General features: G+C 42.5%; 6 protein-coding genes and 1 non-coding gene across 8 annotated transcripts; 3 read left to right on the forward strand and 4 right to left on the reverse strand.

Moving 5' to 3' along the window:
- The first annotated feature begins 11,974 nt into the window (after positions 1-11,974).
- On the forward strand, positions 11,975-19,313 carry LOC115386782 (putative short-chain dehydrogenase/reductase family 42E member 2). Its single transcript, XM_030089249.1, has 11 exons — positions 11,975-12,394; positions 13,042-13,137; positions 14,201-14,258; positions 14,350-14,468; positions 14,553-14,628; positions 15,695-15,777; positions 16,222-16,359; positions 16,514-16,579; positions 16,803-16,866; positions 16,940-17,013; positions 19,068-19,313. Exons 1-11 carry the CDS (start codon positions 11,975-11,977, stop codon positions 19,311-19,313), a joined length of 1,440 nt encoding a protein of 479 aa, XP_029945109.1.
- A 744-nt stretch (positions 19,314-20,057) lies between these two features.
- Positions 20,058-20,139, reverse strand: trnal-uag (transfer RNA leucine (anticodon UAG)). Its single transcript has one exon. It is a non-coding gene; the product is annotated as a tRNA-Leu (tRNA).
- A 3,626-nt stretch (positions 20,140-23,765) lies between these two features.
- Positions 23,766-28,610, reverse strand: LOC115387772 (cerebellar degeneration-related protein 2-like). The gene is made up of 7 exons (XM_030090625.1): positions 28,422-28,610; positions 27,137-27,249; positions 26,094-26,242; positions 25,817-25,990; positions 24,745-25,059; positions 24,371-24,653; positions 23,766-24,256 (listed from the first exon to the last, which is right to left on the reverse strand). The coding sequence occupies exons 1-7, from the start codon at positions 28,498-28,500 to the stop codon at positions 23,972-23,974; spliced, it is 1,398 nt and encodes a 465-aa protein (XP_029946485.1). The 5' UTR covers positions 28,501-28,610; the 3' UTR covers positions 23,766-23,971.
- A 399-nt stretch (positions 28,611-29,009) lies between these two features.
- Positions 29,010-33,015, forward strand: LOC115387753 (transmembrane protein 180-like). Its single transcript, XM_030090598.1, has 7 exons — positions 29,010-29,395; positions 29,571-29,885; positions 29,966-30,391; positions 30,705-30,859; positions 30,948-31,031; positions 31,570-31,713; positions 31,861-33,015. Exons 1-7 carry the CDS (start codon positions 29,192-29,194, stop codon positions 32,000-32,002), a joined length of 1,470 nt encoding a protein of 489 aa, XP_029946458.1. The 5' UTR covers positions 29,010-29,191; the 3' UTR covers positions 32,003-33,015.
- Positions 33,016-33,038: 23 nt separating this feature from the next.
- On the reverse strand, positions 33,039-35,645 carry LOC115387754 (immunoglobulin superfamily member 6-like). The gene is made up of 6 exons (XM_030090599.1): positions 35,070-35,645; positions 34,645-34,962; positions 34,460-34,557; positions 34,324-34,371; positions 33,984-34,094; positions 33,039-33,867 (listed from the first exon to the last, which is right to left on the reverse strand). Exons 1-6 carry the CDS (start codon positions 35,182-35,184, stop codon positions 33,814-33,816), a joined length of 744 nt encoding a protein of 247 aa, XP_029946459.1. The 5' UTR covers positions 35,185-35,645; the 3' UTR covers positions 33,039-33,813.
- Positions 35,646-37,243: 1,598 nt separating this feature from the next.
- On the forward strand, positions 37,244-41,809 carry LOC115386731 (ER lumen protein-retaining receptor 2-like). The gene is made up of 5 exons (XM_030089167.1): positions 37,244-37,525; positions 39,442-39,542; positions 39,632-39,790; positions 39,883-40,135; positions 41,653-41,809. The coding sequence occupies exons 1-5, from the start codon at positions 37,435-37,437 to the stop codon at positions 41,685-41,687; spliced, it is 639 nt and encodes a 212-aa protein (XP_029945027.1). The 5' UTR covers positions 37,244-37,434; the 3' UTR covers positions 41,688-41,809.
- Positions 41,810-44,920: 3,111 nt separating this feature from the next.
- LOC115386736 (promethin-like) lies at positions 44,921-46,970 on the reverse strand. Of its 2 annotated transcripts, none has more exons than XM_030089173.1 (5): positions 46,804-46,970; positions 46,483-46,575; positions 46,223-46,391; positions 45,984-46,129; positions 44,921-45,366 (listed from the first exon to the last, which is right to left on the reverse strand). In XM_030089173.1, exons 2-5 carry the CDS (start codon positions 46,558-46,560, stop codon positions 45,310-45,312), a joined length of 450 nt encoding a protein of 149 aa, XP_029945033.1. In that variant the 5' UTR covers positions 46,561-46,575; positions 46,804-46,970; the 3' UTR covers positions 44,921-45,309. The 2 variants fall into 2 exon arrangements, with proteins under 2 accessions (XP_029945033.1, XP_029945032.1); XM_030089172.1 differs by having other exon boundaries at positions 46,483-46,572; positions 46,780-46,928.
- Between the last annotated feature and the right edge of the window lie 22,563 nt (positions 46,971-69,533).

Raw genomic sequence — 69,533 nt, forward strand, 5'->3', positions numbered from 1 at the left:
GAAATATGGCTGCCATCTGTTCATGTGAGTCCGCTCCAGCTTTCTGGGGCGGCTGTGAAGACCATGACGAAGACGATCAAGTCATCTCTCGGCGTACCTGTTTTGAAAAGTGATGTGATTTTCCAGCTTTGTGGATTCGACACAAGTTTGCATGGTGCACGTTACAGTCCTCCACTCGAATTAATAATCTGCACATTTTCCCATAACACGTTTAATATTTTGTATTATTAATAGTAGCATCTCTGTATTTCCTAAACTGACACCTTGAGATGTGAGCAGATGTGAGAAAGCGCTGCACAGCTGGCGAAGTGCAGCTTCACACGAGCTCATCGGGCCTCAGAGGCGCTCCAGCCGGAGCTAACTTTAGCCGCCTTCAGGGGGGGGGGGATCGATCTTTAGGTGGGCGACGGAGGATGGAGTGACGCTTCCTTCCAGACGGATGACTGCCCGTCTGCTGGTCAGCATCCATCCTGAAGCACGCGCTGCTGAGGTGAGCAAATCAGAAACAAGATCCTGGTGATCAAACCAAGCAGGTCAAAAATGTAAATGTGTTGTTGGTCAGTGTCTGCTTTGACCCTTCAACGCAGTTTCTAGCTGCTCATTAACACAGTTATCTGATGAGACATGGTCAAGGTGAGCATTGGTGAGTCGCTGCTGTTAGTCTGACCACAACCGTCTCTGAGGTTCACGGAAAATGTATTGAAAAAGAGAAAATATCCAGTAACCATCCTCAACCAGGCGTTACTTTTTGGTGCCAGAGGTCAGAGGAAAATGGCCAGACTAGTTTGAAATAACTTAAAAGCAGCACATAACTCCTGATAAATCCAGTGTAAGAGGAATCGATCAAACCTTGAAGCATCATCTCTAGAAATGGGTGTAAACAGCATTAAAAGGATGCATTGTCTTATGTTGGTGTAAGGTGAACAAACTGCATACAATCCCCCATACACACACACACATTGATGTTGCTGTTGTTGCTGCGACTGATGCTGGCGCTGCAGGCTCCTGCTGTTTCCTGACGGCTTACAGCTCCACTGTAACAGGACAGAACCTGCCGAGCCAGACAACGAGTGTTTACTGTGTGTGTTACTCTATACACAGTCCTGACACGCTAAGAAAGTCATGACTGAGCGACCGGCACCTACCGATTCAATGCATCAGTGCTACAGTGTGTATTACTGGGGGATCAATATGCTTTCTAAGCATAATGAATAGTTAAAAAGGGGAAGAGAAGAAGCTGCGGATCCTCCCGGCCCCTCCTCCGCTTCATCAGCATACTGACTTTGCCAAGCTGCTATGTGGTTTTCACAGTTTGTGTCCGTGCCAGAAAAACACTCTCAGGAAAACAGCAAAATGAAGCCCGTGACGCTCCGGCACGTTGTATTTCCACCGTCGCTTCATGAGGAGCAGGGATGGTGATACGAGCGAGAGCGAGACGTCTGTCACACAGAGGGCAGAGTTCAGCAATGATTGATAATAATGTCATTACGACAGCAATTAATTTGCTGAGTATTCCTCTTGTACAATCAAATGAACGTTGTTGTGTGATGTATAAGAATAGACACAGACGTCACTCAGTGTGTGTCCTCTGAACCAGATTAAACTATCCTACACTGATCCTGACACTCGGGCGTCCTGTCTATTCGGGCTGTAACAGGATCATAGAGGCTGTTTTTCCGCCTCTGACACTGACGGAAAACCTGGAGCGTCTGAAGACGGGAGGAAGGATGCTGAACAAACTGCCGGCAGTCATGGATAATCCTGATCATCCTCTCCATCGCACACTGGCCGGACAGCCGGCCCTTTAGCAAACAGACTGCTGCGGCTTTGCTCTTACAGTAAGTCTCTCCTGCCAACAACAACGCGAGGCTTCACCTTTACAATCTCTATAATCCTCTTGTTTTGTATTCATAGTATTAATCTTCTGTGTAAAGAACAATGCTTTCTCTTGTATCTATATATCCATCTATCCTTCCATCCATCTGGTTGATGGTTTAATGCCCTCGCAAGGATGCTGACTCATCAACTAAAAGACACAGCGGTTAATGAGACCACAGTTTTCTGAAAGCCTCAATCACTGTGTGTACTGTAAATTTTCTGTATGTAGACTGAACACGTGGGGAAATCAACCATCTATTTCTAGCTGATGATGAGTTCAATCTTCAGATCCGTCAGTGGTCCCCGACACACATCGATGCGAGTGTTAGGTACCCCGAGGACGTCCTCCGTGACTCCGGCGGAGGTTTCTCCCCGGTGTGTCTGGCATGTTGTTGCAGAAGCGGGAGCCGGGCGAGACCCTGCCGGCCCCGCGGCCCCGCGGCTCGCTGCTGACCACTGTTTGTTTCTGTTGGGCCCCTCCGTTTATTTTCGCAAGGGTATTAATGTCTATTTTGATATGCTTCTCGTGTTATTTTAGATGAGTCATTGGGGAATGTGTGGGCACATGTGAGAACAGTCTGTGCCTGCACAAGGACGGAGAGATGTACACATGCGCCGGGAAGATTGTTTGTGTGTGTGTCTGTGTGTGTGTCTGTGTGTGTGTGTGTGTGTGCGCACATTTGTTCGCTCCACAAACCTCACACTCATTTGACAGTGTAGGTTTTGGAATCCTGCTGCGTGGAAGAGAAGCTTGTTCCTTCATTTGAAGTCAACAAAAGCTACCAAGAGATGAGAATAGACGGCTCTGAGTCTGAAGGAAAGCCTCCCGTCGCACACCGGGATCCAGAAATGTGGGCTTTGTGAACGTTACATAATGAGTCTTTCTGTTGCTGATTTGAAATAAACACGAAGTCCTGGGTTTTTTTAATGGTGCCCATTCAGAGAACGCCCTCTCCCTCGTCTGGTTTGACCACTTACTCCTGTGCATCAGTGTCTCTTTCTTTCCAACTGCTTATGAAAATCAGCTTAGTTTGTTCAGAGATTTGTAGAAAGAAACCGTTAAAAAAAATGATAAATCTCTGTCAGCAGATGTGAACGAGAAAACCTGTAATAAAACAGGATTCTTGGTAACGTATTTATTCCTCTTATCTTATTTATTAGTATCTTTATGAATACTTTTGATTTTTTTTTTTTTTAATGAAATCTGTGAATTTCACTTCATACCATAAATAATCTATTGAGCTCATGTTAACCATTGTGACACTACATACAAACCGACTCATTCATCTGTGTGTGTTTTGTTTAAAATTCTAACTGAATTCCATTCGGGGGTTTCGATGGTCACTTCCGCAGCACTTTAAGTGGGAAAGAGATGTTTTGTTCAACTGAAAAGTTCAAGTTCAAGAATTTTTATTACCTCTCAGGAGGCCAATTAGTTCTGCAGCCGGTGAGATTGAAAAGCAAAAAAAAAAAAAAAACCAACGAAACACAGAATGAGTCAGCAAATGACTAAAATGACTGTTCAGCTTTTTAAAAGGTGAGAAATATTCAGTCTTTTAGTCCTGCGTCTGGACGTCAGGAGTCAGGATTTAGTTTAAATTAACCTTAGTTTATACAGCGTAGTTTAGACTTGGTGATGGCATCATTAGAAAAAAAAAAAAAAGTGAGGATTGAATGAAATCTTCAAGAAATGTCGGCAGCAGCGCCGCACCCTGCCTGGCTGCCTGTGGGCCGGTGCATGCTGGGATTGCTGCAGCTAGTCATCATGAAAAGACATCTGTGTCACAAACAGTGAGCGCTGAGTACACAAAGAAGATATTGTTTCGTTCCACCAGTGGATATGAATGATTAATACAGGTCTGGTTTGAGTGGAACTCAAAACGTGGCCGAGATGTGTGGAAGGAATGGGCCGAGTGTGTAACGGAGGCAGATCGGAGCCGGGCGGGCCTGATGGTCTCTGTCAGGGACGGCTGGAGGACGCCGCCGTGGCTGAGATAGCACCGTAATCCTGTTTGTCCTCTCCTTGTCTTTCATGCTGCTACAAAGCCTCTGTCTGTGCATTTTGTCATTCCTTGTTTACTTTCACAGCTTGTTTGACAGCAGCTGATAAATGCAGAGTTTATATATGAAGCTGCCCCCCACCCCCCGTCCCCTCCCTCGGCCTTCTTGACAGCGGCTCGGCCGACTGGGCTCTGGTGCAGTGGATTGAGAGGTAACTTGCCAGTTATTGATTCCCTGCAAAGCTTCTGACCTGAACAGGAAAAGGCTGGGAGTAAAACCTGTTTGCCAAACTCTGCTATGATGTATCGAGAGAGCTGCTGTTCTGCCTTCTGCCGTATTACCTCTGAATAACAGCGAGATGCTGAGCCAATAAACCGAAAACTGTCCAGGCTGACGTTTGGGGGAATAAATGATCCTGGTTAACCGAATAAATGTTCTAATCTTCCCCACAAATGTCCTTAACGTTCTGTTCCATCAGAACAAGAAGTTTTGTTCTCCTCCTGCAGACTGAAGCTTCTCCTAAAACAAGTTGACTAAAGTTCCCTCCTCCCATCCTATTTTATCTGTCCTTGAAGCAGCAGCACTGTCGTCATCTTTGTCTCAAGCCTCCAGTTTCATCCTCCAAGGAATTATGTGCTTGTCTGTCACTTACTCAATTTCTTTCTCTTTTATCTCTCTGTGAAAGCCAGGAAGCTCGCTTCACTGACAGCCCTCATCAGCCAATAGCCTCCCAAATCCATCAGCCATATAATTATACCGTCATTATTTCTGACGTTTCCATCATCTTTGACAGAGGGGGGAAAAAAAAATGTAATGGACTTTATTTTTACATTGTGGTGTAATTAGCTGTACGGTGATTGAACTTTTTGTGCGAGCTGAGTGTGGTGTGAGATGTAACGCGCCTGGTCAAGGTGTGTGTGTGTGTGTGTGTGAGAGAGAGAGAGAGAGCTTTAGACAGTTAATGAGCAGAGTAAAATGTGAACTCCCACAGTTTTCCACCACATTAGCTTCTGCTGCTGGAATGATAATTGTAACACAGTAACAACGCCGACTTCTTTTGGTAAATTAACAGCGAGCTGCAGGACCTCTGAAGCAGCGATAGGCAAATCATTTTCTCCCAAAGGATCCAAATAAACAATGTGTGAAGCGGATGGAGGAAATTCGTATGACTCTAAATGGAAAACATTGAAATGCACACAGCAAAGAGGCCATATTCCTCTGGTTTGCAAAAAGTTAGCATGATGCAGCTGTCAAGCGAGGCGGTAAAAATGGTGCGGATTACTTTAAAGCCACTGAGAGCGTTTCAACATTACCGTTCAGCTCAAAGTGCAAACATCTGACTCACAGCTGCACAGTGTGGATTCTCAGTGTCCGCACCTAAACGCAGTTTCAATAGAAAGACGCTCTGCTGCCAGAGACGAACAGCTCGAACAGTTAGTGTTGAATAAGCGTTTTAAATTCATCCATAAATGAACTAAATCTGCTGCTTCTCTGGTTTTTCACTTTCTGGCCTCCCAGCGCCCCAGTTTATCACCCGAGTGATTCGGGGATGTTCTGCATAAAGTCAAATTAATTGATTTAAGTTAAAATCCCGCCGGTGCGCAGGCTGCTTTCGCTCCTGAGCGTGACCTCTCAGCCCTGCTCCCTCAAATCGGCATGAAATGAAACGACTAATCCGCTTCAAATACTCATTTCAGTGGAAATAAGAAAGAACCTGTGCTTGTGCACTAAATTTCAGTCTTAACAAGGATCAAGTTTAATGTCTGTGTTTTCTCTGTTGAGGCCTTAGCTGTGCGAGATGTTGCGGCAGTGGATCGTGTGTGTGGATGTCTGCAGTCCAGCAGCCGGTGAGTCTTCACCACAGCTCTCTCATCAGACCTGCAGTCCAGCTGGGTGTGCACTAAAGCATCTTTGACCTTTGATCCGCAGTGTTTGGGTGGTCACAATGTGCCTAAATGCGGTTGTCTGGCGCCCCCTGCTGCTCGAATCAGCACCGTTCACGTGGACTCAGGGATTGATGAGGTGGGAAGTTGATGGGGTTTTTTTTTTTTAGATTCTTAGTTCCTGCTGCATCCATCCTCTGTGCTGTCCAGACAGCTAGCAATGGCGATTAAAGAAAGCTTGATGAATGAACTCTGAGAGTGTTAAAGAGTGGACTCATATAGCAATTGTTTTCTAATTGTAAAATTGTTTCTCCTGAAAAATGTACAGTTGTCCTGAGGTCACACTTTTATGTTTCACACTTTAAAGTCTTCTCCCTTCACATCTTCTGCGTGTTTCTCTGTTATGTAACTGTGTAAATCATTTGAAAGGAACCATTTAAACGGATAATGCTCACTGGTGACACACTTGAGTCGCTGCCAGCTGGAGTCTCTATTGGACCACAGTGTCTGGAAGTTTGCTGAGAACCTGCCAAGCTGGCGTAACTGTGTGTCCTCAGCGAATGGATTGCCTTTAATGTATGCTAATTTTTAACTAAACAAGGATGTCTTTCCACAAAAGTGTCATTTAAAATAAAATAAATTAAGTAAATGGACCAAAGCTTCATTTTAAGAAGTGATCTGTGTTCCTGCAGCACTTCCAGAGCTGCTGTTTCACATAATGAGAGTAAACGCAGCCTGACGAATGACTTAAATCAACACGTTTTTCATTTTTTAAAAAAAGGAGAGTGCATCTATAAGTGCTCCATAATTCGACCCTTTCCCCTCCAATATCGCAGTTTATTTCCAAACTGCCTCTATACCAAGGAGCTCCAGTCATTTGGCGGCTGCTTAAGACTTTTTCTCCCCTCTTTAATTATGTTCAGTGCATTCGGCTGTCAGCTCGGGTTTGGCAATCTGTCTGCTGTCTGCTAAATAAAACATGAAGCCTCTATTTCTGTCCCCTCCTAAAACGCCCTGCTCAGGAAGTCGCTGCTGCTGCTGCTGCTGCTCACCTGGACCGGTTTCATCTCAAAGACACATCTTGGTTTGATGACCTCCTGCGGATCACTCTTTATTGTTGGCCTTTCCACGTTAATATTAACTTAACCCAGTTCCCCTAAAATACCCCGTCACCACAAGTTTAAAACAAAGATTAATACACTGTACATTTATGAATGGTTTTTCACAGGATTTGTAAGAATGATGAATGAAGCAAAAGCTGAGTTCATCTCAGAAAGGCTGAACTTCACTGGAGGTCAAAGCTGACTGACAGGGAATCTTTTTCTGATGGAATATTAATCGAGCAGTAATCATTATACCCGGTCAGACGAGGTCAGACGCCTCAGGTCGTTCCTCTGTGTCCAACAGATAAAAGTGAAGACACACTTTGTTTGTCATTGAGACACAAGATCACGTTAACAAGTTAGAACAAAAGACACGTGAGGACACGTGGATTTTGGGTTTCTGCGTGTCTTTTATAGGATCACCTCAAAGAAAACCTCATCCCTTTCCCCCTTTATAGATAATACTGGAATTGTAAAGAGTTGTGTTTGTTTTGCTTGTGATTTACACAGACACAAATGTTATTCTTTCTTTTGTCTTGAGTCTGTATAGTGCAAAATAAATTCATGGGACCGAGGAGCAATGATGAACCTTTGAAAAAAAAAAATCCACATTTCATCATGCTTGTGCTTTGAAGGCAGTGTACCTGCTGATCATTCAAACAAATAGGGAGAAACCCCACACACACACATTGTCCTTAACCTTTGCTTCTTGCAGATCCCTGAATACTTCAGTCTCAGCATGTCCTTCAGGTAATCCCAGACTGCATGCTGAGAGTGGGAAGATGCTCTGTTTAATTATTTTTTAATCTGAAACTTTGTCCTTGGGGAAGCATGAGTTTAGGACAGACCTGAGCATCATATATCTCCTGTTACATCTGCTTGAGTGCTTATTACCACAAAATGATCAAATCTTTCACGTTATTGGCCATTATTACATTATTAGTTGTGTCTGTAACTTTATACCATTTTGTTGGTGTTTCACAGTGGAATGAGACTTTTTTTAAAGGTTATTTTTCATTAACTAATTTGCTGAACTTGAAATTTGAAAAATTTAATTACATAGCACTCCGTGTGCCAATAAAGGTTAATATATATAAAAAAAAACAATCCGCGCGCCTCCTCCAGACGTTACGGTAGAGCCGCTCAGGTGCGCGCGCCTGATTGACAGGTGAGGCGGCGGCGCCTCAAAACAGACAGGCGCGCGGCCGCTGCTGCTCATTTGCCGAGCAAGGCGCAGGTGTGAATGTGAGCCAAGCACAGCGGTAATACAGGTAAGTCCATTCATTTCCTGTTATTAGCGAATGGCTGAGCGGGACAAACATCACTTTATAGCTGTTTGAGTTCCTAATATACACGCTGACAAAGGTTCTGTCCATAAAAAAGGGCGAGTTTGTTACTACTCTGTTAGAAATATTCCTGTAAAAAGAAAATAAACAACTGACTGCAGGGTTGGCATTACTGTATTTTACAATTAAATGATTTGATTTGATTATTTGTATTATTTATACATTTTAGTGAACTATGACTTGTAGTATTTCATCTGAATATACCCTGTTGATCAGTGGTAAAAAAAAGTCAACAAAATAAATAAATGAAGTGCATAGTGCAATAACAGTATAATGAGCATCACTACACAATACATGTTAAACATCAGTTATTATGAGTGGAAATCCAAATATTGAACATTGGTAGGACGGTTAAGGCTCACTCAAAGACACCGGGTTTCTCAGTCTCAGAAGAAGAAATTGGAACCAAAATGAATTATGCTACTTCTTATCACACACAAAATCACAAAAATGCTAAATTGTTGCCTTCATTCTTTCTTATCAGTCCCCCTATTTATAACACCTTGGCCAACCATAACATTCCAACCAGAAACATTCAGACAGATTCTGTGTAGTTTCAGAAAGTATACAGTAACAGTGAACACAATAGAATGAATACAAGATTGAAAAAAAAAACAGATATCATGAGTGAATGATTCAGAATAAAACAATATCAGAGGGAGAAGAAAAGAGGAGTTCAGGCTTCTCTGTAATGAGGAGAGATGATTGAAAGAAAGTAGCACTGAGAGGAAGAGGGAGAGAGAATTACAAGATAGAGACAAACTGCTGTTTTGACAAATATATGAATAGGATTGAGTAATCTAATGTGTGCAACCACATCTTCTAAAAATGATAAAGTTAGAGGCTCCAAGCGATCAAAAACAGGAACCGGAGCCAGAGGGGTCAGAGGCAGGAGCTGAACTCAGAGACCTTGTGGTAGAAAGCTTATCAATAAAAGAGTGAAGGAAGCTATCACATAATTCAGGGGATGATTCTAAAACAGGTAGTGAGGCATTAAGAACAGTCAGTGGTTTTAAAAGGCACATGTGGACCATGTCGTAATGCCTCGGTAATGTTTGCTTGGTGTTCTCAATGGAGCTACTGAGTCCAGGAGCGCAGTTTTTAACAGGGCATTTCAGTCACAAAGCCAGAGAATTAATTCATAAAATCTGTGTCTTCACCATGGCGTCAGTAGATGACAGCGCAGAGCAGAAATTCGGAGCGACCCCCGCCCCAGTAAATCCATTCAGAGCTGGAGAAAGAGGATGATATGGCGCACTGGTTACATTTGAAGTTGTTTTTATAGACAGTCTTCGTTTCACAAATTCATGTTCTGCTTGAAGTATCTGACCTGTGGATGAAGTCCAGGGTGCATGCTGCCTCTTCTAGGCCCTGAAGGTTAAAGGGGTCAAACGTGGGAAAAAAAGGCCTAAGCCCTGCACAGTATGGAGAGATGTTCAGAATTTGTCTTGTTCATCTTGTTGGATCTGTACAGTTAGAGGTGTTTTTGATGACTTGATGATTCTGCTTTGATCATAGAAACATTAATGGGCTGAACAAGACTCCACACATATCTTCTGTTGTGCTTTTTCCTCTAAACCACGCATCACTGTTTTTTTTAGTGATCACTTGAAAACACTAAGCGACATTGTTTTTTTAATCATTTTGGATTTTGGATTCATAAAGTGAAGAATACAACTGTTTGTTGTTTCATTCAAAAATGGTTTTCCTCACTCTTTAGAAAATAAATAGTTTATGTACTGACCATTACTTCAACCACACATTGGAAAAAGTTTGACAACAGGATTGCATTCTCTTAACAATGGAGATCAGACTTATTTTTACAAGGATATTACCTTATGCTTTAGTAGAATTCTTTTGTCGCTTTGATATCATATTCATTAGGGATGTGCGATACCACTTTTTTTCAGACCGATACCAAGTACGAGTACTTCATCTTCAGTACTCACCGATACCGATACTTGCATACCGATACTTTATATATATAAAATTTAAAATAATGCAATGACATATTATTTTTGAAAATGAATTTTATTTCTAATAAAAAGGCAGCCCAGCCACTATGTTTAAGTCCAAAATAACAGTCTGAAAAATAAAACAAACAACACTGAGTTTACACTTATTTAAATGAAATTAAGTGCAAGATAAAACAGTTTTCTCTGAGTTTTACACTTTACATAAACTAGGGTTTTTGAATGTACTAATTTTAATGATTTTTTTATGAACTAAAGTCAAAGATAGAACAACCCCCGGGTTTAAAGAGTTGCTCGTGTTATTTGTGCTGCTCTCGGATCTCTGCTCTTCAGTTTCTCGGTCTTCTGCACAGTTTGCCGTCGAGTTGCTGCCGGAGTTTTCTTTTTTTCCAGCACAACAGCGTCAGACTCTCGTCCACAAGCTTCGCCCTGAGGTGTTTAAACAAATTACTAGTGGGAAATGAACAACATCGCGCACCTCCTTTAGCAATTTTAGCATTGCAGATTTAGCATTCTGCAAAGCTCGGCTCGTTTTCACTTATATAAAAGAATTTCCACACCGGCGGAGTTTTGGTGAGACGAGCAGCCGTTCTGGATTCATTCCTGTTGTCTCTGCTCTGGATGAGACTCATGGAGAATCAACCCGCTGCAGTGTAGCCCTGCGCCTGTCAGTGACTCCCAGAGAGGAGCTTCTTCCTCTTTCATGTTTGTCTGCAGCTTGCATCCCATTCGGTTGCACTACCGCCACCTGCTGGTGAGGAGGGCTTACTACGTGTGGGGTTTTCTTGCCGTGAGTATCGGCGGCTGGCATCGGTAGCCTTCACGAGTACCCGATACCTTGAAATAAGGCCAGTATCGGCCCGATACCGATACCTGGTATCGGTACTCGCACATCCCTAATATTCATTAATATATATAAACACTTCAAGATATATTAGATGAGGAGGTTCAGATAAGGTAACTGTCTTCTCACTGTCAGTTGTTGTGGAAAAACCTCAAAGTGAGCCATCAGAAGCAGGATAACACACAATATGACATCCTCACCCAGATCCTCTTTGACTCCTGCGTTGTTCGGTTTAGTCCTGCAGAATTCCTGGATGACTTTATTTCAATAAAGTTGTAAAACTGTGAAGCAAAAAAAAAACCCAAAACAAAACAAGGAAAAACAGCTCATTTTGCCAGTTCACCTGCTATAGTTGCTTATTTCAGTGTTTGATGTCTGAAAAATTAACTGATCATTGTGTCATGTGATGGAAATGTAAAAGTATGCTACTTACTATGATCAGCAGGGCGGCGCTAACGCCGTCTACTGCATCTGCAATATCACAGAAATGTGTCAAAATTCAATCTGTAGATACAAAACAACTGTAACTTGAGATGATACACAATGCAGGGTGGAGAAAGAATCACGGTTAAAGCAAAGCAAATATTCAATATTTAATCGATTGATTGAAAAAAATCTTGCCTTTTTTTTTCAATCTGCACACTGACACACAGTAACTATATTACAACTTTATGGAGTCCTTTATAATATTAACCTAATTCAAAAGTTGAAATGAAACAAGAATGGTAAAATCTATAACAGATATAGTCCTCATTTGGATTTCAAAAGCCACTGCATTGATTTTAGTTATTTGCCTATTCTTTGTATTTATTTGTGTGAGAATTTCAAAGTGTGCAAAGATGTTTAAGCTATAATTCTAAAATGTTGCTGTGATTGAATTATCTTAGGAAGTGAACCAAGAGGAAATCAATGACTGTTTATCTGATTTGACCCAGTCAGGGCATTGATGGAGCTGTGTGGCCCCAACGTGAGTGAGACTGGAGGCCCTCTTCCCTGCCACAGCGTCCCGCTCTGCCGCCTTCAAGCCGGCGGACGCCACGTCCACAACCTCCCCCACCTCCCCCACCAGCCGTGGGTCAACCATCCGGCCCCGGCCGTGGCGTCCGGCCCGGCCGCGGCCGTGCGGCACAGGGGCAGCGGAGCCACGGCGGCGAGCCACAGCAGCGCCGGGTGTGCGGCCTCCAGGCTGGCGGAGGAGGCGGCCGTGGGTCAGGGGGCGTCCGGGGGGAAGGTGGTGGTGACCGGAGGCGGAGGATACTTCGGCTTCAGGCTGGTCAGACAGCTGGCCAGCGAGGGGCTGCTGGTGGTTCTTCTGGACATGAACAAACCTCCCTGTGAAATTCCTGACGGAGCAATCTTCTGTCAGGTGAGGGACTGAATTCTCTTGTTATTACTACTTAAAAAAGTTACTTATGCTTTTGTTTTGAAAGGAAATAATCTCACAGGGGTGTTGTGATCAAACAGAATGCATATTGATGAAACATGAAAAAAATACCGATAGTTTTTGTCAAATATACGTGCAGCACTGGTTCTAATCCTTGCATAAAGTCGGCGGTTGATGCTTCCTCCATAAGAGGTTCGCTCTGTGCAGACTCTCGCGTCAGCCCGTCTGTGTGTTCGTGGTTGGAAACAGACACAGGTGAGTGATCCGTCTCAGAGCAGCAGCTGCCGACTGGGTCACAGAGGGTGGAGGCATGATTCAGGTTTCACTTGCAGGCCCTTTGGCACACTTACCTTAATCATTGGAGCCTTTTCAGGGCTCCTGAGAGACTCACACATGCACACGCTACCTGTGAAACCACTAAAGTGCTTTCTTGAGAAGCCATTCTGTGTGATAAAGACAGCCAGAAGGAAACATGTGGAATATGTTTAAGTATGGATTATACCAGTAAACAAAAGTTTTAACTGGGCGACTTAAACAGCTCCAGTTGAATCCAGAAGGCGGACGGATGGTTGGACATATAGAAAGTTCACTGCCATTCATCAAAAGCTCTTCTTCCATCTTTCTTCCAGGGTGACATCCGGGATTATTCCTCCCTCTACAAAGTCTGTGAGGGTGCCGACTGTATATTCCACACGGCGTCGTACGGCATGACCGGACCAGAACAGGTGACTTATCGTCACTCCACTCCTCAATCACTTTATTAACAATCCTGGTCACGTCCGGATCGACTGCTGGTGGTCGCCACCCTTTTGTGACAGTCTCATGGACAGGTGTGGCTGTGGATATTGCAAAGACATGATTTTACTTTTTACTGCAAACAACTGTTGATGCTGTGTGAGCTTTATGGAGTGATCAAGATGTCTAATGTCTGTTTCATGAGTGAAATGTCTCTGTAGTTACTCTCAATGATTATATTTATCAAAGGGCAAGCAGATCATTTACATTTACATAAAAACAAATGTAAGTATAGTTTTTCAATATGGAGGTAAGAAATCTTCATTATTATATCAAGATCACAGTTTTTAATCAAATAACAGATGTCAAGTGACCTGACTTCTGTGAAACAGGAATTAGCTTTTCTCATGTTAAACTGGCCTCCCTCCGCGTCAACTTTTCTCTTCTTGCACATTCAGTTTTATTTTGTTTAATTCATCTTTTTCAACCCATAAAACACTTATTTAAAAGCTGATATGGAAAGGTCAATCTAAGCGTAGTATCTGCCGCATTTCAATGGTAACAGAATACATGTGCATTGTGGGAGATCTCACCTGGTCACGTTTTAATTTAGAGCTTTTCTTTAAACTAAGATTATGTTCTTTTTGGTTACATTGTAAAATACAGAAAGCCAGGCCTTCAGCACGATTCAGAACCATCATCCAAACATGTGAAGGTTTGAACAAATCCTAAAATTTACGACCCACTAAATGCTTGATGCAACTTTTTCAAACATCTGTGATGTTGAAAATGAATCCAGTTCTCCTTTATGGCTGATCAATCAAGCAGTGAAATGGCCAACCCATCAACTAAAACAAAACATTTCAACTCCTTCAGTATTCCAATAAAGTTGATCATGTGCTAATACGCCTTCATGTATCTTCATTAGAGAGAGCCACCTGTGGTATTCACGGTGGTAAACCAGTGTAAAGTGCTGACAAGATTTCTTTGTTTATCATCACAATGGCCTCATGAAAGATGCATGGAATGTTTCTTCTTCACTCTGGCTTCCAGTTGAGGAAAGAGCAGGTGGAGTCCATCAACGTTGGCGGGACCAATAACGTCATAAATGGTGAGAAAATGTCCAACAGGGATCGAACCCTCACAGTGATTGTTAAAATTTTTGATTCCACCACAGTGCTGTGTGACCTGCTGTGTTTCAGTGTGTAAGGAGAGGAGCGTTCCCCGGCTGGTGTACACCAGCACCATCAACGCGGTGTTCACAGGCCGACCCATAGTGAACGGTGACGAGGCTTCAGTGCCGCTGGTGTCTCCCGATGTGGTGAGCAGCACAAGTCTGATTCCCAAGTTTCAAATGACTGCCACAACAAAAAGAACCCGGCTGTATTCTCTCTCTGTCTTCCAGCACACGGACCACTACTCCAGAACCAAAGCCGCCGCAGAGCAGATGGTGCTCGCCGCGAACGGATGCTCCCTGAAAGGTGTGAAACGTGTTTAAGAGTCACAGAATTACATGGAAACAGTCATTTCAGAGCAGGCTGCCACCCGCTTCTATGTAAAAACCTGTTTCCAGCTGAGCGACAGACCAGGAGAGGGCCGTAGTGGTGGTTGCCATGGGGACTCCATGTGCAATTCAGTACACTGCAGCGACGGCGGTTTAAATTTAGAGCCTGCATGGCCACATAGACACATACAGGCACATTTTGCTCATCATCTGATACAGTAGGTGAGCTTTATGTAAGCAGGCGTGAACCCCGTGGTTCTCTCTGGCTGTAATGCTAGACCCTGTCAGTGACCATCACACGTTTAATTAAGCTCAGAGGAGGGCCACGTCTCCATACATACAGCAAGTCAACACTCAGATATGTGCTTCCCACAACAGCTGAACTTTATGGTATAACCACAGACTGGATTAACACATGGATTCTTTTAAATTAAATCTGGATTATAAAATAAATCCATCTCTTTTAATACCTGGGACAGCTCTCCACTGTTAATGTGTGGACAACACAGAAGAATAGAAGTTGAATATTTCCATTATTTATAATCTGGGCATTGTTTTCTCAAGTAATCCAATATTTATTTGATTTATGGAACATCGGAATACCTTTAAATATGTCGACCTGCCACAGCAGGAATGAAAAGGTTTCATTCACCAAGACGGTAAATGCAGAAGCTCATCTCTTTCTTCTGAATTGGAAACAGTTTGCACTTACAAATCACATTTTTATTGCTTCAGCAGCCCAAAAGCACTTTGCACCGTTACTCACATTTACCCATCACTCCAAGGACAGCTGCTGTACAAGGTGATTGTACACCATTTGGAGCAATTTTGCTTTCGGTGACTTGCCTGAGGACACTTTGACACATAGAGGGTTAGACTGGGACACAGCCAGCGTCCTGTCAAGGAAAATCATCACTTGATTGACAAACACAATTTAAAACATTCATGCAGAACTTAGAGTCTGGCGCTGTGTTTTTGCCTCCAACAGAAGAAGAAATAAAAAGTTTAACTCTTAAGTGATGAATTCGTCTTGTCTTTAACAGACGGGGGTCTCCTGCGGACCTGCGTCCTGCGGCCGTGTGGAATCTACGGCCCGGAGGAGAGGAGACACATGCACAGAGTGATGGTGAGGGACTGAAGGCTGCGTATCCATTGTCTTCACATAGTCATTAATTTCTTGTACACTGGCAGTGGGGAAAAAGCACAACGCCGTAGTGCCCACAGCCTCACTAGCAGAAAGTATTCCTGTCTGAACTCTTTACATTATTGATGGCGCTCCACTGGTGTCTAGTTACTGCAGTCTTTTCACTACGGGGCAGTATTCAGCGCCGCCGGCTGAAGGGCTGCTCGCCAGGTTAACTGTTGGTGTGGACGGCTGAGAAAGATGACTTTTAATCTCCTGCTTTTAACCTTTACCCATCTGGATGAAGTCAAGGTGTGCATGACTCATATTTTAAAAAGTAAAATATACTCAGTACTTAATGTATAATCATGTTTCACAAGGAAAATGTTTTCTAAGAACGCCACAACACAAAACCACCGCGCGGCTTCTTGTCATCTCTTGGCCCAGATGAACGTGGAGCGTCGACTCTTCAGCTTCAGGTTCGGTGACCCTCAGGCCAGGATGAACTGGGTACATGTGAATAACCTGGTGCTGGCCCACACGCTGGCAGCCGAAGCCCTGACGCCCAAGAAGAGCTGCGTCGCTGTGAGTCCACTTCATATCACCCATGACCAGAAAAATCCAGTCCTGGATAGTCTCTGAACTGAGGAGCCTTACGTTAAAGGGATTGGCTGCTTCATCGCTCCTGTATTTCATAATGAAACCACGTGTTACCCTGTTAATGTCTGTTCTCTTGCAGAGCGGACAGGCCTATTTCATTAATGACGGCATTTCAGTCAATTTGTTCGAGTGGCTGACACCTTTGGTGAGTCAGTGACAAAGACAGCTTCTGTTTTATCTGTTTTTTATTAGTGAACAAGAAAAGCTACCAGAATCTGCTTTTATATTGTAAGAATAGCTAAAAAAAAAAAAAAAAAAGTCCATCCAAATGTGTTGAAAACACGTCAGAGACAAAGTACTCAAACGATAAAGCATGAAAGCATTTACCGAATGAAGTCAGTTTTGTTTTCTGTGTCTAATTTTTCTAGTTTGAACAACTGGGCTTCAAGAGGCCGCTGCTGGGTCTGCCAGTGTCACTCGTCTACTCTGCAGGTAGCTCACTTCTCTCCTTCTCTTTGGCTCGCCGTTTCAGCGCCTGACATCTCACTGTTTGTCCCGTTTCAAGCCATCCTGGTGGAATACCTGCACGTTATCCTGAGACCCGTGATAAAAGTGCCTCTGCTTTTGACAAGAAGCGAGGTGAGCATCTTCAAAAGAGATCAAAGGGACAAAGTTTAAGTATATCACAGACCATTAAGTATTAACACTCATCGGTTCTTTCTTCCATATCTAACAAATAGCGCACGCTTGACAGAGGTTCACTTACACAGCTCTTTAAACACAGAGGTACACAAACAACTTAATAAATGAGCCATCTTGACAAAACAAGATAACAATTAACTCGTGATGACTGAGATCGACCAACTGAAAACTTCTGAAAATCAGTCAGGACCCAAAAAAAAGAAGGAACATCTTTCATCCACTGACAGGTTTTTGGACCAGCAAGCTTAATTAAAGATTGACAAGAGCACATCTAGTCCAAGGAGCACGGCCCGGGAGAAGGTCAGAACAAGCAGTGCTCTGTGCATGCCATGAACACATAAGAGTCAAAATTAGACCATAATGGCGCTAAAGAGAGTGCTTTGGTTAATTTTTCCTTTGCAAACTGTGTTACTCAAGAACACAAAGCAGGGGGCAACATGAAACGAACGAGGCCAAGGAAGGCAGCACAATGCTTGTTTTGATGGGAAACTAAAATATAATTGAAATTATTTTGTCAGTCAGCCTCTTGGCAGTGTAACCTGCAGGAATACCAGGTGAAAGGCGTTATCGGTCATGAAGAGGGGGACTCCGTCCCGGTGAAGCTCGCAGCGCTGCGGAGCTTGTGCGTACACGTGTACCTGCCCAACTGAAAGTACGTGTCTTGAGGATCAGGTTACCTCCTCACTCATGAGTAGAATCTTGTTTAAGTCTCTCCCGCAACAGTGAAGACAGACTTCATTAAGGTTAAGGTGGGTATTTTCCTATCACTCCCCCCCCCCCCCCCCACCCCCCACCCCCCTCCCTCCGCCCCTTTCTGACGCCATCTCATGTGCATCAATTATGGAAAACTCAAGCAGCCATTTCAAGCAATTCAAACTGTTGGCAGCTAGAATAAGAAATGACAAGTTAGTGGCAAAAACAATTCTTTGAAAAATAGAGAATATCAGAATGAGGTCGCTCCTACAGTCGGGATCCTGGTCAGATCTTTTTGACGCGTCTTGAGGGGCGTCCGTCGTGGACTCTAGGGTCCTCATGAAAGTGTGATGAGGCAGAAACCAAAGCTGAGCATTGTGGGCCTTCGCCTGGAGCTCATTCTGTCAGGCAGCTGCAGGCCGGGGGATCGATGATTGTCCTGTGAATAAAACATAAACCGCTGCGGGGTCAGCCCTGGAAGTTCAAGATAAAGTTTACAGGAAGTGACCTCAGTGCCTCGGCTGTTGCCATGGCGAGCGAAGCCGGTCACCTTCCCGCCTGGGCTCTCAGGTTAAGACGTCACATGTCTCGCAGAGAGGAGATCCCTCATGCATGTGGATCTGACTGTGAACAGCGAACATTTTCACCGCCAGATCAACAACCGTTTACAATCTGCAGAGTGAAATCAAAGTAGAGATGATTTTCTTATTGTAATTTCCATCCCTGAAGTGACGACAGAACTGATGCCAGCTACACTGATTTTCTCACATTAGATTGTTCAGTCTATGTGTTTTCTGTGACTCACACTTGACCTTAGTGTCTGGGAGCAGCGGTCGATTTATCACATGTGGAGGAAAACAAAAGTTTTCACAGCTGAAAGATATTCATTCAGGTTGACTGTCGGGACTTGGCTTTTGCTGGAGAATTTCTAGGAAACTGTTCATGAGTGAAAGACAGCTTGTCGTACAGCTGTGAATGTCTGAAGTGGAGGGATTTAAGCCGACTGATGCAATTTTCTCATCAAATTGTGTCTGGGGAAACATTTATGTGGGAGGATGGACTCCTTTTGTGTCACGGCCATCTGACCTTATCCATCAGTGTGAGCATTTCGCATGTGGACACCTAATCCACCAACAGTAAGAAGATGCAGTAACTGGAAACACCCATCAGGTTATCACAGTGTAACACAGAGTTTGATGAACTGAGGCTCATCTGAACCGTGAACCCCGCCGGCCTTTAGCCTGCTCCACCAGCCTTCCTCTCTAGAATGGAGGAATTCACAAATATTCTACTTCCAGGTCAAGAACATCGCTGTGACCCACACCTTCAAAATCGACAAGGCCCGTCGAGAGCTGGGTTACAATCCCAACACCTACAGCCTGGCGGACTCCGTGGAGCTGTACCTGAAGTCCCGGGTGCCCCGCTCCAGGTCTTCTCTTCTGGACGTCTCATGGACCTCCCAGCTGCTCCGCCACCGCGTCCTGCTGCTGCTGCTGGGCCTCAGCCTGATGCTGCTCACCATATCCTGCGTAGTGAATTTTTAAGTGCAGTAAGACGTACACCAGCACAATAAGCTGTCCTGGACATTTCAGACCAAACTCAGATCTTCTTCAATCGGACAGGTTAAGTTGCTTTTCTAATGTGACAGCACTGTCACAGCAGATGTCCATTTTAAATCTCATTTAACTTATGCAATGAAGTAGGAGATAAAATAAACCTCAAGAATGTCAGGTTATGTGTGTATTGACTGTATGTACCGTTCCTCTTTCACCTTTATGTTATGAGAGTGTGTCTGATTTCAATATGCTGGAATTACCAAATGGCTAAAAAGTATTAAAGGCAAATAATGTGAATGTCTCAATTGAATCAATGAATGTGTATTTCCATCGTATCAATCTATGTTTGATTTTATGAAAAGAAATGCCTCACTTTGTATTACAGAATATTCAGATTATTGTGTTGTATTTACAGCATGCTTCCAGTTGTATGATGAAACTGTTGTGATTTGCACATATTGAGAATTAAATGACTATTGGAATAGTACTTTTTGTACAAGAAATAAAAGCAATTGCAATGTATGCAGTGGCCATTTATATACACTCCAACTTGTTTATCTCACAAACGGTCCAAAAAACTTTGTGCATGAAGAGGCCGCATGAGAAATTCCCTAGAGACTAATCCCTTTCCAACAAAAGCCTCAACAGACTGAGAAGACACGCCCTGGGTGTCTTTGTTAATCAGTGATTCGGCGTTTGACTGTGTGGAGATCAAGTTCGAAAAGCAAATTCTGGCAGCGGTGGGATTCGAACCCACGCCATCGAAATGACTGGAGCCTAAATCCAGCGCCTTAGACCACTCGGCCACGCTACCACACTGTGCCAATGCTGCCGTGTGTGGATCTCTTCAGTATCCACTGTGTGAGGACAGGCGAGGCAGAGAGCAGAGCCTTTTAGCTTTGATGAACCTTGTGACACGTTCCATTTGTGGCTTATTTACATAACAATGAGATAAATGCAGTAGAAGATATGAGGAAGAGTCACCATGTTGACCGTAGACTGAGCTGGGAAGCAGCGACGCCCTGGGCTGCAGCACCCTCTGCTGGACGGTGGAGGTCCTGCATGCATACGCAATAAAAACATGGAAAAGGCACAAAAACAAGTTTTCCCTATTAAAAATCTTCTAAGCAATAAATATTCGTATGTGTTGTTGCCAACAGTACCCTAAAATGTCGCATGGTATTTAGAAAAGGTACATGATGATAAAACATTGACTGTTTTCTTTAAATAAACATTTTAAATAAACATGTGTAAATCAGGCTCCTCTGGGGTCACAAGTTTACATTGATCAATATTACATGAAAATGAAAAAAACTTGACTGATTAAGTAATCAATCGTTTGGTAGCTTACAGTGAGGCTGACCTTATTTTCTTGATTTAAACTATGTTGCTTTCTTTAAACCTCTCTGAGACTCCAAGCTGTGTTGCAAGTGCAGCGTGTGTGTGTGTGTGTGTGTGTGTGTGTGTGTGTGTGTGTGTGTGTGTGTGTGTGAAAGCGGTGAAAAGGGGCAAAATTTAACATTTATCAAAGCAAAACTACAATATCTTAATGTAGCTACACACATTTGTCCGACTTTCACTACAACCGGATGTAGTGAGCAATGCAACTGTTTACATTGTAACTACCCTGTGCGGCATGAAATAATAATCTGAAAACATTTTTATTTTACATGCTGTGATATCTAACCTCGTGCTCTACCTACTTCGGCGTAATTAACAGGTAATTAGCCGACTTCACCCCGTGGAGCACATGGGTCACTTCGCGTCTCTCCTGAAACAAACGTACCAATAATTGTCTTAATAAATACTCGATGCACAATATCAGGCATATAAATCAGCAAGAGAACCTTTCTTACCAAGCAATTCGGTTACTTTTTTCTTGGCAAACGAGCGCGCCCTCTCCACACGGAGAAGAATGATTGTACTGCGCATGCGCACACCGAGTTTACCCGTTCCTGATTGGACAGTTTCGATTATGACCCACTTAATCACCTGTCAATCAGAAGTTTCATGTTTTCTAAATTATGCTAAGAATAAGGCCCACCGCCTAAATAAATACGAAAAAAAATCCGTAAAAAAATACGGTTTAAATTTAATTCAAATGAAATATGTGATTTATGTGTGATGTAGCTGAGAACAAAAAATTAACTTTTCTGTTGTCTTAGTTTTTTATGAGCATTTAAAGCAAAGTTACTCCAACCATCTGACCCACTGCTCATAATTAAATCTAACCATGCCTTTGTGGACAACATTATGAAAATACAAACATCAGTTGAAAAAAACCTTGTTTTAGTGACATTACTGGCATGGTAGTACACATAAAAAAGTAAATCTTTATGGCCTATTGATGTTGATCACTGATTCATTCAAAGGTAGAATGTCACTGGTGGTGCAGGTCTATTTTACTGCAGGTTGCTTGTGTAGTTCCTCCTGCCATTCATTCCAAAGTGCACCTCAAATTATAAAAACCTTAAAGCAGCCCGTGTAAAGCCTGTTATGTGTTCTCACTGTAACCAATTCATGTTTCTTGAGCTGTCTGAACTGTGCAAGTCACGTCCCTCTCAGTCTGACCTGAATGTGTACAGACGCTCACTGTTGCTTTGAACTGGCAGAGCTCCAGGAGCTGTCACAGAGCGAGGAATGTGTGGAGGATTGGCCGGGGCTGCAGCGAGCTGGACGCGCCGAGTTTGTGGGCTGGCGGCCATTAATTCTCACAAAAATGTTTACTGATGCCAAAGATGCTTGAAAGTCTGCTTTTACTGCTTTGCCACTCACTTGAATGACTTGTGAATTAGTGCCGACATTGAGCTGGTTTGTGTCTCTCGAATGACATTTCCAAATGATGATCATCAAATATTCAGTCATGTAGTCAAGCTTCTGTTATGCAACGGCACAAGAGGTTTTCTGTGCATTTTAAAGCGCTTTAAGTTCAGTGAGGTAACAGTGGCAACAAACAATGAAAACTACGGTACTAAACAGAATCGCCACGTGATGCACTGAAATTTTATTGGTAGAATATTCCTAATCAAGTTATCCATCACCCCTGGGGTCTTTGGATCTGTACAGTTTAACTGGTTTATCATTGATCTAACTCTTGACACGGAGCTTCAGCGAGCGCTGATCTGCTGCCTTTGCATAATTGTGAGCGCTGGCTTACAATCCTGTAACGACCTGTCCCTCCGGCCGACCGTGGCATGCAATCCCCTTGTATGGAAGTTAAATGGATTTGCTGGATGGAGAAATCTCAGTTACATAAATCCTAATTATGAAAAGAGACAAAGGCTTGTTGATTGTTTGCTGAGCCAGGATAAATCGAGGGGTGGTGGTGGGGGTCTTGAGAAACCAGGACATGCTTGTGTTCTATAGGAAGTATAGGGAACTGAACTGCTCGTATATATTCACTCTTGCATTGATGACTGAAAAAAAGACAGAAAAAATGTTTATGAATCATAAATTTTATTAGTTATTTACCAGACCAACATGTTAAAGCTTGATGAGGATTGTCTTGTTTGTCAAACAGCAGTCCACGAACATCCGTGCAAAGAACAAAACTTTGGACGAACTTGAGATATCCTGACGCCAAATCCAAATGAACACCATTTGTGATCCAAGTTTTCTTTGATTCAACAAGATGTGGCAAATTTGGAGGAAATATCACAACAGTAATCAACAACCTAGAAAACATTTCTTTTGTGCTTTGCATTTACTTTAAGGAGAATTTTTCACCTGTGCAAAAACTTAATCACAGCATACAAAAAGCAGCCCAGTGTACATTTAATATTTATTCCAGTCAACTGACCAATCTTAGAACATTTAGCCAAAAAAGACAATAAATAAGCATTTAATTATCTCTAAAGCCCCGTTAATAAATTAAAAAAATGCCAAGTCATTATGAATCATATGAGTCATAAAAGTGCAGACTTTTTGTGTCCTTTTGTGCAGACATGAGTTAAGGACTTAAAAACAGATAGCTCTTGAAATTAAGCTTTCTGACGTCCACTTAGATTTTTATGTTGACAGATAAATGACCATCAATTCATAAGCCACCTGTTACAAACTTACAGAACCCAGCTCACGCTCACCATCATGCTACTAATCATAAAGTCTCTTCTTTTTTTAACATCATTTCAGTTTTCCATCTTATTACAACATTCCAACAAATCCGTTCACACAGGTTGTGGATGAGAGCAGAACCGTCCAGCACGATCTGCACAGAACTCTGCTCCATATTGCTTCATCTTCAAAATACACCAAAAGATCAAGAGGTCACAGGTTTACCACGATATAAACACTGAGTTCTGTTGGACGACTTAATACTTGTGGTTTTGAGGACAAGAAACAAATACAAATGTGCTTTTCTATATACTGAGGAGCTGATAGCATTTAAAAACCAAGGTAGAAATATCTTTTAATCATTTAGCTTTTTTTTGGAATACATTCTTATTGAATATCATATAGCTGCTTTACATATGTAGTTTTCTAACTTTCTTTTCTTTTTTTTTTTTAAGGGGATGGAATTTAAGGAACAGTGCAGATTAACAAAAGCTATGGCAGGATCGGACCGCACTCTTTTACACAGCCGCTCCTTTGTCGAAACTCTTCACAGCTACAGATGAGTGCGAGTACCAAGGACAACGGAGGACGAGTCATTCAGCAGAGCCCTGAGAACCGCCGGCCGCGTCCGGACGTCTGCTCTCGCTGATGTCCTCTTTGGTCTTCTGGATGCAGGTGAAGATCTCCCTGAACAGAGCCTTGTACTCCGGCTGCTGGCCGTCCTCCGGCAGTGTCGCCGGGTCGGACAGAGACGCCAGGCTGGACCGGCCGCGGCGGGTCTTTGTGCCCGCGGAAGTGGCGCTGGACGTTTGGACGGCTTTGTGGCTCAGACCGTCTGATGCCTGCTGGCATCGCTGCAGCAACTCGTCATATTTTACCTAGAGAATAAGTAGAAACATCTGATGAATACTTTCGAATCCAAACAAATTCCAAAATATTCAAAGTATCTGCAGTGCGTTGTTCGAGTCGTGCAGTGACAGCGGATACACCACCTGCAGTGCGCTGTACTGTGCGTCCACCTCATTGAGCAGGGAGATGCCTCGCTGCTTCACAGCCTCCGCTCGCCTGATGCACAGCTGCTCGTGACGGCGGCGGATTTCGTCAGAGTTTGTCGCTCTCACGACGCTGTCGCTGTTGCACCTCTGCCGGCCGTGTGCCTTCTGTTCCACATTTGTTTCTACCTCCTCCTCCGTGTCAGCCTGCTCTGAGCCGGGCTGCTCTTCTGAGCCAAAGAACACCGTGTCAGGCAGCAGCAGCTGCTCAGGTCTTCTGAAACTGGGGGTAGGAAGGAAGGAATAGAGACATATTTCAGGTTACATGTCAGTGCTTGCTGCTGGGCTGAATCCTTTTATAAGCGGCAACACACCCTTTGGCGCAGTCGGCTCGCCACAGAACTTGGAGCTGCTCTACTTCAGCCTCCAGCTCCGTCTGCCTGGCCCGGCAGCCCGTCAGCAGGGCCAGCCGCTGCTCCAGGCTTCTGTTCTCACTCAGGGTCAGCTCGATCTCGCGCTCGGCGGCCTCCCTGCGACTCCGCTCCGTGGATATCTGGCTCTGAAGGGTCTGGATGGAGCGCTGGAGGGACTCATTCTCCTCCTCTGGGTCTTGGTGTCCGTTTCGGTCACAGAGAGAGTCCTGAGGCAGCCAGAGTCCGTCCACGAGGTGACTGTCGTGGGCTGGATACCTGAGGAGGGAAGAGGTGTGGTATGTCAACATCAAGCAGATAAATCTATGGCACTGAGATTAATTTGCAAAACAGGACTGAGAAACAGTTCAACACACGAGTTTAAAATTTTCTTTTTTTAATTGTTACTGCTCACTTACAGCTTAAACATAGTTGACCTTCATGCTGAATGAGATTCTGGAGAATATTAAGCACTAGAATAATTCGCTTGTATTTATCATCAGCTGACGTTGGGGGGGAAGGCAGAGCACACAGTCTATCACAACTACAAAACAAAATGCTTTCATGAAAACCCACTAAACGTATTTTCCTCTTGCATTTAACTTCCAGGAAGTTGGACAGGAGATGCAGGTTGGAAAATATAACAGTCACAACTCTCTTCACGGTCCAGCGAATCGACACCACGACACTGAGAGCTGAAGCGTCAGTTGAGCGATTGCGTTCGTACCCTGCTGACAATAATTGAGGATTAACTTCCATATCCTCCGGATTATGTCTCAGGTAAGCACTCCAGTCTAGTCTGGACCTGGGTGACCTGCCACTGTCCAGTCAGCACATGGGAGCTGAGACGTCTGAGCACTTCCACCCACCTTCTTTGTTGCTGCCATATTAAAGGAAGACAAACAAATAATTCTTGCTGTAGCCATCTGGCTAAAAGGTTTTTTCACTCCATTACTGTAATTTCTGCAGGCACTGTCACAACTCATTACGTTTGAAGGTCAACTTAATTGCTTGATAGCAGAGTGAAACCCATTACCTGCTCTGGTGTAAGTCATACAGCTCTTTGAGACATGACACACTCTGGGCTCCCAGGCTGCGCCGCTCTGCCAGCTCTCTCTTGTTTCGCTCTGCCTGCGCGGTCTTGAGATCGTCAACTTGGGTCTGCAGGTCGTCCATGTAGGTCTGAAGCCCTTCGATTATCTCGGTCAGGCTAAACGGAAAGAAGAGTGAAAAAAAACAAAAACCCAACACTTCACCATATTCAATAATGAATGCAGTTTGTGAGTAAATTCATGCACAGACGCTGCACTCACCTGTGGATTTTCTGTTGGGCCACACGGTTATCCTGCACTAGCCTCTGGTTGCCTTGCTCAAGGTCCCTGGCAGCCACGTCCAGCTGCTCGTACACTTTGGCGTGCTGGTCGTTCATCTGGCGCAGCAGGTCCACCTGCTTGGTCAGGTACTGACACACACACAAGGACGATAATGTTTTTACATACAATATATATACACACACACACAAAATAAAGTGAAACATATAAAAGTTCCCACTTTCATAGAACCTGGTATTTTAAATATTTGTTTCAGTATTTGATGTTGTTAATTATAGCATTGAGCTCATCTACCATGATTCACCACTTCATTATTTCACCACTACTGCACACTCGGGCGCACATGCCGCTGTGTGCGGTGGCAGATTTCCATACGAACCTCAATGAAAGCTAAAGCCACTGCTCTAAGCAAATTAAGGCTCTTATCTGTATTGACCTGCTGAAGGCAGCGTACTCCGGCTCAAATAGGTCAGCGGTGTCTTGGCATTGAGATAAAAGGTGGCCCAATAACATTTATTAAAACTGTTTCAATTGAAAATGAATTAAAAAAAAGCAGAAGTTCAAGTGCTGCTGTATTTCAGTAGTTTCAATTAAAACTTTGGTTTTATGTTTTCGGAACATATAGAATGCAATATAACTTGTCTTTGGGGACTAACAATACCATTAGGCAAAAAAAAAAAGAAAAAAAGAAGCAAATTGAACCATGTCCAAGAAAAAAAGGTGTCAATTAGTTGGCGAAAGTTTTCTCATAATGAGGCTGGCAAACGCCGTGAGAACTCCACGCCAAAAGCTTTTAAAGCCAGCCATGGTAAGGATTATCTTTTACTCCATCCTATTTACGGCTGAGAAAAATTCCCACTCACTTCCTTTCCAGTGGAAGAGCTTGGCGGATTGCTCAGCGTGGGTTTTTTTTTCCCCTCAATGACTTGCCCCTAATCATAGGCTCGCTCTCTTAAAATCCAAGCGTAGACAGCAGAGGAAGTACATTTAACAGGGAGGGCGCAAAACTCTGACAATGGTGTCACCTCTATTTCCTGTAGCTGCTCTTGGTTGGTGGAGTACATCTGCTGCAGGGCCTGCTCCAGGTCGTGGTTCCTGGAGAGGAGGGTTTTCCCCAGCTCCGCTGCCAAATGGAGGTCTGAACCGGACAAATTAAAACACGTCAAAGCAAGATCAAGCGAAGTGGCTTTGCCCAAACAGAGGCTATCCACAGAACAAGATATGTGTAAAGTATGTAAACACAGCTTTGCACCAGTGTAGCTCACACTAACACACACATCATTGTGTCACAGTACTAGAATTTGGCACAGGGGAACGACAGAGGAATCTGAGGCATTCCTTATGGCCCCTTTCCCCCTAAAATTCTGTTAAGCTGTGGATCTTGTCCAGTAGCAGCACTGACCCAATTTCTGAAAGTGATGCTGGACTGAACTGTGAAATGCAGCGAATACTGAAGACTAAACTGAACAGTGGATATGAAGGTTTACCTCGCTCCACTGAGGAATGTCACAGGAAGTCCTTCCTGCCTGCTGCCATCACTATGTTTATCCGACCATCTCTGCTCGTGAGGATTAAAATGGTCTCCTTCATGGAGGTGATTACATTGGATCCTCATGTTTTTAATAACAATCAGCAGCATGTTTTTGCATCCCAGCTTCACAGGACAAGAAATATTCATTTTAGAGGTGTATTGTGCTGGAACGAATAAAACAACTTTAGAGAAAAATTAAATCTTCACGTTTAGTAAATTCAAACAATGGATGTTTGCAATAAAAATAGTAAAACAGAAAGGGAAGCTGTGAGGGAAGCTCAGGCAACAGTGAAAATGATTTCCTTTTTAAAGCCAGCAGTATGGATAACCTGCTGATATGTCTGGTTTACTTATTCTATTGGCCAGAGGGGTTCAACTCAGAAATATTTATGCTCAAACAAATAGGACATTTCTTAGAAAGCATTTGTCAATTCCTAGTTGTATTCTCTGTTTCTGGCAGGATCAGTGTGTAAACAATAAACAGTGGACCGGTGACAGCCTGAGGAAATCCTGTCCACAGAGGCTTCTCTTCTCAGGATGTTTGAGTGTTTACCTCATGACCAGTCAGTCTGTCACAAGCACAAACTTTACACTTCAGTTGGTCCCTTTAAAAGGGTGAGTCTAGTTAATAGAAGAAAAATCAAGATAACTTAAATACATATTTAAAAGACAGTGTTTTGTCTGCTGTGAGGAGTGATTTTGTGTTCATATATCCTGAAACATGTCCACACTGACAGACTTCAGGGTGCGACCAGGCGGCTCAGCTGAGCGGCTCCTACCGTGTTGAAGCTCCTGCGGGTCGTACCACGGCTCTCCGTTCTTCTCGAACTCTTCCTCCAGAATCATGTCGGCCAACATTGTGGAGTTGTAAAGAAATCCTCCACCCGGTAGAAACCTGACTCGGAGCAGTGTGTTGTTGGCCCAGCGGCAGAGGGAAGTGAACTACATCCTCCTGCTGCCGCACGGGCTTCAAATCTGTTGCCTACAGCAACGTGGCAGATCGTCAGTACACCCCGACCACCAGCAGGGGGCGTAAATACAACTTCAAATACAACTGCAAAACTTTCACTGGTATTTTTTTAAAAATACCCAAACATCTCGAAAGTATTTTTTCATCAATTCATTGCCTGGAATTCAAAAATAAAAATAAAATGGAACTGGAACATTTCTCTAAAAACAGCATTTGTTGTCGTAACTTCCTGCTACAGTTGATTGGCATTTATATTGGCGAATCACAAAGCAGAGATTGAACTGAAAGAACTTTCCCAGCCAATCAAATTCTTTGTTTGCCACCCAGAAGCCCCGCCCCGCGCTGTTGGCACGGGAGTCGAGTCAAACAGGATCTTGATGTCCATTGAAGACTTCATGTCGTTAGGTCGGGAAGTAACGCCTTCAAATGAGTTGAGTTTTCAGAAGGAGGCTGTCCATGCAGCCGTGAACGCGCATTTCCTCAACTCGCTTCACGAAGTCTGACCCCAGCTGTAAACGCGGGTCATGTGAAACAACAGCGCGGTGTGAGAAGAAGCAGTCCCTGCGGGTTGGAGCTGACATGACCGTGGAGGAGAAGCCTGCCTCAGTCTCAAGTATGAAGCTGCTCAGATACCTGGTGAACTTTGGGGTCAACCCCGCGGCGCTGGCTTATGCCATGACTACCCTGGGCTCTGCCATGATCAACAATGTTTTCAACTTCTACTATGTCAAGCTGTTCCTGAACAAGTACAAAATATCCGAGGGAGCATTCCACCAGTCACAGGTGAGATTTTTAATGATGTTTGAGAAAACCTGCTGACTGTGATTCCATTTAGTGTCTTCAAAATGTTGCTTCATTGCTGCAGACAAGTTATTTCTATGATGTGATTTTAAAGAATAACCTGTCTTCAGAATAACTCTTCATCAGCTACTCATTATTATAAATGTGGTCTCCACAGGTGGTGTACATGGTGTGGAATGCAATCAACGACCCTCTCTTTGGCTACCTGCAAGATAACTCCAGGGTGCCCTGCTGCTCCCAGCGACGCCTCTCCATCCTCTACGGCGCTCCTCTCTACTCGCTGGCGTTCCTCCTGGCCTGGTTCCCGTGGCGGGCCTATGCACCCGGTGACTGGTTGAGTGGCTTACACCTGACCGTAGCGCTGTGCGCTTTTGATGGCTTGCTGACTTTTGTGCTGCTGGCACAGTGCGCGTTGTTTGCAGAGATTTCCAGCCACCATCACAGCAGGCTAAGGCTTGTGAAATACAGTCAGGTACAGTCTCTGTCTTTATTGACCCTGCACTCAAAAGTCAAGCCTTCCAACTCATATTTACTTAATTTTACATTTCCCAGGTGGCGTCTCTGGTCGGCTCCTCCAGTGTCCTCTTCTGTGGTGTGCTTTCCAAAAACATGGAGGACTTTGTAGCTTTTCAGGCTTTCACTGTGTTGATTGCCGTTCTCAGCTGTGGCTGCATGCTCTACACAGGAATCCACAGTGAGAGCCGCTTTGATAACAAAGGATCTGACCCAGATATTCCAGGGTCCGTTTGCCAGACCCATCAGTCAGTGACTTCCTTCTCCTTGTTAAGGACGCTAACATGGCAGATCTTGACCAACAGGGACTTTCAGTTGTTTGTTATCATGAACTTCTTCCAAGTTTTCATGTTGGCTTTCTTAAATAATTTTACCATGATATTTGCTGAACACCTGATTCCACCGGACGTACTTCCATCTCTGGCCAAGAGCATCATGTACGGAGCTGGATTCCTCTGTCCGCAGGTGATGGATGCTCACACTTGATAGGTATCGCAGGTGTAGGCTGACTTGAAATACAGTACATATAAGAGATAGTTTTTATTTTAGTTTGGAAAGCTGAAACCCAAACCTCTAGTCTATTGTTCAGAATTTCTTGCATTGGGGCTGCGACGCCACTACAAGCTCTTTTTACACCACACCATTGTTTGGCTATTTTGTATCCTCAAGGTCTCGGTTTTTGTAAAACACACTGATTCCATCAAATGTCAAAGCTCCCAAAAGGATTTGACCCACATGTATTATCTGTCGCTCACCAGTGTGTTTTCTTCCTCCTTAGCTGTTAGTATTGAGCGGTCAGAGGCTGCTGCACAGTGTTGGCTACTACAAGATCATCCTCTACACCTTCTACATAGAGGCAGGAATGGCAACTGTCATGCTCGCTCTTGGTCCTCAGTACCACTATGTTCTGGCTTTTTTCCTCACCGTGACAATGTAAGATGTTTTTCATCCAAATGTTTGATTTCATGGCTTATTACACCTATTACATTGCTCCTAAACTTTCTCTCATCTCTTTCCCCAGGATTGTAATCCAAGCCGCCTTCAGTCTTTTTGGCTTGCCTTTGGCTGACATCATAGACACAGACCTACAAAAATACAAACGGAGGTAAATGAGAACAAGAGTGTAGCTCGCGGCGCAGCGGGGTTGAATTATTACACCTTTGTATTCAGCATCATGCACAGAGTATCAAAGGTAACTTTTCTTGTTAGGCAGGTTTGTTGTGCATACCGTCAAATCCAGGTTTGATTTCTTGCTTGAGTTTGCTTATTTGAATGTAACAAAGTGAAGATGAGGCTAATGGGAAGGGTTGTAGTCACTAAAGTGATTAGACCTCAATGGAAAAAAAAAACCTTCATGATAATAACTCAGATATTTACATGTTGATAATCAGACAGTTCATTTACACAAATATTCACAAATGAGGTCGTCATTCAGATTTGATAGACTGCCGGGTTCACATGATTATGTTCAAACTTTTGCTAAAGGATAACCGTTAAAGATCACAATTCTGGTCCCTTTGTCTAATGTATAAAAACACCTATAAGAATATTTGTCATGCAAACTTTATTGTTTCTGAATCTGTTGAATGCATTGATATCTGGTCCTAATAGCTTATTCCCTTCTTTATTTCCCTCCAACACAGCTCCCCTCTGTCCTCCATGGTGTTTGGAACCAATGCTCTGTTTACCAAGCCAGCTCAGTCCCTGGCGCCGATGATCGTGCTCACCATCCTCAACCAGTTTGGATATGAGCAGCTGAAGGATGCTGCCAGAGATTCAGATCCAAGGTACCTGCCGTTTCCAGTGTCCCAATCATCACTTAAAGTTGAGAACTGTGTCTGAAGACAGACTGACTAATCAGAGGATTATACTGTTATAAATGAATTGCGACAAAGGGAAAACTACCCGTGTTCTCTGTCTGTTCTTGTTTGTAGAGCCTTGGAGAGCCTCCACAGCGTCATGTTCTACCTGGTGTGTCTTGTGCCGATGTGCGTCGCTGCATTGCAGGCCCTGGCTTGGAGGCCTTTTTCCATCCGTGACAGCCACACAGTGGAAACAAAATACATCGACGGGTAACATCCTTTCAGCGGACGCTGCGTCGGATGTCTCCAGGTAGAATTTTGTGAAATGATTTGAGAGCCACGCTGGGAATGTAGTGTGCATTTTTATGAATGCACTGAAAGTTGAACGCAGTAAATCATCCTGATGTGATGGATGACTTCTTGGATTAAGCGGGTAGAAGTGAGAGTGAGAGGAAACGGCTTCACTGGCTCTGTGACAGTTGAGTGACTAAGTGCAATTTTCTTTCTTCTTGAAAAGGAGATTTACAAATTTCATCACCATTCCTTTGATCGACACCTCAGTAGATTTCAAACTCCTTATCTGCAGAGAACACTCCTTATCCTGCACCCATACTGTGATTCTCCTCTCACAGTTAATGCATTAATGGACCAAACATACCTGGATCAAAGATACTTGATATCTGTCTCAGCATCACTCCTGCTAATGAAAGTCATTACTGGGAGTATTCTCTGCTCTTGAAAGGCAGTAACAATATGTTTACTTCATGTTATAAACTGGAGAGTTGCTTCATAATTGGAAGAAATCTGTTGAGAAATTAGAATTCTGAAACTGATGAATGAAGCAATAATGCTTCAATTCATACCATTAAGTGATATCATCTCTCCTCACTTTATACCCTCACTCTGCCTTCAAGACAGATTTGAATGTTTAAATGTTTTAAAGTGTAAAAAAGAGGAAATTAAAACATGCCTTAGGTTTTCTAAAAAGCCTCACGCATAGATGATTCAGCTTTCTTATTTATCAAGCAAATCACAGGCTCTCTGCTGTGTTTCTAAAGAAGCAGAAGAAAAACCTGAAGATAATCATCTGGTACATGGACGGTGCTGTACGATTTGTAAATTAAAAACATGAAGTATGAAATGCTTCTAATCAAACACAGTCTTGATTTTGGGGTTTACAGAGGTGAGAGTAATGACTGAGGCAGAATGAAATGGACACATTCACAAAGGGTTCAGACTAATGATTTAATGGGTTGTTTCTGTGTGCCAGAATATGAAACTGTTGATTTCTGCCTTCATTTTGATGCTTCATGGAAGCACAAAAACTACTTTTTATTACAAGCTGTTTTTAATAAATAAGCTCTTTCTGCAGTGTTTGGTATACTGTGAAAGTTTTTACTGTAAATTTTTGAACATTTCTGATTAAAAGTGTGTTTACGTCATGCAGTTTTTTTTCTTCTGTTATTTAAACTATTTTATCACAGTTTTCTGTCTACACATCCCTGGTTGGTAACCACACAAGTTGGAAATATCAAAGTGACAAGTATAAATGCTCAGATATCATCAGCCCAGCAGGTCAGGAGGTCGTTTCTAAACAGGTTTATGCACAGTTGTTCTATGAGAAAAGCTAAGAACAGAGGAAAAAAGGAAAATTCTGCTTTCTGCTTTATGAAATTCGCATATCCTTTCATCGCACAGCTTGTAATCCATACTCTGTCGGAAGAAGTCCTAAGAAATCCTGACATGAAACATCAGGAATTTTCAGGCTTAAGAAAATGAAAATTACAGGAGCTGTGATCAAGACAACATATCAAAGTACAAATGTCTCCAGGATCTCCTCCTCATGGGTCCACTGACGATCTGGAACATGGAGGGACGTGACTCAGCTCTGCGATTCTAGCAGTAAATGTCTTGTTTGATGAAAGAAGGTGAGCAAACACTCGACTGGCTCGCCTTCTTTCTAGTCCAGCTCGTCTCCACAGACGCATCACAACGTCCGCAGTGGGATGTTTCACGGCGTGGAAATTTCCCCTCCGTCAGGACGACAGCAGCCTGAATCTGACGCTCAATATCCTTCGATGACTCTCAGATATTTTGATATATTTCCTCCCCGGAGCCGTCCAGCTCGTTGGGTGCTGCCTGTAATGACATTAAAATGTGAAAAAAGGGTGAATTTGAATACTTTCAGACAGGTAGTGAGCATTTCACAAGCATGCGTTGTCAAAATTAAACCTCTAACATGTTGCAACATTTACCTCAGCTTGAAATTCGTCCCCACTCGCCGCTGCTTTGGTTTTCTGCAGGTTCCCTCTTCTGTACATTTCTTGCAGCACATCACGGAACTGTGTCTTTTTGCTGGATTTTTTCTGTTTGGGGGAAGTCAGTGTTGTAAGGTGAGGCTTTGTTACTCTCAAGAAAAGTTAAGAGGTCCGATTGCTTCAGTCAGTTGTGGCGTTTCAACAGTTTCCTGGCTGCTAATCTATAGAAGACATAGTTTCACTTCCCCTTTTTGAATCTGGGCTATTCCCCTTTTAGAGAACAGTGAACTCATCAAGCAGAAATTAAAATAGAAAAGACGAGACGTGTTTCTCCAACCTTCTGGGATTTTTCTGTCTTTCTGCATTCTTTTGTGCCGCAGCCATACTAGAAATGACAGAGAATAAATTAGAAATCAATCGCACCAAAACATAACTTTTAAATAAAATACGCTCGGTGTGTTTGTGTGAATTACCTTCTTTATAATAAGTGTCAGTACTGCCAAGCTGTAGAGTGCCAAGAGGGCAAATAGTAGCAACAGAAGAATGTATCTCACCATTGTTGCAGATTTATCTGAAAACAAAAGAAGAGTTGGCCTGATTCATCTCAAACATCTGTATTTGTTTTCGGAGAATCTTCCCTCCCTCTGTTCATCCTTACCGCTCACTATCAGCGTTTCCCCAGGTCCAACATGGTGTTCACAGCATCCTGGTCCTCCGCTTGAAAACGCTGCACAGTGGTAGATCCCGCTGTCGTTGCCATGAAGTGACTTTATGTGTAGAGCAGCTCCTTTCAGGCTGTACTTGTCATTCGGGAGGCTGAGACGGAGGTGTGTGTTTTCCTTGAAAACGAACCACTCGTATTGCGTTTTTTGGGCTCGACAGTGTACCGTGCACTGGAGGTCAACACTCGCTCCTATTTTCTTCCAGATCTCCCGGTTTGGCTGGTGTATGCATTCACCTTTTTTACTCGCGCAATCTGAACAGAAAAGGTTCAGCAGTTTAAACATTTTGCCAGATATTTTTTTGTTGAGTAAACAACTTTTCCTTCAGAAAACATCAGAAAGAGCATGAAAAGCGTCTTACCTGTTACACGCAGGTGGGTGAGCAGGAGAGAAAGCCAAAGCAGGCGCCCCATGTCTACAGCCGGCCTGAATGTTTGAGAATGATCTAATGACTGTATGATGTGATCTGACAACATGGGAAGTGGACTCACACAACTTCCTCAACACTTTGTTCCGACGTGTTTTCCTGTATTGAGCTGCTGAGTGGGGGCATTTATGTAAACTGGAGATATTGAAGTGTTTCCAGGAATAACGCATGATCAAACAGTGGAACATGTGACTTGTTTTTAAGGATTAGACTCAAGCAGATGAAGTAATGATTTCTTGTCACTGCTGTTGACGCATTTCTGTCCAGTGTGTTCAATATGTCTGAGGTCTGAAGATGTTATATAAGTGTAAAGACACTTTTGCAATGAGGCAATGCAAGAAAGATGATGGCGTGATGACTTCAGGCTTTTAAACGGGTGCAGGGAAAACTCAACGGGATGAACAGGATCACAGGAAAAGAGAAAATTAGGTGAGTTTTCTGGTTGGGTTTGAAAACAAAATGCATAACTGATAGATGTACATTTGTAACGATCACCTGAACCTGTTGTGGTTTCTGGTTTACCGAGTCTCACTCATTTCTTAACATGCAAATGTTCTGCATTTATTGTAAATGGTTTGTCTCTTCATCCATTTGCAGAACTAAAGGAGTAGTTTTCTGTCTCATGATGGTAATTCTGATTTGCATTTTAATGTTATTGCAGCATTTACTTGACATACTGTGTCATCGTGAGGCAGTTCAGACACACTGGGTTTTTTTTTTACTGTGTCATTTGTTGTTTATTACTTCTTTGCATCTTTGTTGGCATCCTTTTTTCCATTTCACAAGTTTGTTTTAGTCTTGTTTAATCTTTCGATTGTTTTACATCTATTTTTCAAAGTGTTGACCTGCTCCTAATGTTGGGTTGCTCGGCTTGTGTCTTTTTATTTCACTTCTTTTCTCTTGACTTTTCCCATTGTGCTAAGTTTGCATGTCATTGTGGCTCTTTTTGAGGCATTATAGTGATTTTGCAGCATCTGCTTGTAGCTGATTGTAGCACTTATGGGCCTTTAGCATACTCAGGGGTCATTCAGGGTTGGTCGCATTTTGGCCATTTCTCATCTGTTTGATGCTGCTGCAGTTTTGTCGTCCCTTTTTGTGCCTTGCTTTGGTACCTTTATGTGTGAAGCACAAATATCAGTTAGAGATCATTTGTTTCACATTTTCATCATTTTATGTCTCATTTTAGTAGTTTTGCATTTCTGTTTCAGACTCTGCAAGTATGACTCTCTTCCTCCTCACAAAATGTAAAACAAACCTTTTGGAGGGGGGTCCTTCAGCCTCCCTGCAGGAACAGACTGCCTGAGTGTGAAGGCAGCCAGGAGTATAGGAGACCTTGATGACTTTGAAAAGTCTGAAAATTAAAAAGCAAATGTGATTTTTTTTAAAAAAGCAAATTACTACAATGAACAGGAGTTTCTAATTTATTCGCTTGGGTCAACTTTAGCATCAATGCCAAAGAAATGTTGAGAGCTGTGGAGACTGCAGTTTTACAAGCAACAGTTTTTAGTATGTTCAGACTTTAAAAGAAAAAAAACATATATATATATATATATATATATATATATATATATATATATATATATATATATATATATATATATATATTTGTCTGTTCTGACAATGAGTTACAACCTGAGAATTATAACATTTTACTTATTCTTTTTCAAATATTTCATTTGCTCAGGTTTGGGGAAAATATAGAACGTGAATATTTTCATAATGTAATGGATAAAAGAAACATTTTGATTATTGTTTATACACTATTGACTTCTCAGCCTGTTCCAAGATGAAACTGTGCTGTATGTGGCCCCTTGTTTCAACCTGATATGACCCCTTCTCGCTTTTAAAAGAACCCATAAAATATTATTTTCGTCTCATCTTTTAATCAGTGATTCATTAGTTTCTTTAAATAGTCATTTCATTTGTACTTGGTCTTTTGTATTTTCATTTTCTCATCATTCCATCCATCTTCCGTCCTGCTCTGTCCTCTGGACTCTGGTGGTTCTGCTCTCCTTTCCCTCCCTCTCCGCTCCCGCTGTGGGCGGGACATCACGTGCTGTCAGTCACAGCTGTAGTCCAATCAGAGCTCGTGCCTGGGCTTTCTCCCGCCCCCTTCCACGTCGACCTGCACTCTCGCCATATTTTCAACCCTGTGGATCTCGCAGCCCGGTGCCCAAACTAAACTTTCGCAGGAGAAACCTTCAGTCGGGACCGAATAAAGTGCGTGCAGGCAGTTCAGCAGTGAAGAGGGAGACCTGCATCAGCTTCTCATCCGTGCGTCTCGTCTCATCCCGCGACGATGAACATCTTCAGACTGTCAGGAGATCTCTCCCATCTTGCTGCTATCATCATCCTGCTGCTCAAAATATGGAAAAGCAGGTCGTGTGCAGGTAAATACTGCTCTGAGTTGCGAATTATTCGTTTCACTTTCAACCTTTGCGTTTCGTTTTGAATGTTTGCGTCAGTTTTCAGTAAACCACAGGCTACCCAGCAACACATGCTAACACTCATTCATTTAGGCTAAAGCGACGAGCCAGCGGCGGATAGCAACCGCAAACTGCTATTTGCGCATCAGTCGTTTAAAACCGCAACATATTGACCTTTATTACTGGATATTTGTTGTTAAGTGCAGATTTTAGAGGGGACGCCGTTCATGAGTAGCCTAGCTTTGGTTGTGTTTGCGGGTTGTTCATGTCAGGTCCCCGTTAGCTGTGGCTTTAACGTGTGTGGGTCGGTACCGCGAAGAGGAAGATTAAGATACATAGGGAAACATTTCCAGTCTTATAACTATGTGTATTTTTTATCTTTTGCCACGTTGGCTCGTCTTTGACTCTCTGCTGGTTTGAGTTTTTCGGGTTCGATTTGTGTGGTCTGTCTTCTGACGTGGCGTTCTAGAGGGCGCTACGGAAGTAGCTAACATGCTAATAATAGGTTGTTTTCTGTGATTTCACAATCAGACCCGCTTGTAGTAAACAAACTACATCAGCTGTGGAGACAGTAGATCACTGCGGTCTCCACAACTTCAGGTTATAAAGTGTGGCAGCTGGGTTTACAGCTGCAGGGTTGAGTGTGAGGTCAAAGTTGAATGGTTGTGTTCATTTTTTGGGCGAAACTACTTCATAGATCAGGTTCCATAAAACCCTAGTTGTTTTCTAGTGATAAACATTAGTTTTTATATTATTGTTCATGCTCATGTCTGTCCAAAATAGCTGTCCTTAATGGATCCAAGAAGACACATCAGCCCTCACTGGGATAAGTCAGCACAGCAGCATTAATTGGCACCTTCATCAGGACCAACCCTCAATTTGGGTTTGTAAAACTTGATGTGCTGCTGCAGACATTGCCACATCCATCTTAAATATGACGAATCCTTCATACTCACTCAGACGTTGCATTATCACTCACGAACTGCCCTCTTCTTTTTGATCTTGCGTGACAGTTTCTCTGTCAGAGCTGACCGTACTCCAGCTGAAACAGATCTAATGCCTCCTCCACAATAATATCCTCTGGAAGAGAGGCTGAAGGGTCAAAGGACCCCCGATTAGAAGATCCTGTCAGCACACTTCATTCCTCTTGTCTGTCACATGCTTGCTGTTTTTATCCTCCACAGCTCCACCCTGGCCCCTCTCTGGGGCTGAGCGGTGGGTGGAGTTTCTAGGGTGCAAATATACTTTACTTATAAGTTATTTCAAATAATTCAATACTTCTTTTAGTCAGTTTGTGTTTATATATGCATATGACAATAAATGTGTCTTGAAATCTTTGTTCAACATGCTCTGCATGAGTTTGGTGTTGGAGAGATTTTGGTGCTGTGAGGCCTCTGAGCTGCCCACCGCACACAACTTTCAGATTTATTTACGTCAAAACCACAAAAATAGTTTCTCATTTTCTCTAATTATTTTGTTTGTGACTGTTCCAGGAGTGAAAACAATGTGGTCTGGTCAAAGTGTGCATGCACACGAATCCTGTGGATGATGTTTGAAATACAACTTATCTACTCAGCTAAATTTTTATTGATAAAGCACTTTAAAAAAACCACCATTGCTCCAAAAATGTTGAACATAAATAGACAAGAAACCCTAAAAACAAATCTAAACATGTTTTAAGTTGAACACTGTGTATGCATCTTCAATATTTACAGAAATAAAATGCTTCTGAGGAGCAGAAACTGTTGCAGTCACCTCATTTCCAGTAGATGTCACTGTTTATTTGAGAAAGAACCAGGGTTTCTATTTTAAACCAGACTCCTCAGACCTTGATGGAATTATTTCTAAGCTGTACATCTTTTATTTTTTTTCTCTAAAAGGTATCTCTGGAAAGAGCCAAATTCTATTTGCTCTCGTCTTCACCACACGCTACCTGGACCTGCTCACCTCCTTCATCTCCCTGTATAACACATGCATGAAGGTAAGACGCCTGTCACCCCTCAGCCCTCACTAACGGCCCATCATACTCGACTCCCCTCCGCTGACGAGCCTCCCTGTGTCATCCGCCAGGTGATCTACATTGGCTGTGCGTACTCCACCGTCTACCTGATCTACGTGAAGTTCAGGGCCACCTACGACGGAAACCACGACAGCTTCAGGGTGGAGTTCCTGGTTGTTCCTGTTGGAGGGCTTTCTGTCCTCATCAACCATGACTTCTCCGTCTTAGAGGTGAGTTCAGCCCGCTGCGTTGCGATCAAATGCAAGACTTTGACTCTACAGGATCTCTTTGCGAACGTAAACATGCGTTTCACTGTCCGCAGATCCTCTGGACGTTCTCCATCTACCTGGAGTCGGTGGCCATCCTCCCACAGCTCTTCATGATCAGCAAGACGGGCGAGGCCGAGACCATCACGACCCACTACCTGTTCTGCTTGGGCCTGTACCGGGCCCTGTATCTCTTCAACTGGATCTGGCGCTTCTACTTCGAGGGCTTCTTCGACATGATCGCCATCGTGGCCGGCGTGGTTCAGACTGTCCTCTACTGCGACTTCTTCTACCTTTATGTCACCAAAGGTGGGTTTTCATTCATTACGGAAAGAAATAGTTGTCAAATGATCCTGTTTGCACCAAATTAGATAAAACCAAAAATAGTCGAGACTTGATGTTCTTTATGTAAACTTGAAATGTGCTTTGGACACATTTCAGATTTAACCATGCTTGACGCTCATTCAGCTGTGAATTTTGGCTTTTTAGCATCGGGAAAGCGTTGAATCAGAATTTTTTGAGGTGCCTCTTTTTTCCGCACTCACATGTCCGTGTGACGTCAACACATCAGCAAGCCAACGGTTGATGTAATCTTTCATTCATACCACACCGGCCCTGCAGCCATCTCCTCCTAATTGAATTTAGATGGGAGGGATAGGGCAGCCGCGAACCGCTTTATTTGGCGTCTCTCCCCAAAAACGACTCTTTAAAGTTCAGCCTCGGCTAATGTGAGGTTTCAGCATTACAAATTTTCTGAATGAAGTGGGTTATTACAAAGTTGCGCTTGGCGGAAAAAAAATCCCTCATTAATTTATTGTTCTTTCCCTGAAAATACGTCGATGCACAATCCCAGGAAAAGCATAAAAGAATTCTTGTAACCTTGAAGATGGAGAGCAGTTCGTTTCAGTGACGTTCAGATCAGCTGAACCTTCGGCCTGTGTAAAACTAAATCCAGTCACATTTGAAAGAGGCTCCCTGAGGGCATTTGTCTTCACTAGTGACACACTCCTTAATCGATTACAGTGATTCCAAAACGGCGGCAGTTCATATCAGTGCTGCATTTGTTAAGAGAATTAATTGTATCTGCCTCAATTTACAGGTACCTACAGTGTTGTCTTTTTTTTTTTTTTTTTTTTTTTTTTTTGAACGCAACAGTTTAAGTTTAGTGTGGTTTCTTTTGCTCATGAGATTTTGTTTCCTTTTGAATTATTTTTTCCAGTTCCGTTTATCTTCCACGGTAGCAAACTGCAGCGCTGCTCTTCAGGATTTTGGAAAGATTAGACACTTTGTTCCATTTCTGAATTCAGAAAAGGCATGTCAAATGAATTGAAAATGGACATAATTAGCGTGAGAGAGAGCGAGAGTGAAAAGGGAGTGGACGTGAGAAACATGTCGTTAGTATCTGTTAAAACGGGACCGTTTAAAACAGGGGTGGGGAACCCTGGTCCTGGAGGGCCGCAAACCTGCATGTTTTCCATGTCTCCCTGCTTCAACACACCTGAATCGAATCAAGGTTCATGGCCAAGTCCAGCAGAAAGCCAGATAACGAGCCTCATTGCAATCAGCTGTGTTGAAGCAGGGAGACATGGAAAACATGCAGGTTTGCGGCCCTCCAGGACCAGGGTTCCCCACCCCTGGTTTAAAAGAACAAGGGCTCTCAGTCTTGTATCTCCTTTTGACAAACGTTATCATGTTACTTATAAACAGAAGAGTAACTTTTGATCGTTGCCGGACTCGCTCAGTGTTTAACAGTTGAAGTGAAGCATAGAGTCATGAGCCGGATTTGCACCTGATGACTGTCTGAACCTCTTCCGCCGCCCCCACAGTGTTGAAAGGCAAGAAGCTGAGCCTGCCAGCGTAGAGAGCCCGTCGGAGGAGAGGACGACTCCCAGCAGACTCAGGGGGTGTGGAGATGACGCCGTGGAATCTCATGACCTATAGCAAAAAGGACGCCTGAGACAGAGAGCCAACTATCAGCGGGGGGAAAAAAAACACTAGTCTTCTTGATGATTACTGATGGAACTGGTAAATGCCAACAGACACCAGAGCTGAGCAGAGATCTTCCCAGATCAACCATTGGATTTCTGTGTTCAGCGTCTTGCCTTAAGCTTCTTTTCATTGCTGTTCAAATAGGAGAAAAGGCTTCTTTTTTTTTCTACATGCAAGGTGTATACGCTTCTTCTTTTTAATTTCCTTTTTTTTTTTTTTTTTTGTTTTGTTTTATACTGTCCCAAATGGGGTCTTGACATGTACCTTGTTCGACTCGGTAATGAAATGCACAAGATGTACAGTCTGATGGAGTGGAAAAACAAACAAACGGAGAAATGTATCGGAGTGCCTGATGAAGATTATGTCCAGTTTCTCACAGTGTTTTTTACGTTAGCGGTTTGTTTTGATGTGGTAACTGTACGCACACACTGTAACACGTGTACCCTTTCTGATAATCATTGAAAGTGGCCAACGTAAAGGGTTTCACGGCAGGCATGCCCATCGTTTTGTACAAATATTGCTCAGCATTTTAACAGTTTAGTCACAAAATCCGGACTTTTTCTAAGAAGAAGAGATTTATAGGTTGAGTTTAGGTTAAAGGTTTAACCAGTGTAATAATCGACTTTAAATGCCAGCAATCTTAATGCCATAGGTCTGAGTATTTTCTGATTTGGAATTCAAATTAGGATGTTTACTGTTTTGTTTTTTTGTTTTTTTGTTTTTTTGCTCACCATATAGAGAAAATCCTCCAGTTGTTCCACAGCTTTAATATACATTTCCAGTCTTAAAACGATGCTGCATTACTCTTTGGACGGAGACAGAGCACAAACTTATTCCCAGATTTTTTTGCATCCCGTGTAATAAACTCCGGTGTGGCGATGAATCGAGGCCGAACTCGTCGAAGTGTGGACGAAGCAATACTGAACGGGTGAATAAAGACATTTGTCGCCGGGATGAGGACGTGCTGGACGGATCGGGCTGGAGGTTCGAACCTGGCATGTTGCAGTGTGAGCAGATGACCACGTTTGATGTTGCGTCGCCCGATAATGGAGCAGGAGTGAGTTCGCTGGGTGTGGTTTTTTTTAAAAATTACTTTTAAAAGCCTCCTGTCAGCTTCTCCAAAAGTCATTCCTAAAAATTATTTCAATTTTGTTTATGTCTCTTTCAGTCCTTTTTTTTTTTTTGCATGATATCACCTCCATTAAAAATTTTATGAGAATTGCTCTGAAGTGTTGTGGTTTCATTATCAAAATTGTCCATTTATGAATAATTACATCACCTTCAAAGATAAACAAAAAGACAAACAAAAAGAAGCTCTTTCCCTCCACATCAGATATTCTTTGTTTTTCTTTCATTGAAAAGGTGTCAGATGATTCATTCTGTGGTGTTTCCTAACACTGCATCTCAGAGAAATGGATACAGTGCTTTCAGTTTGCAGCTGGGGGTCAGATTAAGTGTAAATGTCCATGTCAGGTACTTCACTTGAGCGCTGCATTTGTTTTTGTTTGCTTTACTCACATTTAAAGAAAAATTAAGTTTTCACTTCTTAGTAAAATTTTATTTCGTACAGGTAGTGATTTGGTTACAATAAGAGAATCAAAGCATAAATATTTGTAACTGTTTAAGTTACATTAGGACTCCGTATTTTCAAGATATGATTAAAAAAAATCACACTTCATGCAAAATTCAATCCAATTTTTTTTAAATTTCTTTTCAGGACAGTTAAGTTTCTGATTCAAAAACTAATCAGACTTCAAATTTAATCATAATCTGTCATGTCTTCGTAATGGTTAAGTTGTATTCATGGTGAGGAATAAAGTTTTACAGTAAGTTGCACTGATGCTGAGAACGTGTGTGTGTATGTAGAAATTTAGATACAAATTAGTATGTGTGACACACCAAAGAGTATATATATATATATATATATATATATATATATATATATATATATATATATGTATATATATATATATATATAAAGAAAGTTAATTTATACTTTTATATTTAAGCATAATTCAGATCAGTGGCCTCTTTAGGCCTATTTCAGGGGGTCTGAAGCCCCATAATAAAGGCTACATATTCAATATAAAGTGGCCACATTATGAGTTTAAATGAATAATCATATAACCGTTCGTTATTCAGTAAAATATGATCGGAAATCATATTTTCTGTGGTGTAGAAATGAACTTAACTAAATTAAATTTGAGTAATGTCAAGATGATTGTGAAGTTGTGTTGAAGCTACATTTTCACTTCAGTGCATTCAGAATTTACAGCTTTCAGAACATGACCAGTGTTTTAATGTAGATGTTATATTCTAGTCAGGCAGGTCAGAGGTCAGCTCACATGTTCTAGTGGGGTCCTGGAGTTACAGGAAGCAAAGGCATTAACCAGGTAGAGTGAGCAGTGACATGTTCAGTGCAGCACCTGTTAATAAAGTTCATAGTTCTGAAGCTTCATACCAGCATCAAGTTATGTGCGATGTGAGTAATGATCACATATTTATGTGACATGTAACAATCATTAATTTATTAAAACAAAAAAACAAAAAAAAAGAGGTGTGCCCCTAAGCTCTGGCTGGTGGACTCCTTGGGGTCCATGGACCCAAGTTTAAGGTCTGATGCTGTTAAACATACTGTTAGCGTCCAAGCCTGTATTTGTTGTTGTACTGTTTTAAGAAAAAACAAATTAAAATAATAATGAATCATTTATTGATCTTTCTTTGCAGTTTGTGGAGTTTTGTGCTACATTTGCTCATATCCTGAACATCTCCTGGGGGTGAAGCCCCCCGTCCCCAAAACCTGGTAACGCGCCTGTTTCTGAACTTGTGCTCAAGCAAGAAAGTGAGCAACTCAGCATATGTGACAATGAATACCCGAACAAACCAATAAAACTGAAAAAATAAGTAACAATACCGTCCAAGTCCAAATCTTTGATCAGTTGACCTCTTGATCACGTTACATTTAATTTCCACATTCATTCAAACTAGTTACCGGATTACCAGAAGAGCCATTTGGGCACTATTAACCACCGGGAAAGTTCTCGTCAGTCTTTGGAAATGAGAGCAGAAACAAGGTTTTCGTTCTGATAAGCGTTTATTCAGAGCTTTATGTTTTATACACGCATGAACAAGACTGCGCTCTTTGCAACAGCAAATATAAACGGCGCACAACAACTGTGTAAAGAGCTCAATAAAATAAATAGCTGCAAACAAATGTAACACGTAAAGGCATTTTCGTACTGAAGCACCATTTAAAGGCGCTGAGGGTTTCCATTTCAAGCTTTGTTAATTCTGACATTTTTTTTGTGTGCAAATTAGACTAAAATCAGCTCATGAAGCAGATGAAAGATGAGTTCTTTCAGACTACAAACTACATGGAGACGACAAGATAAAACTCCGGATGTAACAGTAACCACCAGTGTGCTTCCAAAATTAATTTAAACACCAGATTCCAGATTTTAGCATTCAGAGTGTCGCATGACGAGAGAAGAGAACTACTGTGTTTCTGCTGACGTGTCATCGCCGCCGTCCTTCTCCTCGCTTTGACTTCTCTGGAAGAGGAAAAACATGATTAACAAATATTTATGTCAAAATTAATCTCATATAAAACACAAGACAGATGCATCTAAAGTCAAACAGTTTTAGACTTATTGCACATTGATGGAATTATTTCAAACACTTCATGCAAGCTGACATAGAAAATCACAAAATACGTCTTTTAAATGTTAGAATATTTAAAAAGATCTCATTTTTTCTGTAATTTCACCTGTATGCCATATGTCACAATGAAAACATTTAATTGATGTTATTGATTTATAAAAAAACTGACAAAGTGACTTTTTCAATGTTTTATTTTTTTTAGATCACCTGTGTGTGTTTCTGAATAGTCTAATTTCACTGATGATAAATTAAATGATCATGCTATCTTTTTAAAGACATGAATCATAAGCCTGGTCTTGTAACATACTGTACATGATCTGTTACTCATTTGTGCATATTTTGCTCCTGATGTGTATACAAGCTAAAATATAAAGGCTGCAGGTGGTGTGACGAGAACATTTCTTGTCTTATATTACAAAAAGTTAATGTCCTGTTAAAATGGGAAAGTTATTGGAAATATTTGTGAGGAAAACCTCTCCAGACCACATGTGTTCGTAACAGCCTTTACCTCGGCCTGCCTTGTGTTATAGCAGCTCAGGAGGCTGGAGCTGGTGGTGTAGACTACATTAATGAAGACTGCAACCACGACGGAGAAGACGCCGATGCCGGACAGCACACACAGCAGGGTCACCCCGCCGACAAACAACAAGAACGCTGAAAGACACACACACAAGACACGCACAAACGTTAGTCACAGCAAAAAAGGCTAGAAGAAAAGTCTTGTGGATTTCACTGTGATGGACCAACCCTCAAAGAAGACGAAGCCTACAGCTGCCATGATGAGAGTCACAAGTGCAAAACTGAGGAAGAGTCCAAAAGGCAGAGCAGCCATGGCGCTGAAGAGCATCACTGAGAGAGCCACGAAGGGGTGGCTGCTGAGGTACTGCCCGATTCTGGAATTCATCACCTGAGCCACCTGGAGACGGGAGAAGGACACAGTGAGGATGAGGAGGAGGAAGAAGTGAAGAGATGCTCCACACCGGTGTAGAGGTGAGGTTCGGGGTTACTTTGGGATCCTCCTGGAGGCGATTCAGCAGGGCCGTCCATCTCCCGTACAGCTGCTGGACTCTGCTGCTGCTCTGCATCTTTTCACACAACTGGACAGATGGAGAAATCACAGCAAGGGTCAGCCCTGACCCCTGACCCAAAGTCAACAAGACCGGTGAAGTCTCAGTACAAACACTCTCTAAAGTTACTCCAACAGCTTCTGTTTTAAAAATACAAAAACCAGACACAGTTTCAGTGACTTAAACAAATGACAAACTGAGAGCTCACAGCTGAACTGCTGAACTCTTTAATCTCACCTTTGTGAATCCCTTCCTGAGCAAAGGAGTCCTGAGTGAAGAGATCCTTGAGGTCCTCAGCAAACTTCAGCACGTAGCATTTGAAACTGTATCGTGTTGTTGCCACACATACTTATCCAGCACTGACACAACACACCCTTCTTTTTGAAAACACACCTCTTCCCTTCGCTTCTTTCTCCTCCTTCCTCTTCTGGATTCCAGGCAGACACAGAAACAAAGGCCTCTGAGCGTCACTGCTGCCATCTACTGTTCAGCCAGCATATTACAGCTGGAGCCTGCAGCAGCAGTCAACCCGCTTTATGATGTTTAGAACTAACTGGGAGAAAGACAGGCACTGGTTTCATGATAACTGCGCTGCACAGAAAGAATGTCTACATCTTTATTATTTAGACCAAAAGTTTTACCAAAGTTTTATAACGTTTAAACTTGTTCTTGGCTTTTAGTGAAGATTGATTTCTATTAAGTAATGTTTGATTGTTGTTTTGTCCTTTGTAATAACAAAACTATATTTTATTTGTAAAGCATTTTCCATTCACGTAAAATCTCAAAGTACAATTTAAATGGTGAGGAGGGGATGAAAACAACACCCCGACCACCACCACCACCAACAACAACAAAATTCCCCCACAACAAGTACCGTACATTAGACTTTCAAGGGCGTTTAATAAGAAGCTTTGCTAAAGAAGAGAGGTCTAAACATCTTTTTTAAAAGCCTGAACTGTCTGTAGAGCTCTTAGGTGGTCAGTGAGGGAGGTCCAGATTAGAGATGCGCGGATTGCGGTTGCACCCGCGGATAACCGCGGATCGGACGGATGACGTGTCGTAAAATTAAGTTTTTAATGACATTCGGGTGGGTTGCGGTTGAAGCACTCAAATAAAAAAAGCAACAAAACGCTATTCTGCGGATGGCGGGCGGGTTCGGTTTTGAAAATTGATAAAAAAATCTTTCGTGCGGGCGGATAGTGGGCGGATGGAGATTTTAAGAAGCGGTTGCGGATGGAAAAATGAGCCATCCGCGCATCTCTAGTCCAGATGTGAGGAGCGGCTGTGCAGAAGGCACAGTAGTCATGCTTTTGCACTGTCGTCAGAATCCCAGCACTGTTTTGAATGTACTGGAGCTTTTGAAGGCTATTGCTCGGGATCCCATTGAGAAGTGTGTTGTGTGATGCCCACCAGTGTGTGCCCACTTGTGTAAATGTATTTTTGTGTTTATTTGAGTTTTGCCCTTTGATGTGTTTGTAGTATTTTGTAAAAAGACCTTTAAAAGACATGATTTATGAAATGGACATGTAATTGCAGCCTTCCAGCCAGTAGGAGGCACTGTGAGTCTGTGGTATCTGTCACCTGCGGATCACTGCATGATCCAGCGAAGGAGAAGCCACGGCTCCCGTGTTGTCGTTTCAGGTATGAAACATACTCAAAAACAAATGAAAGTGTTCAGGAGACTCACAAATGTTTTGAGTTTGAGTTTGGCGAGATGCAATTGACTCGAATGATCATTAGAGCTCTTAATTTTGTGTTTTTGGGAGCACATGGCAGTCGGAAATGGCCAAGATGGCGGTGTGGCACGCAGATACAGTTAAAAGATATATTTATATTTCTTTGTATGGGCAGCACGACTCAATTCTGTTGGTGAAAGATTGTTTTTTATTATTTGACTGGCTCCATTACATAATTATACTAAGTTTAAGTGGTGTGCATTTAAAGAAACTGTTAAAAAAAGGTTAAATAGTAATGGTAATAGTTAAATAGTAAAATGTTCAGTAAAAGTGAATAAATTCATGTTATTGTAAAGTTAAAAAGTTTGAAAGTTGTGTCTATTTACATGATTCTGTGGTGTACAAGTCCATGAATATACTTGGAATCCCACCTTGAGAACAATGCTCCACGATGTGGCAAGGGATCCAGCAGCTGATGAAATACTAAAGCAGGTCACAAGCTGCAGCCAACACAAGGGCCTCGCTAGCGGATGAACTTAACAGCTTCTTGACTCGCTTCAAGTCATCAAGATCAGCCACTCTGTTGGTGCCTCGTCGACCCGCCAGCCCCCAGCCTCTCACTCTCCAGGTACATCAGGTGAGGCGTGCACTGAAGGCAGTAAATCCAAGGAAAGCTGCTGGACCGGACGGCATTCTTGGAACTATGCTTCGTGCCTGCGCAGACCAGCTAGCAGGAGTTCTGACGGGGATTTTCAACTCATTCCTGTCACTGGCTGAAGTACCACCCTGTCTAAAGGCAGCTACCATCATCCCAGTGCCCAAGACCACCGCCATCAGAGACTTGAATGACTACAGACCAGTGGCACTGACGTCCATGGTGATGAAGTGCTTTGAAAGGCTTGTTCTCCAGCACCTCAAAGTCTGTCTCACCCAGAACTTCGATCCACACCAGAGAGACAGATAGGATATTATATGTCAAGCCGAAAGATTTATGGCCCCCTAATAAACCCCTCCCCTCGCCATATGTCCACCATTTGTCCAGCGTATGTCCACTGCGCATTTGTCCCCCCCCCCCCACTTCCTTCCGTCTGAGGTCTTTTGAAGTTTTTACGATGGGTTAGGTGTTGACACATCTGAAGGGATGAGTAGGAGCCAGACAGACGGTTAGAGGGGGGGTGAATTTATATTGTACTTAGAGATGGCGGAGAAGCGTGTCATGAAGAGGTTATATTACAAGCCGAGTCATCCTGGTAGTTTCGGTGGGGTAGAGCGGCTTCATAAAGCGGTTCAAGATGAGACGGGAAAGAAAGTTAGGGTGGAAGATGTGAAAGACTTTTTATCATCTCAAGACACCTATACTCTGCATAAACCGGCTAGGGTACATTTTCCAAGGAACAGAGTTTTTGTTACAAGACCTCTCAAACAATTTCAGGCAGACCTTTGCGATATGCGCGCATTAGCGGATGAAAATGATGGGTATAGTTATTTACTCACGGTCATCGATGTGTTTTCGAAATTAGCGTACGTGCGAGCTTTGAGAAAGAAGACTGCGGCTGAGGTGGTGTCTGCCTTTGAATCCGTCTTTCGCGAGAGCAAGACGCCTGAAAAACTACAGACTGATGCAGGAAGAGAATTTTTCAATAAAAGTTTCAAGATTCTGATGAGGAAACACAACATCATACATTATGCCACAGCCAGTGATCTAAAAGCCTGCGTGGTTGAAAGATTTAACCGAACGTTAAAGACTAGAATTTCGCTGCTAAGAACACGCGTCGGTACGTGGAGGTCCTACCAGACTTAGTAAAAAGCTATAATAACACTCACCACAGTAGTATAAAAATGCGCCCGGTTGATGTGAGTAAGGGCCTTCAAGTGTTTCACAATTTGTACGGTACGCCTACACCACGAGACAAGAGAAAACAAAAAGTAAAGGTAGGATTTGAGGTGGGCGATGTTGTCAGAATATCCAAGTTGCGAGGGGCCTTCTCTGATATTCTCTGATATTTCCCAGTTAACGTGATCACTGTAAAACCTTCACATCCACCCAAGTTCTAATATATAGATCTGAAAATACAACTCAAAAGGAAGGAAGGTTTTTAAAAAAGTGTATAAAATACAAGAAAAGGTATAAATGAATAGTAAAATCATTCAAAGACAGAGTCTCATTCTAAATATTCAAAATAAAGCCACACAAACTTAATCAGGAAGCGTAGACACGCGCTTGAATAAAAAACAGAATAACTGGTTGATAATTTTCACAAACTCAAATTCAATTTTCTGTATAAGAGACAATAATGATGATGTTGTCGATGTACGCCAAACAAAACCGAGTCAGCAGGTAATGTCAGCTTTGAAAGCTGCTGTCTCACAGCTGCAGCGTAGACGGTTGGACTGTCTGAAAAAAACAAACAACGTTAATCTTGTAAAGCGATATTGTTGGTCACAGAAGGTGAAACTAAACAAATCCTATGTATTCCTGTGTACAGCAGAATACAAATACACAACTGTGTACCCTTTCGCTCTGGCTGGTATTGATACTAAGATAGCATTAACATCTGGTACAACCGCAGTTAAAGGAATGACGCTGACATTTATTTATTTTTCCTCGGGTCCGGTGCAAATCTGTACTTCTTTGTTCCTGGTTTCAAAAATGGGGTTTATTGGTGTGGTGTTTGGAGACAGACATGACACTCCTCGTTTCAGCATTGTTTAAACCACTGGCCTGATCCCCATTTCTTTTTCCTTTGATAAGAGATACTGTTTAACACAAACAGGATATTTTGCATAGTTAATTGTTGCTTGATAAGGTTCCACAGCCAGCAATCCTACATGATTTGCAAATACAGATTTTCTTCTCCTTTCTAACAAATCCACAGAAACATTACCAAAGAACAAAATATGACAAGCCCATGTAAGGGCAGCATTTATATCAGAACAAAGAAAGAACAAAGAAAGTGCTTAGTTTAAGAAACAAATATAAACATCAGCTTTACGTTAGCTTTTCCTGTAGCAATTTCTTTTCTGATCAGTCTCAACCAGCTGCACAAGAAAACAGAATATCAGCTCAATTTACATTTTCTCACTCTTTTTCTACTCTGACAGACAGTAATGCGCACAGCTTTACACACTCTGTGCTGCAGTTTGCGCCACTGTTTTACATGATTTGCGATTACAGATTTTCTTCCCCTTTCTAACAAATCCACAGAAACATTACCAAAGAACAAAATATGATAACCCCTTGTAAGAGCAGCATTTATATCAGAACAAAGAAAGAACAAAATAAAGTGCTTAGATTAAGAAACATATACAATCATCAGTTTTACATACCTTTTCCTGTTGCAATTTCTTTTCTGAACAGTCTCAACCAGCTGCACAAGAAACAGAATTTCAACTCAATATACATTTTCTCACTCTTTTTCTACTCTGACAGACAGTAATCACTCCGTACTGCAGTTTGCTCCACTGTTTTAGGTGGTGAAAAAGATTTGTTGTGCGTCAACTCTTGCCTGTATCTTGTTTATAGCACTCCCTACATATAACGTGACTCTGTTGCTCGTCCAATACTTTAAAACTGAACCATCTCTGAATTACTGAGCCACTGTTTTTGTGTTTTACTGAATGGGATTTTTATTGGGGTGTTGTTTGGAGACACACAATGACTCCTCGTTTCAGCAGTGTTTGAACCACTGGTCTGACCCCATTTCTTTTTCCATTTGATCAGGGATACTGTTTTAACAAACAGGATATTCCGCATAGTTAATTGTTGCTTGATAAGGTTCCATATCCAGCAGTCCTACATGATTTGCGTGCTGTGTCCACAATTTAGATGGAGCAGACGCTCAAACTGACGGAGGTTGTAACAACACATCCAACTGAACTTCTGCTTTCATTGTATTTTGCAGGATTTTAATGAACAAAAATGCAAAGTGTCCTCATCATACGACCAAACAATAACATTTTAGTTGCTATCTTCATCATCTAGTTGTCTATGAAGAAACTGGTAACAAATGTCAAGCATTTTATTCCCCGTACTGTCCCAGTGATCACTTGTAACTGCACTTTGAAGTTTTTACGATGGGTTAGGTGTTGAGGAGATGAGTAGGAGCAAGACAGACGGATAGAGGGGGGTGAATTTATATTGTACTCAGAGATGGCAGAAAAGCGTGCCGCCATGAAGAAAGTCAGCGTGGAAGATGTGAAAGATTTTTATCATCTCAAGACACCTATACTCTGCATAAACCGGCTAGGGTACATTTTCCAAGGAACAGAGTTTTTGTTACAAGACCTCTCAAACAATTTCAGGCAGACCTTTGCGATAGGAAGACGGGCTCACCTTTCCTCCTCTCCTCTCTTTCATCCTCTGGTTATCTATGAAGAAACTGGTAACAAATGTCAAGCATTTTTAGTCGCTGTCCCAGTGATCATTTGTAACTGGTTCAATGTCTCCGTGCACATCTTTTAATAATAACATCAGTCCCTCTGGAGAGAGACAAACAATATTTGTGGACTTGCTACTCTGTCCGAGAATGGTTTATCTACTGGTATGCTTGACAGAATGCTAATGTTCTGATTCCCTCTATTGTGAACAGTCAAGTCACCACATCAACATTTAGCAAAACAGAGGCTGCTTTCTGCCAAACAGTGAAATATTGTCCTACCGTCTGATGTATGTTTGGGATGTTTTACTGTTACTCACTCTGGAGCACAAATGCTATATAATCTTAATTTTGATAGCATATCTTTTTCCTAATAATGAAAACATTTCTAAATCACAAACACATGTTGAAATTTCCAGCCATCTATCTCGACCGGTAACAGTTTTGACAGCGGTTCTCTTTGTGGGACACCAGAAATGCTGACAGTTTGAACAGTGTCATTACTTAATGGACAGTATATCTCCTGTTGATGAATACAAGAGAGAAATGCACCTACATTTCCGAGAAACTTTTTTGGTTTCCCTTTAATGTTTAAACAAATCTTTGGTATTTTCTACCGGTGTATCTGAAACTTGTGCCTGAATAACCATCATTATTATTATTATTTGATCACCGTCAGCGTCCCAATTCTGTCGGCCTCTTCATTGTGTAGAAGTTTTTCTCCACAGAAATGAAACTGCTCTCTGTTCTGGTGTAATGTTTGGGCCAATCCCAATTCTACCCCTTACCCCTACCCCTTAGCCCTTAGCCCTACCCCTATCACTCTCCTACCCCTTTTAGAATAGGGCTGAGGGCTAGGGCTATCTTTGCAGCACTGTGAATTGGGATATCCCTTGGCCCTTTAAGCCCCGCCGCACTCCTATAACAACAAAAAATTATGGATATTAGAAATGATAGAAATTACATTAGAAATTACTTTTATTTTTTTAAAAATGGTATTATTATTTACCTTATATTTCTTTTTGAGGTTCTCCCACTTTTTTGAAGCTTGCTGGGCTGTAACTTCCCCTTCCAAGCCATTTTCTTTTATGAATTTCCTAAAGTAATACAGATATATTTATATAAACACGTTTTATTACTGACATATTATAGCTTAGACGAATAATATAATTTACTCCCAATGTGTTTTGGCGCTGTATTTTGATTTCAAAAACTTTTCTTCCTTTTTAACCTCTAAACCAGGTGTACTCAATAACAAATCTTGAAGGTCCACATTTGCTTTTTATATACAAGCATGGGTCCGGACTTCAGCGCCCTGTGGGAGCCGGGGGGGGGGCAGCGATACCGAGGACTGCCGAGCAGTGCGGTGCGACGGAGCGCGCTGCAGAGCGGCGATTACACCACGCGCAGAGCGGCACGGTGCAGAACGGTGCTCACACGGAACATAGAGCGTTTAAAGAAAGATTTTTTTCTTTTTTTTTTCCATACATTTGCCCTGGGTCCGCAGCGAGGTGTGCCACGGTCCGGTCGTGGACCGCGGTCCACTAAATGAGGAACCCGGCTCTAAACTGAATCAGCAGTCGGGTTTCATCGGGGGTCCCTGTGTCTAACATATTACGTTAAAAACATGATAAAAGATGACGTTAATTCAGTGATTAGTGCTCTTCAGAAGTTACAAATTCACGATTGGAAACGGTGCTGCGCAGCGCTAAAACGTTAATGCATGACTGGGACACTGTCACGCTAGTATATCTATAAATTCAGTGAAGGAAATACACTTTTTATAGCTTTTTAAATAGTATACAGAAAGCAATCTTACATTTGTGCGACACCGTGATGGGCGCCATGTTGTTTTTTTCTGGCCAATGTGAAACTCCGCCTACCCCTATTGAGAATAGGGAGCATCGATGCAGACTTCGCTGAAAGGGGTGAAATAGCCCTTCCCCTTACCCCTACCCCTATTCAAAAAGGAGAATTGGGATAGCCCTTAAGCCTCGTGAACGCGCATATCATAGGGGTAGGGGTAAGGGGTAGGGGTAAGGGGTAGAATTGGGATTGGCCCTTTGTCTTTGGTACTTTTTGAGTTTTGGCCTTGATTCAACACTTGTGGCACTCCGGTGGGTCTAGCTACTTTAGCTTCATCTCTTTATTTCTTTTCCTTTGCTCACAGTCTCTGATAATGGCATGCATCATTGAGGTTTCTTCACCCTTGCCAGTGTTTGATCATTAGTATTATTATAATAACGTTGGCCCCTAAATCGTCGTTGATTTGGTCTCATCCTGTCTCGTCCTCATCCTCTGAAGCCTGGTTGTGTTGATACAAACGGTCTATACTCTCCCAGAGTTGTGTATTGTACAGCATGAATCTTAGCTTTTTCTTTTTTTTTCTTTTTTTTTTTTTTTTTGATTTGCAAACAAACCAGTTGCATCTAATCCTCTAGTCCTTTTTCGTAATTCCACAGGACTCAATGAAAACACGTCTGGGGCTGCTAATTTTTTAAAGTATCAGCATCCTGTGTTCCCAGTCCATTAACGATCATTGACACAAAGAAGGGTTCAGCTTTATGCGACACTTTTAATTTTACCATTTCTTTCCAACATTTAAGAAATCTTTCTGCATATTCAGACACCTGTTCATCAGTCCATTTCTTACAGTGAAGTACCCGTGTTATCACATCTGCTAAAGTAAGAAGCTTTTCCATAACTTTGTCATGTATCATTCACCACAAAGTCCACTCATTTGAGAACAGGAATTCCAGAGTAGTTTTTCAGCATGATCTATTTGCACAGGGGGGTTACTGACTCCATCGTAAGAATAAAGATTGCTTCACTAAGGAGCAGGAAATGGTTGTAGTACAGGCCTGCAAGAATGCCCCGGAATACAACTGGCCCCAAAAAACAGCAAAACGGGTCGATACTCAGATGCTTTAAAGAACATTCTGTGAGAAGACACGGAACGAGGGAATCTAATCTAACTTATTTCTTTCATCCGTTTGTCAACTTCTCTGATTGACCTGACCATACAAAATACACATTGGGAAAAAACTCTGTGGAAAACCACAAAAGCGTCAATTGACGCAAACAAATGGCTTTAGCACCTCTGCATGGTGAGGCTGTAAGGCCGTATTTGTACTCACTTCCAGAATCAGCACCTGTAGCTCGCTTCAAACACTCACAGCCAGACCGAGCGTCTCTACAGGCCTGATGTGCTTCTCACCTCGAGAGAATCATCGTCAGCATCCAAGTTCCTTCAACTTCCTTAAATCAGACACAAAATACGCGTCTCTCTGATTTTCTTCACCGAGACAGGATGCCAGACTGTCAAATGACTTCCTCAGATCAGAACACACACACACACACACACACACACACACACACACACACACACACACTTACGGTTGGGTCGTAAATGGTTCGTCAGATGAGGGCAGGTCGATGAAGGGGGGTAGAATGCTTTTTTCAACCACCGTTTTGTCAGTCATGTTTTTTCAGAAACACTGAAAGAAAACCAGATTCTTTTGTTGTTGTTTTATTTAAAAAAACACACGCACAAAGCAATTTTTCTACCAAGCAGGAGGGAAGAAGGATTACTATTGCAACAACACATCATCAGTAGGGTAAAACTAACCTGTCTCATGACGGACATGAAACTGAAAAGGTACAAGAACACACAACTTAAAGTTTCTTTAAAATTAAGAATAGTATGCCCAGTGTAGAATAATTTTATAATATTCTTTACATCATGCTTATTATATTATGTTATTTACTATTGTTCATGTAATGCATGTCTCTGTTAGTTATAGTATGCCAGTAGACACAGGCGTAGAAAAGACATGTATCCTTTTTCTGTTCGCCAGCCTGCCATGTTTCATTTTTACGGCAGCCTCTTGACAGCTGGACAGTTTGTTTTTTTAAAGTTAAGACTTTAGGTCAATAGTCTCTCTGTCTCCCTCTGGTGTAAATGAGGCTCATTGGACAAGAAATGTGACACTATGATTTGTTGCACAACACCTGGCATTTGGGAAGACTTGATGGAGACTTGATGGAGACTTGATGGAGACTTGATGGAGGCTGAGAGGGCCTCCCAAGGGGTCACGGACCATGACCTTTGTAGGGAGGGGGGAACAATTGTGTCTTGACGAAGAGTCCATGGAGAGTTGACGAACTCCCAAGAAATAGTATAAATAGATGGAGCGGAGAGCGATCGGGGCGTCAGTTCTTTTGGTCAACCTGGCTGCCAGGAGGTTTTTTTGGGAATAAAGTCCTCCTTTTGCATTCTGACTCTGACTCTGCCTGATTTTTCTGAGGAGAACTACGATGGAAGACTTCAAGAACCAGGAGTGGATATACTTGAGGATTTTATGTTTTTTCTGGAATATATGTTTGTGGGGTTTTTTGCACCGTGACTGGCCTAGGATACTTTTTTAAATAAAATTCCACAACATATTATTGGCGAGCCAGCCAGGAGGAGTAACCGGAGATTGATTTTTATCTGTGGAGGAGGACCGGCTCAGCACACTGTGGCCACAACAATTGGAGGTAAGCAGATTAATTTATTCTGCGTCTAAATTTTTTGTGTGCTTATGTCTGGTCTCTGCCCAGGTGAAATCTAAAACCGGATTAAATTAATGCAAAAGAACCTAGTTAAAGTTAAAAAGTGATTTTTAAAGATAAAAAAGAAAATTTGATTTAAAAGAAATTCAGAGGGGGAGTTCGGAGTCAGAATGCAAAAAACGACCAAATTGCATAAGAGTAACAACCATGGTGCAGAAAGAGTCTGCTTGCTAAGGGTAAAAAGGGGCTGCTTGCATGCGCGGACTGTCTTCAGCCTGCTATGTGTCTTAACTTCTGAGGGGGAAGCGACACAGCGGCGAGAGAAGGGTCGGATAAGTATAAGAGTGGGAGCCGCTTGAGGATAATTCTCCTAAGACAGGAGTAGGCGCCAGTGTGGAGATGCGGATACCGCTAAGGGTTTGTTAGACAGGAACAACTGTAAATCAATACTTTAGATAATGTTCTAAATTTTACATGGAGTAAAATGCATGCAAATTTGCTTGTTTGAATATTAAATACAAAACGCTATGTTTAACACACATTATTTACCCAACTGAATTAAAGAAAAGTTTAGATAAGTCTGAAATTTAAGTAGTTTAAATTCCAAGTGATCTGTATTAAAAGAGAATTTTGCAGTTAAGTGATGTTTATTTGGAAATAATCAAGGTAACAATTACTCATAGTTTTTATGTCTAAATGGTTGCCGAGGTTGTTCTAAGCAAATAGCGCTCTATACTATTCTGGATGTGAGTGTGTTGTTTCGGTGTAATTTAACCTTAGGGCTGAATGGGTAATCTCTGCCATAAATAAATTCTTCCAAGAGGGGAGAGAATGTAAAACAGGAGTGAGTCCCTTACGGACGGCCGGTCCAACCTATGAGAGGTTAATTTGTTGACTCAGCTGAGAGACTGGGCTGTCAAAGTGAACTCTGGGTCTGAAGCGTAGGTTGTAAACCAGTAAGGCCTCTAACAGGAGAGGAGAAAGTGTACACAAGAGACTCCAGGAGAGGGTCAAGCACGGACGGATCTGTCCCAACTGCGGTTACCGCCAAAGGTCAATTTGTCGGCTCGGCTGTGAGCTGGACCGCCAAAGCGAATTTTGGGGCTGAAAGGGTGGTTGTAAAACAAAAAACCTTCTGTCCTGCAGCCTGGCCTGGAAGTGGAGCAGCACCTGCTGCACCGCCGTCATTTCCAGCACATTGATGTGACAACCAATGTTTAATGGTGTGGAGACAGTTATTGAGGGGATCTAACGCAGAGCGATCATTATAGATAACTGGAAGATAAATCTGGAGATCGTCTGCATAAAAGTGAAATTGGATGTTGTGACTGGAGATAAGTCGACCAAGCGGTAGCATATATAATGAAAACAGAACGGGACCAAGAATAGAGCCTTGAGGCACTCCAGACGAGAGAGGAGCAACAGAAGACGCAAACTCATTTATATGTACCGTGAAAGATCTGTTTGAGAGATAAGAGGAAAACCAGTTGAGAACCACACCCTGCAGGCCCACAGTGTGTTGAAGTCTGGAAATGAGGATGGAATGATCCACGGTATCAAAGGCAGCGGTTAGATCTAATAACACCAAGACAACAGAACTTCTGTTGTCTAGAGCTGTCAATATATCATTATGGACCCTCAACAGCGCAGACTCGGTGCTATGTCTCGACCTGAAGCCTGATTGAAATTTGTCCGCAATGCCATTAGAATTAAGGTGAGAGAGAAGCTGCGAAAAAACAAGCTTCTCCATCAGTTTGGACAAAAAAGGCAGGTGAGAGATAGGACGGAAGTTAGATAAGAGGGAGGGATCCAGACCGGGTTTTTTAAGCAATGGTTTTACGATGGCGTGCTTGAGAGCAGCTGGCACAATGCCCAAACTAAAACAGCTGTTTATGAAGGAAACAAGGCATGGGCCTAAGATGTCAACGGCCTCCTTCATAATACGAGTAGGGACAGTGTCTAGTGCACAGGTTGTAGACTTCAACCCCTGGACAGCTATATTGAGGTCCACAAGAGTAACAGGGTCAAAACTCTCAAACACACATTGTGCAGCACAAATGGATGTGAAGGCTGTAGGAACAGGTGTAATCGCTTGCCTAATAGACATAACTTTGTCCAAAAAATATTGCTTAAAAGCATTGCAGGTTTGTTCAGAAACATCGTTCAGAGAAACAGACACAGGGTTAATTACAGAATTAATGGTTTTGAACAGTCTCCAGGGCGGTGGCTGTTGATCATGGAGGCTGTTCCGGGTGGAGCGGTGACACTGGGTGGAGACATGTGGGCTGATTCACCTGGTAAATATTTAATTAAAAGCTTATGACACATGAAACGTAAACTAAAATATAATTTTTATTATTATAGGACACTCTGCAAAATACGGGAGCTACACTATGATGAATCTGCAGACTAATAGAGTGATTGACATTCAGCTAGTTCAGGTAAAACACTATCCAACAGAGTGTGTTCAATTGAAGAAGTAAGAAGTGGGTGTTAACAAGTTGGCAATTTCGATAAACATTATTTATTATTGTTCTTTTGACAGAGCAATGAAGTAGGGAACTCTTCCCGAATGGAAAAAGAAGGCTTTATCCTAAGTCTGAAGAAGCTGGAAGAAAGGGGCATTGAAGTGAGAGCTGTAGTGACTGACCGACACTCAGGAGTGCAGAAATTTTTACGGGAGGAAAAACCAGGCATAGCTCACTACTTTGACCCCTGGCACATGGGGAAGGGCATGTAAATTATGAGTAATTTTATATATTTTATACATTATTTTGAATTTTGTATATGAATATATAATATATAATTGACATCTGCTTTTTATGGTGTGATATCCAAGGAATCGGGAAAAAAATGGATGAGCTGGGGAAGAAAAGGGGGACGCAGGAGGTGACGCTGTGGAGGAAAAGTGTGGTGAACCACCTCTACTGGTCAGCATCGACCTCCTCCTCAGGGGAAGAAGCTGTGGCCAAATGGTCGTCTGTGGCCAACCATCTTCAAAATGTCCACAGCCACGAGAATGCCCTGTTCCCCCATTGTTTGCACGGACATTTGGTTGGGGAAGAAGCAAGGCAATGGCTAAAACCAAGTACGTATTTGTATTAAACTATTTCTGCATAGGCTTGTCACGATAACAAAAATGATATGATCTTGTCTTCTGCAGGCACAGCAGCATGTGAAAAACTCACAGCCATTCTGTTGGCTCCACATTTTTTAAAGGATGTGTCAAAAATGAGTCCACAGTACCACACCTCACAAATAGAAGCGTTCCACAGCCTCATCCTACGATTTGCTCCCAAAAGTGTGGTGTACTCATTCAAAGGCATGTTGGCCAGGTATTTAATTCAATAAGACCAACAGGTATTTTTGCTTAAACCTCTTGTAAATGTTTCTAAAATTATCTTGACATATTCATTTTATTTTTTTATATTTTAGGCTGCAGGTGGCTGCTCTGCATTATAATGAAAATGCTACACGGTCACATGCATCGACAGCAACCGGGGAGCAAAGATATGCAGTTGTATATCCGAAGTACAAACATGGAGACTACACTGTCAGAGCTCTCAAGACCAACCCTACCTCAGGTATGTCGTTTTTACAAAAAACAATCAATGCAATGTGTGTGAGGATTATGATGACTCCGATGTTTTTTTTGTTTGTTTGTTTTGTTTTTATGTTTTTCTCCAGTTTACATCGACAAGCTGATGGCTCTTCTTTTCGAGAGTGTGGTGGTGGATGCTTCTCCCTATCAGGACTTCTCTGACCTTGTACCTGTGCCCGAACCACTCTGTGCTCAGTAAACTGTATAACTGTGTTGGCATGTTTTTGCCCGATCTCCACAATACTCTTTTTATAAAAAGAAAAACAGGAACTGTATAAGTTCAGCATCATTATGCAGTAAAATATTTGTTCTTGTCCATGCAGGGTCCAGTGAGTGGAAAAACAAAAAACAATTGGATGGAGCAACTGTCCAGAGCTCTGCTGGACCATAAAATGAGCCATGGGGTAAGCAGCATCAAGCCTATTTATGTAAACAACAATTTAAGGTAACACATTTGATTATCAAATATAAAGACTGACTTGCGTTGTCAAACTATTTTGCTGTAGGACATGAAAGCCTTTGAATAAACTGACTTGGATTTTCCATTGTCCAATCAAGCACTTGTATGAGGGAGAGCTTCAGCGGAAAGACTTCACACCCTTGAATCGTCCTACAGGAGATGGGTCCCTCCTTCATGAGTTAGGATTATTGAAAGTAACAATATTGCATCGGGTTCTACCAGAGTTTTTCCCATGCAGTTGAGGGAGGATCTGAGGATGGAAGACGCCAAGAGACAACAGTCCACATTATTTGTGACTCTTTGTTACACTGTCTAAAATGGTTTGTTCTGCACTTTTCAGACTGTGTTTGAATGTAATTACCTCACTCACTGCTACAATTAGAGAAGAAATGAAAAGAATGCTCCAAACCAATCTATTCACAACATATTGTCTACTTACTGAGGTATTAATGTTTTTGATATTTTTTAAGTGTTTTTTAATTAAATTTCTGTCTTTATCTTGTTTTGAGAAAAATGCAATAAACTGTTGATCTTATTTTTTTTCAGTCTTTCAGTGTTTTGATTGTACTTTTATGTTTTTTGCACCAAAGTATTACTTTATAATAGAAAGTGAAGGTATTTCACATTACTTTTTTATTGACAGGTACAAGCTTGGAGTCCAAACCAAGACTACAACTGGGTTGAACCAAGACAAAAACTATTCTAAAGCTGAACTACTAAAATAAAATGTAAAAAAATGAGGGCACAACAAAGTCTGGTCATAAAACTGGTCACTTTGGTTATGCAACTGTATCATTGTTAAAATAATTTTCCTTCAAATCCAAAATGTATGATTAAAATGTACATACTGCAATGAAATGCACTGATGCAAAAGGAAAAAGTATTTCTCAAGTAAATAATACACTTCAGCAAAGTATGAACAACAAATCTTTAATTATTCATAGAAGTCCAGGGCAGGAAGAAAGCCGGTGTATGGGCCATCTTCAGGGAAATGTTCTCTAATAACTGTCACAGCACAGGATGGCAGGACCACCCTAATGTGCTGCCCTCGGTAGCCCCAGCACCACCTGACGAAGTTCCTATAGGCGAGGTGCCTATAGGAACTGATACAGAAAGAAATGTTGTCAATAAGACAATACAAACTACAAGGACTCATGGACTCTCTTTCTGGACCTAACCTGTTGACCATCGTCTCCTGGGTTTCTCCAAAAATCTGCCTTTCATAAGCATAGGCAGCCTGGAGAACATAGGGGTTGAGGGAGACTGGCTCAAACCCGGGGTGCTGGGTGATGCAGGTGGTCACCCCTACCTGCTGACATCTGTGCCAAACCTACAAGGGACATTTGAGGTCATGAAGGCACAAATATCTATTTTGTTTGTGATAGTAATGTATGTTCATTAAAACATTATAAATAACAGTTGGGTTATATTATTTAATTTTGTACCTTTGGGGTCTCCCTGCAGCAGATGTTTTCAGCTGGGGACAGTGAGCTGCAATGTCCACAGGCACACCTGCGAGTTCCAATGAAAAAATCTCCCCATTCAGAAAACACCACACTACACTATGTTGTCTCTAGACACATGCACCTCTTCTCAAAGTGTTTGGTAGTTTGTACAGTAATCTACATAGCGTATTAGCGATGATGCTAATTTACCGCTCAGACACTGCCCCCATTCGGCCCTGCAGAGCGTCGTCCGCCTCGGCTGCAGTAGCACCGGCTTCGGTCAGTGCTTGAGCCATTGGCTCAAACTGATACGGCTCTGGGCCCTGCACTGCCAAGTTATCCCCTGCATCAGGGGAAGGTGGAGGAGAAAAGTCCTCCACCTCGAACGAGTTGTTGCTAGCATTAGCACTGCGGTCGCTGTCACTTTCCATTTAAAAAAAAAAACGGATACGTCAATCATGTCTGCCAGTGTGCGCTGTCACAACAACTCAGCCCCCCTCCCCCCCCTCCCCCCCTCCCCTCTCCCTCCCCCCCCTTCCAAACCGCCGAGCCCGCCCCTTTTCAAATCCTGAGGGGGGCGGAGTAAATCTCTGTCAAGGGGCTTAGTTGCTCTTTAAAGGAGCACAGCGCAGTTTGCTCGTTTTATGCGAAACACCGACCCCTGCAGGCCTTAGGCGCAACTGTAGCTTAGTGAAAAGCTCGTGTCTGTGGCTTGTGCCCATGTACGTGCACAGAAGAGGGGAACTCCTTCCTCGCTCTTTTAGCAGCGCTCGAGTAAAATGTAAGTTTCTTTTGCGTGCTGGGGTCTGTGCTGGAGCTGTGGCAGTGCTAGAAGCCAGTGTTTTCTTACTTTCTGGAAGCTCCATCCTCAGTACTGCTCAGTTGTTGCTGCTAAGCATCTGGTGGAGTAATGGCGGACAAAATGAAACTTAAGGATTACCAGGCCAGCGGGAGCGCGCATTACGTCAAGCTCAGAGCGATTCGGACCGAATCACTCATATTGCTGTGCCTTCAGTGCCCTGCACAGGGAAATAGGAGCGACTGCGACTGCGATCTTGCTGTCCATCAGGCAAAGGTGAAAACGTGTGTGGGTGTGAATAATTGATAATTTAATATTTAAAACTGCGCTGTGCCCCTTTAAGGTTGAGATTAACTCTTATCCTTGTATGCAAACACAATCAGACCTCTCCAAAGAGCATCAAATATGAAGTAATCCACTGTTTATTTATGAAATCAAATATGACTTTTGAACTGGCATTTTTTTCCTTTTTTTTCTAATTTGCTGTTTTAATATTGCTGACGGTGTAAACTGTCCATCAACTGATGTAAGATTATAAACCTCAATATGACATATTAAAGGACCTGTATCATGCTTTTTTAGCTCATTCAAACCCTATTATTGGCATTAACATGGTAATAGTTTATTTTGTGGTAATAGTAATTTTGTGTTAAATAAAGGATTTTCGGAGGTTAAGTCTGAAATCCGGAAGAGAAAATGTTGAAGTATCGCTTTAACACTGAATAATATTTCATAACACTGTGGCAGCCCATGTGGGTTGGATCCAAACACAGAGAGAGCCTCTGTCACACAGCAGCTATTATTTCACTCTTATTACAGCAATAATAGAGACCTACCTTGGAGTTAAGGATAACCCAGAATGCTTGTTAAATAGTTCGTTTTGCTGTTATTTTATTCATAAAAAAATTGTATATTACTTTGGGAGTAAGTGTATTAAGTTTCTATCACAGATAATATTTACAAAGGCTATTCGAAAGAAATCAAGAAAATTCATTTGAATGCATTTATTAACAAGGTCACACATGCAAAATGTTAAACATTTCTAATACAGGGCACATTACTTACAGTTATAAAGGGCGTTGTTATTGATCATTGACCGAAATTATTACTGCTGCTCTTCCAAAAACTGCTCCCCCCTGCGCGCTCCCCCCTGGCCAAACTTTTTTCCTGCAGGAAACACTGCTCCTCCCCTCTTGCGCAGTGCTGCCCCCTGTGGTCCAAGGACGTAACTGTCTTTAAGGGTTGTCAATTTCCAAGTGACTTTACATTCCTTAACACTTGTTTTTAGGAGGCACTTAATTTGACATTGAGGATCAAGGTTGAGGAGTGAGGATTAAGCAGAGAATTGGGATTGGGCCTTTAACCTCAAACATCTTGCCCCATGCCAACATACATGGAGTTACAATAATTCATGTGCAATGAGATAAAAGCATGGGTGGCTTTTTCTAGATCAGGCCTGTTTAGATATGTCTTGACTTTTGCGAGAAGCCAAAGTTGGAAGCTTGCCTTGACCACTGTGCTGATCTGTGTTATCTGTTTTAATAAAGTCTGTTTTTGTTTAAAATTATTTTATTTTATTAAAGTGACAATTTGCTATTTTGATAAAAGTTTCTGTTGTGTTTTGAAGAGAAAGTGCCATTTATCCAGGTGTTTACATTAATCTTAGTAACAGTTTTGATCCCATTTTTATATATTTATATATTTATCCCAGCTAAAGGTGTTTTAGTGACCTATTTAATCCAAAATATCACACAATATATGAGAGTATAACAGAAAGAAACCTAGGGCCCATTCTCAAAAAGTAGGATTGGAAGGGCTACAAAAGCAATTTAAAGACTGCAATGATTCAAACATTGTTCAAACATGTATATCTGGGGCCAATATCTTCCCTAAACCATTATTTATTAGGAAGTGACTGATTCTTACTAATTTTTCAGTACTAACAGTGATATTGTTTTCATTACAGCTTGTAGAGCCAGATTGTCACCCTCGGGTTTCCAGCTGTTGCTGCTGCTTCAGCTGCTGCCTGGTGTGTGTCTCCTGCCACAGTGTTCACCCGTCCTTATTTGATCAGTCACACCTGTATTGCCTTCATGGAGCTCAGGTGTGCCTGTGGCCAGGTCCCGAGAAGGAGCGAGAGCACACAGACGTGCAGCCAAGGGGCGCACGTGTAACAACTCTATCCTAATGTGGGGTGGGAGGGAGGAGGGTGGAGGGAGGGTGGGAGGGGAAAGGGGGTTGTGATACCATAGCTTTCGGGGAGCTGTCCCAGGCTGGGTAGCTGCCGGTGGAGGCTGGTTCGCCTGAGTACGGTCATGGCTGTCTGCCTGAGTGGGCGGTGGCTGGGATCTTTTTTTTTTTTTCTTTCTTTTTTTTTTTTCCCCTTGTTCTGTTCGGCAGCTGGGGCGTACAATATTGTATGATTGTAGCCTTTTACTATCCAAACAGGTTTTAATGTTAGCAGCAGGACGAGACTGAATCTCCTCCTGCTGCTGCCTTTATTTAAAGATGGCATCCGAGAACCTGGGGGGGGGGGGGGGGGGGGGGGGGAGTGTTGGGGCACAACCTATGTACTAATTCACAATGCAAAACAGTGTTGTCGACGCACCACACACAACCAAGAACAATCCCAAACCCCAATCTAGACAACACCAAAACAGAGCCGACAACCAACACAACAGGACACCACAAACCTTTTTTTTTCTTTAATATAGCTAGTAGTAACTAGTAGTAAACTCGGGGTGTGCATCAAGAGAGGGCGACTACATATCACCATTAGTCTAACCACCACAAGAAGACAAGGCAATCGAGTATGTGAAGAGTGATTAAAGATCAGCGTGATCATGCAAATACGATGGTGATAGGGATGGTGATAGTGATCATGCATATATGACCTCTGACCCTTGAGAAGGCCAGAAGCAGGTCAGAGAGACCCTCAGAGCCCAGACAGCCGGCGGTCATCATAGAGCCCGGATCCAAGCCGCTCCCCCAGGCAGACGCCCCCGCTCTGGTTCAGAAATGGGGCAGAGGACAGCCCTGGCCGGGGACCCTGGCAGTCAGAGCCAGCAGCCCCCTAAACCACAGCTGGTCCAAACCCCAGGCCCGCGGGGAAAACAAGAGCCGACCCCCCGACGTGTGTGTTTGTATGTATTTGGTCGTGTTAGATGACTAAGTGCAATTAAGATGATAAAATCCAATCTTAGTTATCTTTTTTATGTGTGGAATAAAATTTAGCTCAGAGTCAAAAATCAGGCCCAGGTTTTTAACTGATTGTGCTGGTTTAAAATCCCGTAATTTTGGTAAAATCTTCTCTCTCTGACCTTCAGGACCGATAACTAAAACCTCAGTCTTGTCCTGGTTGAGCTGTAGGAAATTCACTGCCATCCATGACTTGATGTCTGAAATACAGTTAAAAAGGGTTTCTATTGGCCCTGAGTCATCAGGAGACACGGCGATGTACAGCTGAGTATCGTCAGCGTAGCTATGGAAACTGATGCTGTGTCTCCTGATGACGTCCCCAAGTGGAAGCATATAGAGATTAAAAAGTATGGGACCTAAAATTGAACCTTGGGGAACTCCACACCTAATTTCATGGGTTCCTGAGGAACAAGTATCCAAACTTACATAAAAACATCGATCTGTGAGATAAGAACTGAACCAGTTAAGAACAGTACCAGAGAGGCCCACCAGGTGACTCAATCTGTTTATTAAAATGTGGTGGTCTACTGTGTCGAAGGCGGCACTCAGGTCCAGTAGAACCAACACTGTGAGCTTTTTATTATCTAAATTCCACCTGATATCATTTAAAATCTTTAAAAGGGCCGTCTCGGTACTGTGGTTCACTCTAAAACCAGACTGATGTCTTTCTGAAATGTTATTAATCATTAAAAAGTCATTGACTTGGTTAAAAACCAGTCTTTCTAAAACTTTACTTAAAAACGGTAAGTTGGATACTGGTCTGTAGTTATTAAAAACATCGGGGTCTAAATTGCTCTTCTTCAGAAGGGGCTTCACCACCGCCATTTTAAAGGCAGTGGGGAAGACACCCGTCTGAAGAGAGCAATTCATAATGTTTAAAATCTGTTCCTCAAGGAATCCATAAAGTGATTTAAAAAGTGGTGTGGGGATGGGATCTAAAAGGCAGGTTGTTGATTTTACTTGGGAGAAAACTCGACCAAGAGTCCTCGCGTCAACCAGGTCAAAACTGTCCAGTGTTTCCTCAGGCATGGACAACGGTTCAGCTGTGTTCGCTGATAAAACCTGTTGGGGTAAAAGACTGGACCTGATGTCCATGATTTTAGTTCTGATGTGGTCTGCAAAGTCTTCACAGAGATCGTCTGTTGGCTCCTTAAAAGCTTTGTTAAAACTAGTGCCAGTTAAAATGTTGAAGGTGGAGAAGAGGAACTGAAAAAAAAAAAAAAAAAAAAAAAAAAGGAGAAGAGGAACCGGGGGTTGTCTTTGTTGTCTGAAATAAGTTTAGAGAAATGGGAAGTTGGGGCCTGTTTAACTGCATTATTGTAGATTTTGAGTTGTTGACGTAGAATCTGGTGATGTACAGTCAACTTGGATTTCCTCCACCTTCTTTCAGCACTCCTGCAGTTTCTTTTCAGTTTGATGATTATATCATTTTTCCTCCACGGAGGTTTGGGGTGGCCCTTGATTGTTTTAGTTAAAAGTGGAGCGACTGAGTCCAGGCTGGACTTCAGTTTACTGTTAAAATCGTCAACAATAAAATCACAGGGTGCAGGTAAAATCACTGCAGGAGTGCTCTGTAAAATCTCTATAAAATCTGCAGCCACTTCAGAAGTAAGGTAGCGTTTCCTCACTCTTCTCACCGGGGCTTCCTGCTGGTTAAAACTGGTGATGTTAAAAAACACACAGTAGTGGTCAGATACAGCCAGGTCAACAACAGAGGACACACTGATTGACAGACTGTGGGTTATAACCAGGTCCAGGGTGTGCCCTCTGTTGTGAGTTGGCTGTGCGACATGCTGTTTAAAATCTAAACAGTTTAAAAGGTTTAAGAAATCTCTGGACATAGAGTCCGAGTTGTCATCAACGTGTAAGTTAAAATCACCAGTTATTAAAATTCTACTATATTTAGAATGAATTGTTGTTAAAAGTTCTGAAAATTCACAAATAAAAAGACTAGAGTATTGAGGGGGTCTGTATACTGTTAAACACAGGATCGGGGGACTGCTAAAAATAAAGGAGTGGTGCTCAAAGGATGTAAAACTGTTAAAAGCTACTGCACACGCACTAAATGAGGTTTTTAAAATGGAAGCAGTCCCTCCACCCCTCTTACCCTGTCTGGTTGAATATAAAAAGTTAAAACTCGGTGGGGAAGCCTCAGTGAGGATAACAGGTTCATCGGTGCCAAGCCATGTCTCAGTTAAAAGCAGACTGTCCAAGTTATTATCTAAAATAAGATCATTAATAAGAAAGGATTTGTTTAAAAGAGAGCGCACATTCAGCAGGGCCATGTTAATGGTGGTGGGCGGACTGGATGTGCGCTCTTGGTTAAGTTTCACTGTTAAAAGAGTCTTTTTGTGTTTAAGAACAGTCCGGGGGATGTGGTGTCTGCACGAGGTGATAATTGGGATGCTGTGGATAGTGTGTGGTGTGTCCGGGGGCAGTGAAGGTGTGTGAGGGGTGTGTGTGGCGTGTGGTGGATGGGGGGGCTTGCAGGTAGTCAGTCAGTGGGGGATGTGTGGACTGTATGCTGAATGTTACCTGCTAAAATGGAGCTGCCCAGCGTGCTCGGGTGAAGTCCGTCCTGATGATAAAAAGCTGGGCGGTTCCAGAAAAGGTTAAAATTGTCAATGAAATAAAAGTTGGAGGCTGTGCAGGAGCGCTGAAGCCAGGTGTTTAAGCCGAGCAGTCTGGAGAAGTGTTCAGCGCCCCTGAAGAAGGTCGGCAAAGGTCCAGAGATAAAAACCGACCTTCCACAGCTCTCCAACAGGTTAAAAAGGTCCTTAAAATCCTGCTTGGTGACCTCCGACTGCCGCCGGGCCGTGTCATTCGTCCCGACGTGGACGATGACCCGGCGGACAGTGGAGGGGAGGGACTGCAGGAGCTCC

This window comes from Salarias fasciatus, chromosome 4 (assembly GCF_902148845.1).
Source record: "Salarias fasciatus chromosome 4, fSalaFa1.1, whole genome shotgun sequence".
In the NCBI taxonomy this organism is placed as follows: Eukaryota; Metazoa; Chordata; class Actinopteri; order Blenniiformes; family Blenniidae; genus Salarias; species Salarias fasciatus.

Bases quoted from the DNA above. Each gene is read 5' to 3' on its own strand.
- LOC115387753 (XM_030090598.1), top strand. From the start codon at position 29,192: ATGACCGTGGAGGAGAAGCCTGCCTCAGTCTCAAGTATGAAGCTGCTC. The intron at 30,392-30,704 runs GTGATGGATGCT...CTTCCTCCTTAG, and splicing joins CTGGATTCCTCTGTCCGCAG to CTGTTAGTATTGAGCGGTCA. The intron at 31,714-31,860 runs GTACCTGCCGTT...TCTTGTTTGTAG, and splicing joins GCCAGAGATTCAGATCCAAG to AGCCTTGGAGAGCCTCCACA.
- LOC115387772 (XM_030090625.1), bottom strand. From the start codon at position 28,500: ATGTTGGCCGACATGATTCTGGAGGAAGAGTTCGAGAAGAACGGAGAG. The intron at 25,991-26,093 runs GTGAGTGCAGCG...CTTTCCGTTTAG, and splicing joins GCCCAACAGAAAATCCACAG to CCTGACCGAGATAATCGAAG. The intron at 24,257-24,370 runs GTGGTGTATCCG...CTTATTCTCTAG, and splicing joins CACAGTACAGCGCACTGCAG to GTAAAATATGACGAGTTGCT.
- LOC115386731 (XM_030089167.1), top strand. From the start codon at position 37,435: ATGAACATCTTCAGACTGTCAGGAGATCTCTCCCATCTTGCTGCTATC. The intron at 37,526-39,441 runs GTAAATACTGCT...TTTCTCTAAAAG, and splicing joins GAAAAGCAGGTCGTGTGCAG to GTATCTCTGGAAAGAGCCAA. The intron at 40,136-41,652 runs GTGGGTTTTCAT...CCGCCCCCACAG, and splicing joins CTACCTTTATGTCACCAAAG to TGTTGAAAGGCAAGAAGCTG.
- LOC115386736 (XM_030089173.1), bottom strand. From the start codon at position 46,560: ATGCAGAGCAGCAGCAGAGTCCAGCAGCTGTACGGGAGATGGACGGCC. The intron at 46,130-46,222 runs GTTGGTCCATCA...TGTGTCTTTCAG, and splicing joins AGGCTTCGTCTTCTTTGAGG to CGTTCTTGTTGTTTGTCGGC. The intron at 45,367-45,983 runs GTAAAGGCTGTT...TTCCTCTTCCAG, and splicing joins ATAACACAAGGCAGGCCGAG to AGAAGTCAAAGCGAGGAGAA.
- LOC115387754 (XM_030090599.1), bottom strand. From the start codon at position 35,184: ATGTTGTCAGATCACATCATACAGTCATTAGATCATTCTCAAACATTC. The intron at 34,963-35,069 runs GTAAGACGCTTT...TTTTCTGTTCAG, and splicing joins CACCCACCTGCGTGTAACAG to ATTGCGCGAGTAAAAAAGGT. The intron at 34,372-34,459 runs GTAATTCACACA...TGTCATTTCTAG, and splicing joins TGACACTTATTATAAAGAAG to TATGGCTGCGGCACAAAAGA.
- LOC115386782 (XM_030089249.1), top strand. From the start codon at position 11,975: ATGGAGCTGTGTGGCCCCAACGTGAGTGAGACTGGAGGCCCTCTTCCC. The intron at 15,778-16,221 runs GTGAGGGACTGA...CTCTTGGCCCAG, and splicing joins GACACATGCACAGAGTGATG to ATGAACGTGGAGCGTCGACT. The intron at 16,580-16,802 runs GTGAGTCAGTGA...TAATTTTTCTAG, and splicing joins TCGAGTGGCTGACACCTTTG to TTTGAACAACTGGGCTTCAA.